The sequence below is a fragment of the Macrotis lagotis genome, chromosome X (assembly GCF_037893015.1).
Source record: "Macrotis lagotis isolate mMagLag1 chromosome X, bilby.v1.9.chrom.fasta, whole genome shotgun sequence".
Classification (NCBI taxonomy): domain Eukaryota; kingdom Metazoa; phylum Chordata; class Mammalia; order Peramelemorphia; family Peramelidae; genus Macrotis; species Macrotis lagotis.
In genome coordinates this window covers 291,748,544-291,820,632 of record NC_133666.1, presented here as the reverse complement: position 1 = coordinate 291,820,632, position 72,089 = coordinate 291,748,544, and the positions used below count along the sequence as shown (strand labels likewise).

The window sequence follows — 72,089 nt, the reverse complement described above, 5'->3', positions numbered from 1 at the left end:
CCTAAGGGGTGGTAGGGGAGCTCAGGGCTTCTTGGCCCCAGGACCAGGGATCTGTCTGCTGTGCCTCTCAGTGACCCTACAGCAGAGTCATAGTGAAAGGAGAGAGAAAATAGAGTACATGTTAGTGGAGAAATAAGAAAGGAGGGAGTTGTGATCAGCAATGGCAACGGTGGAAAAATATGGAAATAACTTTTGTGATGGACTTATCATAAAGAATGAGATCCACCCATGACAGAGTTGTTGGTGTTGGAACAAAGACTGAAGCACATTTTTTGTTATAATTATTTGGGGGAGGGTGCAGGGCAAGTGGGGCTGGGTGGCCTGCCTGGGGCCACATAGCAAGGTGATCTTTGGGTGTCTGGGGCCAGATTTGGACCCAGGTGCTCCTGGCTCAAGGGCCAATGCTCTGTCTGCCACCCAGCCACCCCTACTATTATTAATATTTTATTTTATTTTGGATCTCTTTTTTTATTTCTTTTTTTGGTTTTTGCAAGGCAGTGGGGATCGGGTGGCTTGCATGTCACACGGCTGGGTGATTGTTGGGTTTACGAGGCTGGATATGGACTTGGGTGCTCGTGGCTCCAGGGCTGGTGCTTCATCCATTGCGCCACCTGGCCATACCTACAATTATTACTATTATTATTTTTTTATTTTAATTTTTTTCTCTCCCCTTTACTTTTTTCAACCAAACAAGTCTATCTATATTCATGGGGGAGGAGGGGTATTTTGTTTACTTGTAAACAAGAATATTTTATTAATGTAAAAAAACATTTGTACAAAATGAGAATAAAAAAATAAATTTAAAAAGTAGACTAAAAAAATAAAAAAGTATGCAGAGAAAAAAAATAAAATGTAGCTAATATTAATAGGCTGTAGATGTTAGGAACAGTAATCACTGATGATTGATATTGGGGGAAACACACCAGAATGACAGCTTAAGCTAATAATATGAAAAGATATTCTAACCCTCAGGGGTAGTCTCAGAGCTCAGAAGAGGTCATATAGTCCTGTGTTGGCATGAGAGTTGGGGTTGGTATAAAAATCTTAAGAGCCCAATTTTTGTTACAGCAATATTTAACCAGTTGTCAAGTCTTGACAATTCTGTCTCCATAATAGGTCTGATTTATGTTTATTTCTTTTACCTTAGAGGTGGTTGATATTGGTAGTAGACACATAATCGGTCCTGGAATCAAGAAGACTTGAGTTCAAATTCTGCCTCTAAGATTTGCTATCTGTATGACCCTGAGCAAGTCGCTTCATCTCCGTTTGCCTCAGTTTCTTCAACTTCAAAATGAAGCTGATAATAGCACCTTAACCTGGAACAGACCTACACAATCTGACTTGAGATCACATTTTCCACCATCATCTAATACTACTCTTCTTCAGGGTAATTAAGTAACACAATGCTTTAAGAGTCAATTTAGAATCAGGAAGACCTGAGTTCAAATCCCATCTCTGAAACTTACTAGTGATGAGACCCTGGGCAAGTCACCTAACCCTGTTTACCTCAGTTTCCTCATCTATAAAATGAACTAGAGAAGGAAATGCAAACCAGTCCAGTATCTCTGCCAAGAAAACCCCAAATGGGGTCATGAAGAGTCAGATAGGACTGAACAACAACTCTTCCTCATCTACTCCATATTGTAGACAAACTGAAATATTCTCTATTAATGGCAAAGTTGTTATGAAGATTAAATGAGGTATTTGAAAAAAGTGCTTAGCTTGTGGCCTGAAGCAGATGTTTATTCCATTATCTCCATCATCTAAGTCCAACCATGTCACTCTTCTGCTCAGGAAGCATCAATGACTCCTTGGGTTGCTTTTAAGGTACAATGAAAATACTTCTGTTGGGACTTTAAAGGTCTTCATGGTCTGGCTGCAGCTTATCTTTCCAGACTGACTTCACACCATCTCCTCTCCCCAGCCTTGAACTCTACGCAGCAGACTTCTCAGGATGATGTTGCATCTCTCCCTTCCATATCTTTGCACAGGCTGCCCCTATGCCCAATGTGCTGTCATTTGTTTACCTCTACCCTTTAGAACCTCTAGCTTCCTTTAAAAACCAATTTATGTAATATGGAAAGCCTTTCTTCATCTTCTCAGCTATTAGTACTCTCCAGTCCCTCCCCCTCCTATTTTGAAATGACTCGATTTATTTTGTGTATGCTTTATATGAACTTAGCTATTCAATATTGTTTCTCCAGATAGGATGGGGACTTTTTTGTTTTTATCTTTGTTTTTCTAAGCCTTAGCATAAAGACAGTATAAAATGGACAAATGTTTGCCGGCTTGTTTTGAATTTAATGGAGGACATGATTAGGCATGTGCATTAGAAAGATTAATCTGGCGGCATTCTTCCTCTCCTGGCAAGCTCCTGACTCTTTGAACTTCCTTTTTCACAATTTCCCAGTACTCTTCTCATCTTGGAAGATCCCTCTGGAAGGCCCCTTCCAGAGGAAGTGACCAGATTAGCCATACTTACTCCACTCCTCCTCCTACAACAACAGAACCCCTCCCCCCAACAACAACAAGGTCTCTGCCCAACCCTCTCCAGTTTTCAAATTATTCAAAGTATTCCTGTCATGTGTTATCTTCCCTCTTTAGAAATGATATTCTTTGAAGGCCTGGACTATCTTTTTTTTCCCTTACATATGGCACACATATACCACATAACCAACAGCTATTGGCTAACCAGAGTCAGAATAGAAAGGTGTGTGAGACTGAAGGCCATTGAAGAAGTTATTGTGATAATCCAGGGGAGAGGTAAAAATGGGTTTCTTACAGTTTTTAGATAAAAAGGAAAGTGAGTCAAAGTGAAAATGATGAGCCACAAAAATAGATATTCATAACTTCCTACTGTAGGAGTTAGGGTTTTGCTCTCCAGCTTTGAATATCTGCTTTCAAGATCTGGCAGCTTTTGACAGGACATGTCATTGGTGGAGTTGGAGTCAGCAGAGATTGATAGTTGAGTTGCAGGTGCAGATGAGATTTTTTTTTTTGCCCTTCACAGGTTTTCCAAATCAGATTAACATAAGAAACCATTTGATATTGGTTATCTCGAGACACTAATGATTTCAAATGATTTATCCACTTTATTTTGGAAAAGGTGCATTATTCTTATGTCTTAAAAGAATTAGATTTTTTTCTGTAGCCACTTTCTATGACGATAGTGAACATTACCTAGTCTAAAAATGATCTTGATTGAATTTGTTGATGTCAGTTCAGAAGGGGAGGAAAAATTCAGTTTATGCTCAGGATACTAAAAAAGGCCAATTAACCTGACCTTATGCAATTGAAACTAGGTTTCCTACTCCAAGAAGCAGCTACGATAAAAATTTTTTAAAAATTGACTTTTGTTGTTCAGGGGTACTCAACCATTCATGACCTCATTTGGGGTTTTCTTGGCAAAAATACTGAGGTAGTTTGCCAGTTCCTTCCCCAGGATATGATGAAAATATGAGTCAAACTAGGTCAAGTGACTTGCCCAAAGTCACAGAGTAACTATCTAAAGCCAGATTTGAATTTAGGAAGTTGCATCTTCCTGACTTCAGGCTGAGCACTCTTTCACTATGCCACTTAAAAAAATAGACTACAACAACATAAATGAACACTAAATGAAGCTCAATGCTGTGAACTTTAGACCTGAAGAATAGATAAGGAAACAAACCTTCCTTTCTTGGGAGAAGTGGAAGGCTATGCGTGAAGAATGCTATAAAAACTGCCAGGCTAGGTCCCTGGGTTGGTTGTTTTTGCTTAGCTGTTTTTATAGCATTTAAGGCACACAGAGAGTGAGTATAAGCAGAAATGACTTGATAAAAAAAAAACAAATAAAAAATCTATAAAATGTTTTGAAAAATAAGTCAAAAAAATTCAAATACTGAAGTAAAAAGTTTATGGCATATAGTGTAGGGATTGGGGCAGGATCATTCAGAAATAAGGAAAAGAACATTTGACCTCACAGTGCCCAAGCAGCTCTCTGAGAGGTTATGCTTGATGACTCTACGAGTTGCACAAGGTTGAGAGATGGGTCCAATAGGCCCATTTTATGCATACCCCTCCAGGACCATATATAAGATTCAGAGACTCCATCTAAGAAAATCACTTTTGAGATTCTTCTCTCTTGATCCTCTTTTAAACCATAAACATCATATCTGTAGCCATGAATCGACATTATATCAGCCCTGTCCCATTGTGTCGGAGGTCAGTATGGAGATAGAACTGTATCTCTAAAGAGAGCTGGCTCTTAGTCAAAGGACTAGAATTCATATAGTCTCTGCTGTCTCCTGTATGACCTTGAGCAAATTGGGCCTCAGTTTCCTCATCTATAAAATGAAGAGGTGGGACCAGATAGTCTCTGAAGTCTGTCTGGAACTGGTTCTATGATGTCTCTCCTCCAATGTAATTCTACAAACAAAGAAGTTACATGAGCTGCTTTCAATACTATTGATTAGGGAGCGGCTAGGTGATGCAGTAGATAAAGCACCGGCTGTGGAGTCAGGAGTACCTGGGTTCAAATTTGGTCTCAGACACTTAATAATTACCTAGCTGTGTAGCCTTGGGCAAGCCACTTAACCCCGTTTGCCTTGCAAAAACATAAAAAAAATACTATTGATTAATTCCCTTTTGTTCTGATTTTTCTTTCACAGAATGAGTAATAAGAAAATATGTACAATATGATTGTCCTTGTATAACATATCAATTAACTTGCTATCTTAGGGAGGGGAGGGAGAAAAATTTACAAAAAATGAGTGTTGAAAACTATCTTTACATATAATTGGGAAATAATAAATAAATGATAAAAATACTATAGGATTTTTGAGCTGTAAGAAATCCTAATCAATCAATAAACAATTATTAAACGTTTTCAGTGGGTCAGGCATTAAGTTCAACCCCCTTCTTCAATGCCCCCCCCCATTTGTTTTCTAGCTGAAGAAACTTCCAAAGAAATGAAGGGAATTGTCTAAATTCATCAAGATAACTCATAGCAGAGATAAGACTTGAACTCAGTTCTTCTAGTATTCTTTTTATGGTTTGATCATAAAAAATGATCAAAGCTAGGTGGTGCAGTGGAGAGAGCACAGCCCTGGTGACAAGAGGATCTGAGTTCAAATATGTTCTCAGACACACAATAATTACCTAGCTGTGTGACCTTGGGCAAGTCACTTAACCCCATTGCCTTATAAAAACTAAAACAAAAATGAATAAAAAGGGGAGTAAAAATACAACTTTGCCACAAACCACCACAAAAACTGCATAAATAGGCAATAGGCATAATGATACAGAATATAGAAAGAAAGCTGGGTCACAAAACTGAAGTCTTGGCTAATAATGATTTGGTTTTATTCTGGCTTTAATATTCCTTAGATTATAATGCCCTCAACCAGAGTTTAATCTGCAGAAATCTCAGAATATAGATCATGTCCAGGTTAACGAGATCCCTAATGCCTGTACAAACACTCATGACAACAGATGCTTTATTGGGTCTAGATAGTCTTTATTTTACCCTTTGCATATATAGGGCATAAATACAAAGGATTCACAGGAACTCATAACCAAAGTCAGAAGACATCCCAAGAGACTTACATTAATTCATAAAAGTCAATACAATTCCCCTTCTTTCCTTTGACTCCTATTTTCTTTAAGTCCCCCTTCTCCTCCTCAATAATACATGTGGTTTGGACTTTTCTTGAAGGAAGAGGGGAATTTCTTCTTTTTCTTTTTTCAATTCTCTAATATTTTCATTTAAAGTTTTGAATTTCAAAACTTTCTTCCTTTCTCCCAAGACTATAAGCAATCAGATAGGTTATATATGTGCCAATTATGTAAAACATTTCCATGTTAGCCATTTTTAACAAGAAGACTTGAATAAAAGAGGAAAAATGAAAGAAATTTTAAAAAATTGTATGCTTCAATCTGTATTTAATCTATAAATATAAGTACTTTTTCTGTAGGCAAATAGCATGCTTCATTTGGGATTGTCTTGGATCACTGTATTGCTGAGAATAGCTAAGTCATTCACATTTTTCATTAAACAGTATTGTTATTATTATTTTTTTTTGCAAGGCAAACGGGGTTAAGTGGCTTGCCCAAGGGCACACAGCTAGGTAATTATTAAGTGTCTGAGACCGGATTTGAACCTAGGTACTCCTGACTCCAGGGCCCGTGCTTTATCCACTGTGCCACCTAGCCGCCCCAAAAAGTATTGTTATTACTGTGTACAATGTTCTAATGGTTTTGTTTACTTCACTATGGATCAGTTCATTTAAGTTTTTTCAGATTTTTCTGAAATCATTCTGCTTGTCATTTCTTATAGCATAATACAAATCATTGCAATCATATACCACAGCTTGTTTAGCCATTCCCCAGTTGATTGGTATTCCTCTGATTTCCAATTCTTAACCACTACAAAAAGAGCTGCTATAAATATTTTTGTACAAAAAAGGTTCTTTTCCTTTTTTTTTTTTTTGGAGAAATGGTGCGGCTAGATCAAAGCATATGGACAGTCCTCAGGGCATAGTTCCAAATTACTCAATAGAATGGTTGGATCATCTCAGAGCTCATAGCATTAGTGTACCAGTTTTCCCATATACCATATTCAACATTTTCCTTTTTTTGTCATATTATTCAATCTAATAGATGTGAAGTACTATCTCAAGTTGTTTTAATTTGTATTTTTCTAATTTCAGACTTAGAGTTAGACTTAGAGCATATTTTCATATTACTCTAGGAAGCTTTGTCTGAAAACTGCCTGTTCATATTTGACCATTTATCAATTGGGAAATGACTTGCATTCTTATAAATTTGATTCAGTTCTCTCTATCTTTGAGAAATGAGACTTTTAGCAGATACTTGTAATTTCCCCCCCAGTTTTCTAATTTTGGTGACAGTGATTTCATTTACACAAACCTTTTAAATTGTATATAATCAAAATTATTCATTTTATCTTTTGTAATGCTTTCTCTATCTTGTTTGGTTCTAAATATTTCCTGTTTTCATTGATTTGACAGATAAACTATTCCATGCTTTCCTAATTTGATTATGGTATCACCCTTTATGTGTAAATCATATACATGTACATGTATATGTAAATCCTGGTATATGGAGTACATTGTTGGTCTATACCTAGTTCCTTCCATTCTGTTTTCCATTTTCCCCAGCAGTTTTTGTCAAATAATGAATTTTTATTCCAAAAGCTTAGATCTTTGGGTTTATCATATACTAGATTACTCTGATCATTTACCACATATAATGTATTGTTTACCTAATCTATTCCACTTTATTTCTTATGTTAATTACTGCTTTAGATTATAGTTTGAGATCTGGTATGGCTAGTCCTGGTGGCCATCTTTTTTTTAAAATTAATTAATTAATTTTGAATTTTACAATTTTTCCCTTAATCTCATTTCCCCCCCACTCAACCACCACCCACAGAAAGCAGTGTGTTAGTCTTTACATTGTTTCCATGGTATACATTGATCTAAGTTGAATGTGATGAGAAATCATATCCTTAAGGAAGAAAAATAAAAGAGATAGAAAAATTACATAATAAGATAGTGTACCCCAGATTTGTGCCTGATTGTTGCACTGATGGAATGAGCAAGTTCATTAAGGTTGATCATCATCCTCATGTTGCTGTTAGGGTGGGCAATGTTCTTCTGGTTCTGCTCATCTCGCTCAGCATCAATTCATGCAAATCCCTCCAGGCTTCTCAGAATTCCCATCCCTCCTGGTTTCTAATAGAACAATAGTGTTCCATCACATACATATACCACAGTTTATTAAGCGATTTCTCCAATTGATGGATTCAATTTCCAATTCTTTGCCACCACAAACAGGGCTGCTATGAATATTTTTGTACAAGTGATATTTTTACCCTTTTCCATAATCTCTTCAGGGTATAGACCTTTCCCTTTGGGTGTAATTCCAAATTGCTCTCCAGAAAAGTTGGATGAGTTCAGAGCTCCACCAACAATATACTAGTGTCCCAGATTTCCCACATCCCTTCCAACATTGATAATTGTCCTTTCTGGTCATATTCCTGGTCCTTTCTGGCCAGTCTGAGAGGTGTGAGGTGGTACCTCAGAGATGCTTTAATTTGCATTTCTTTAATAATTAGTGATTTAGAGCAATTTTTCATATGACTATGGATTGCTTTGATCTCCTCAGCTATAAATTGTCTTTGCATATCCTTTGACCATTTGTCAATTGGGGAATGGCTTGTTCTTTTAAAAATTTGATTCAGTTCTCAGTATATTTTAGAGATGAGTCCTTTGTCAGAAATATTAGATGTAAAAATTTTCCCAATTTACTACATTTCTTTCGATTTTGGTTACAGTAGTTTTGTGCAAAAGCCTTTTAAATTTAATGCAATCAAAATTATCTAATTTGTTTTTAATGGTTCTCCATCTCTTCCTTGGTCATAAACTGTTTCTCTTTCCATAGATCTCCCAGTTTGCTTATAATACTGTTTTTTATGTCTAAATGCTATATCTGTTTTGATCTTGGTATAAAGTGTGAGGTCTTGGTCTAATCCAAGTTTCTGCCATACTAACTTCCAATTTTCCCAACAGTTTTTATCCAAAAGAGAGTTTTTATCCCAATAGCTGGACTCTGGGTTTATCAAACAGCAGATTACTATACTCATTTCCTGTTATTGCACCTAGTCTATTCCACTGGTCCACCACTCTATTTCTTAACCAATACCAGACAGTTTTGATGACTGATGCTTTATAATGAAGTACAATATCAATATTGTGTATAATCTGACTGGATCCAGATGGTTGACCCTGGGGTCACAGATATACCATAAATTTAGCTAAGATTTAGAAAGCACCCTTGTTAGCCTAATTATCTTGCTTTATCTGTAGATTCCTGCTTCCTCCCAGGACTGCCTCTCCTTCCCCAGATGTGGCTGGAACCACAAGATAGTAAATTTTACTCCCTCAGACCTGTGGGAAGCCCGTGAATTTGTGACTCCCCCTGTCTCATGAAACAAGTTCAAACATAACACAAAGACCCTGACCCTTTTCCTACTCTGTCTAGCCCCCTATCTATACTGAGCCATATGTTTACATATGTTTGTATTAGTATAACAAGACAATATATCAAACTGCTGTCTTTGCTTCTGTATCCTGCTTGCTCTCAGTACCCCCCTCCCCTCAAAACACCATAAAAACCCTGTCCCCTGAACACTCAGGTACTGTCTGATTTGGGTATTCTTTATCCCTGGATAGTCCCTGGGAATATTAAGGATCTCCAAATTTCTCAAATTCTGATCTCCCTCTCGCTCTTTGGGTACAACAATAATATAATTTTAGATCTGGTTAGGGCCAAGCCCTGGTGGTCATCTTCAAATAAATATTGTAGTAGTTGTAGGGGCCACCTCCTGAATCGTAATCAATTGAAGGAACTTGGACCACCCAGACTCACAAGGTTGCCTCCAAGGCCAAAAACATCCATTTTGGTATTACCATTTGATTGCCTCTACTTAGGAAGGAAGTACAAAGCAGAAAAAGTTATCCAGGCCTGGAGAGGTTTTGGCACTAAGTTCAATGAGTTTGACATTTCTGCCCTGGAGAGAGATGATGGTCCTCTCTTCCCCCTCAGGGGATGCACAGGGGAGATTCAAAGAGTCCCGACATACTTAATAGACCAGAAGAGAGAAAAATCTGCTGGGCAAAGTTCCTCACTTGAAAGTATACTGAGTAGTTCCTGGTTTAGCATCAGTTTTCTCTAATACAGTTTTGGTTTAATGGAAAGAGTATTGACTCTGGAGTGATAGGATCTGGGTTCAAATCCTAGTTGTGCCTATAAAGAAATTTAGGATTATGTTAATAAAAATATCAAATGTTCATTTCTACTGACCAGGAGATTCCATTGCTAGACATATGACCCAAAGATGATCTTTTATACAAGAAAATATTTATAGCAGTAGTTTTTGTAGTTGTAAAAATGAGAAAACATGGGGCAACTAGGTGGCGCAGTGGATAGAGCACAGGCCCTGGAGTCAGGAGTACCTGAGTTCAAAAGTGACCTCAGACACTTAATAATTACCTAGCTGTGTGGCCTTGGGCAAGCCACTTAACTCCATTTGCCTTGCAAAAACAAAAAATGAGAAAACAAAGTAGAACTTTACCAATTGGGGAAAGACTAAACAAATTGTGGCACTGAATATGATGAATGAATAAATCAAAAGCATTTACTGAGTGGTTATTATGTGCAAGCACGGAGCTAACTGTTAAGGATACAAACATAAAAATAAGATAGTCCCTGTTCTTAAAAAACTTACATTCTAATAGAGGGAGAAGTTTCTGCTACAATGGAAAATTACTGTACCAAAGAGATGATGATTATGAAGAATCAGAAGACTCAGAACCAATATGAACTAATGCAAATTGAAGTAAAACCAGGAAAACAATATATACAATAACTATGATGATGTAATTGAAAACAACTCAAAATATCAAAACTTAATGTTATGAAATTATGACCAAATCTGATCCAGAAAAAAAGGTGGGAAATATACTTCTTCTAAACAATGTAAAAACAAACTATAACTATAAAAATTTTAAAAACAAAAGTCAGGGGCCAAACAACATTTCTTTTCTTGCCTTGTTTCTAGACCTATTTCCTCTTTGGTGATAGGCAGTATTCATGACAATCCAGTGTCTACTAATTGTGGGACTTGAGGAAATAGAGAAGCAATATTATTCCTCTTCCCCAACTCATTCCTATAAAGAGATGCTGAAAGCTGATTTATGGTAGTCCATTGTCTATTAGCTGTAACAATCTTGTGGCAGGAATTCTGTATGGGGAATTAATTTGTTAATTCCTGGGAACCCTGCTCTGTACCATCATGCACTAACTATGTGACATAGACTGTCTGTGTGACCTTATGAAAGTTGCTTAATCTCAGAGCTCTAGGAAATTCTCTGAGACTTTAAGTTTTTTTTTTTTTTTAGGTTTTTTTTTTTGCAAGGCAAATGGGGTTAAGGGGCTTGCCCAAGGCCACACAGCTAGGCAGTTATTAAGTGTCTGAGACCAGATTTGAACCCAGGTACTCCTGACTCCAGGGCCCGTGCTTTATCCACTGTGCCACCGCTGCCCCTGAGACTTTGAGTTTCAAAGAAGGTGTCAATCTGCTTTGGTAGAATGAGGTCCTTCAAAATATCGTTACTTAATATAAATAAAATGGAATACAATTGTACTATTAAAAATGATGAGCAGGTACATTTCAGAAAAACCTGGACTTAAATGAACTGATGCAAAATGAAGTGAGCAGAACCAGGAGATCATTGTACATAGTAATAGCAGCTTTGTGTGATGATCAACTATGATAGGCTTAGCTCTTCTCACCAGCACAGTGATCAAAGACAATTCTAAAAGACTTGGGATGAAAAATGCCATCCACAGATGAAAGCACTATGGCATCTGAATGCAGATCAAAGCATTCTATTTTCCCTTAAAATTTTTTTTTCTCATGGTTTTCCCCTTTTGTTCTGATTCTTCTTTCACAATATGACAAATATGGAAATAAATTTAACATGATTGTGCATGTATAACCAAAAAAACTGTAGTTACCTATATCACTGAAATTATAGGCCTACTCCTAAACTAGTTTACAAATTTTATTTCCATATTTGTTTGTTTTTTCTTTTAACAAGAATCTCATGATTCAGATTTAGTTTCTGAAATCAAGCACACAAAATTCAGTCCCTTTAAATTTAAACACATCAAATTGTCTCCTTTTTCCATCCTTTAGCCATTAATAGCCCCCCCCCCCCAACTATCTCACTAGCTTAAGAGGACTGGATAATAGCAGGTAGCTAATATACTTTATAGTTTTCTCCAAGAAACACATTCTGAATGAAAACTAAACTAAGTTAGGAAAAGGGAGAATGGTCAAGCATATCACATTTCCTTTTGGCCAATTTCCTGCTTTCCTTAAAACTGAACATGATTTCTTTCAGGTCAGTCTGGTGCTCATTTTCACATATCTTCTGGTGATTAAAGATTCTCACAGTTAAGTCTTACAGCTACAATTCTGTTAGTAGAGGTTGGTTTATACTCCATGAAGTTTGGCAGCTGGTACTAAACAAACAGGTTTCTTCAAAAGCTTAAATAGGTAATCCCCCACTGACTCTAGAATATCAGAATTCTCTGCCTCTTTTCTAGGCCATCCTTCAATCCTGTGGAAAAAGAGAGACCACTTCAATTCTGAAGTCCTCGATGACTTTCATGTCCAATCACAGAGCTGCTCTACCTTTGTTAGACCTGGGCTCACTGGGTTCCCATGTATTTTGAATATGCAGAAAAGATTTGCAGAATCTGACAGTTATGGTGACTCTAATCATCTGGATTAGGATGCTATTGAGACTCATTAATGGGCAGATTTGAATATAAATTGGCTCACCTGAATGAGATGTTTGTGTAGAAAGGAAAGGAATTGATTTTTACTGAATTCTCGACGTAGTCCAACAGCAAAAAAAAATCCAAAGGAATCAATTTGAGGAGCAGGATTATTGCCAGGCAAGTTTTGTTTTAGACCTTGATCTATGCTTTCCACCTTAATCTTGGCCATTCCCAATTTTTGCCTGCTCTGCTCCATAGTAGGGTTGGTAAGTGTTGCTGGAGAAATCCATGGAAACCTTTTGATTTGATCCACCACAGATTGAAGCAGTTTGACTTCAAATAGGCCTTTGTCGGCTTCTTAGAAATCTCTTTGTGATTACCTGAAATTCTCACCCCTGGGGCCTATTCCAAAATTTAGTTACTTTCCTCAAGCACCTAATTTCATTCTCTTCCCTAGCTTCAGTCATCAATCAATCAATCAATCAAGCAAGCAACTCTAGAAACTGCCCAGGGGTCCCTTCAAACTTGGAATATGTTATCATCACAATGACTGAATCAGACTATTTAAGATTAGAATCATCCCCTTGGACTTGGTCCTATGAAAGGCAATAGACAGACCATCAGGTCTTCCTCAGTTTTTAAACTTTTCACACTTTTCTATATCTATCTTGACTTGGTTCTACCAGTTACAGAGCAAGAGGTGTTGTCCCTTCTCCTTTCAAAACTAATTTAGGCAGCTTAGGTGAAGCAGGGGATAAAATACTGGCTCTGGAGACAGGAAAACCTGAGTTTAGAGCCTTTCTTAGATATGTATTAGTTATATAATCATGGGCAAGTCACTTAGCTTCAGTTTCCCCATTTGTAAAATGGGATAATAATAACTACCTCTTAGGCTTGTTGTGAGGACCAAATGAAATAATATTTGTAAACATTAAAACACCAAATAAATACTAAGTACTATTACCACTACCTGTGCTCTGGATTCTATCTCCTCCAAAATCCATTGAAACTTAACTATTTCAATCAGGTCCTCACTTAAGTATGTCCAATTTCTTTCTACACTGGCTTCTTTCTTGGTTCCTGCAGCTCTCTCAAAACACTTTACTGAAGTTTGTTGTTTCTTCAACTAGAAGTTGAAATTACAACTAGAAGTTGTAATTCTTTCCCTTTTATTGTCAAAGAACTTGAATGAGTCCCTCATCAAATAACCAATCAATCAATCAATCAATCGCTTGATCAAGTTTTCTATAAGCTCCTACTAAGGTGCCAGACACTGTACTTGGCTGTGATGATGAAACCACTAAGAATAAAATAATCCCTACTCACAAAGGAATTTACATTCTAATGGGGAGACAACTATATATGTATAGATATATATTGCATAAATATAAAATTAATAAATACACATACTACATCAGTTTCCTCATGATCCATTAACTCCTTCTCTATTTACTGCCGTATTGAAACTTTTCTAGAAGGCCAGCAGTAACATTTTATTTGCATATCCAATAACTTCTTTTCAGTTCTCATTCTTCTTGATCTTTCATCAGCATTTGACACAGCTGATTACATTCTAATTGCAGCTCTCTTCTTTCTGTCCTTCATGAACCACAGTAGCGTGGTGGTTGTTTGAAGAATTCTGTCTTCTTGTCCTAGTTCCTTTCCTTATTCCTAAATTGTGAATATGATTATGAAATTGGCAAAAAGAGTTCAACATTGGCAGTCAAAAATGAAGTTTTCCTGCAGGTTTTCTTTATTCATTTCAAATGAAGTATATTTTAAATCTATTAGGTGGTGTTCCCCTTATTTTCCCCCTCCTCCTTTTACCACTAAACCTTGCCTGTTTCAGAAATCTTGGATTTACTCTTACAGTCTCTTGTAGGTAGGGACACCCTTGGCAAAGCTTGGATTTTCAAAAAAATACTTTACTACCAATTCAGGAAAAAGAAATAAATCCAAACAAACCTACTTAGGGATGCAAGCACCCATTTGATTAAAAGACCTTTCTAACTTCCACTATCTTGAAAAGCCATGAATTAATTTATAGGAAATGTCTAGATCCATACAATATATAGTAAAAGTCATGCTCATATGCAAAGTCATCAGATTGTATTCCTAATATTTTAGTTGACCATATTGACTTCAGGGGTCATTACATAAGTTAAAAATAAGCTAATTATTATAACAGGGTGCAGTTGACTAAATCTCCAGAGACAAATGGGAATAGAGACACATGTGCTTTGGTCCATTGCTAAAAAGCAACCCCCAATATAATGTCACCTGCAGCCTAGTGGGTAGCCCTTTTTTTTTTAAAATAAGGAACTTTTGCTCTAGACTTGTTTGATTTGAATTTAGTCCTAGGGAGCCCAATTCCAAAGAGAGGATGGCAGGCATTTCTTCATTTTCTCTGATTTATTATATCCCCCGAATTGAGTTGTTCCATCAGAAGTGGCTCATTCCTCTCACTATGTTTATTACAGTTGTTATCCAAATTTTACCCATCTTTTGAGGCATAGCTTTAGGCCCACATTTTCCATGATGCCTTTCCAGAACACACTAGACCATAATGAGCACTCTTTTCTCTGAATGCATAATTTGTGTTTTGTGATATCTCTTGTGCCCTTTCATTAAAAATATTGGACATGGAAGGGGTGGGTGTGTGGGGGGGTGGAAATTCTGCCATAGATTGGTAGTTGAGAAGCTAATGAAGAGCCACTGTGGCATTGGTATTAGGTCCTTGTCTGATACCCAGGGTTATATGCTGGTGGGGGAGGTGCTTCCCTGGTGCTTGCAGCAGTTGGCATTCTTCAGAACAGTGGGGGGCTGTGCCAGGAGCAGCAGAGACCCCTTTGGTCTACAGTGTGCTCAATCAGGAAAGATGGTGGAAAAAGGGTCAGGGGAAAGAATCCTTATTCTGGGATTTAGGAGTTTCCATTTTTCCTAACAAAATTACTGCCAATTAATCCTGACATTTACAAGGCCATTTATGACTTTTGGAGTTCTTTCAAACCTCCTCTCCTTGGAATTTACAGATTCCTTTGGTTAACAAAGGTTTTATACTATTACTTAACTCTTGGGCACGTCTTGTTTGTTCAATTAGATTAAACCCCTGGAGGGCTGGGACAGACTTTATTGCTCTTTTGGAACAATAAAGATGACTGGAGAAGTAGGAGAGGAAGCATGGTCTCACTAAGCAGTAAGTGGAAAGAGGGCCAACTTTAAAACCAGCCTCATTTCTTTTTGGTTTTTAAATTTATTTATTTATTTTTCCAATTACATGAAGAGATACATCAACAATCACGTTTCGGAAGGTTTTAAGTTTCATATTTTTCTCCCTCTCCGCTTCCCGACAGAAAGCTATCTTGATAGATTATACTTCTCTAAATTAAACACACATCGATAGGAATCATGTTGGAAAGAAGAATCAAATTAAAAAAAAAAGGGAAGGAAAAAATAGAAAAATCCATGGGAGGGCAAAAAAGACCATAAAACAAATTTTAAAAATTGAAAATCATAAGCTTTGGTCTGCACTGACTTCATAGTTGCTTAGATTCCCATGCAGTGCAATCTAATATCGATTCCGGTTCTTTGCTCTTTCTTCCAAGCTTCTTTTTCTAGGGTAGGTGCTTCCTAATGGTACTTTCCATCATAAATCCTTGAGAATGGTCTTGGATTATCGCGCCCATTCTCACGCAATGCTGTCCTGCACGTTCGAGGCTCTTCTGGTTCCGCTGGGCATAAGCTCACTAACTCTTAGTGATGCCCCCTCACACCCAGGCTGCGCCCGCGGGCACCCCTCAACTTGCAGGAGCAGCCCCGCGTGTTGGCATCTCCCTCCGCGGCACGCGAGGCTTGCAGATGCCCAGTCCCGGCTGAAGGCGGACTGGCCCCTGGGGGGTTCCCGCGCCCTCCCTCCCACGCCTCTCTTCCCAGGCAGGCGCCTTTCAGCCAGCGGAGTCCGGAGGCCACCCGCCACCTCGGCGCCCCCGGAGGACGCGGCTCCTTTAAACACCTGGAAAGGGCCCCCGAGCGGGCGGGCGTGGCCCCGCCCCGGAGGAGGGGCGGGAGCACGCCGCTCGTCATTTCCGGCTCCCTGTCACTCCCGAGCTGGCGGCGGAGCGCGAGGCTGCAGGAGCGGAGCGTGAGTCATCGGCCCGGCGCCTCCCGCCCTCCCCTCCCCTCCCCTCCCCTGCCCCCGGCCCGGCGGCCGGTCCGAGGCCGGCGCGGCCTCCTCGGGCCCCGGGCGGGGCGATGGCGCTGCCCCCGAGGGGCGGCCTCCGGGGGCGGGATTCCCTCGAGGGCCCCGCGGCGGCTCCGGGGCCACGCGGCGGCGCGCCCGGCGCGGGCTTCCTCCCTCTGCCCCCGGGCCGCCCGGGCGGGGGTGCGGGGGAGCTGGGGCACGCGGGGTCGGGGGGCGCCGGCTCGGGAGGGGGCAGGGGCAGGGACGCGCCGAGGAGAGAAGGAGAAAATGGCGCTGGGAGCTGGTCCCTCCCTCCCCCTCCCGCCAGCCGGCCCACCCCGCCGCCCCCTCCCCTCCCCTCCCCCGCCGCGGCCCCGGCCGCTACCCCCGCCGCCACCCCCGCCGCGGCCGGCCTCCTCCCCGGGCTCCCGGCCTGCAGCTCCCCCGCGCCCGCTCCCGGGCCCTTCCTGCTGATTTTCCTGATTGAGCTCCATCTTCCTCCTCCTCCTCCTCCTCCCCTCCCCCGCTCCCATCCATCCATCCTGAAAGACAAGACACCTTTCTTCCCTTGCTGCACGCACGCGTTGTGTAACCAGTCCGGGCAAACCTTCCTTCCTCTCCTTAAATCAGGGACATTTTTCTTGTTGGATGGATTTAAGAAAAAATGCTTAGTTTCTTTCTTGGAGAAATGCTGCCTTGACAGAATGAACATACATATATACATACATTATATATATTAAGGCTTTGGTTATTTTAAGGTGGCTTTCTTTACCATTTGGTGGTTCTTAATCTAAACTCTGTTGTGCCGTTTTGAGATAAGACCGGAGGTGATGGTTATTAAATATCCTCCAGGGAAGTGTTTATTAAAGGTGTTGGGTGAGGTCAGACCTTGAAAGTTAAATGAATTGAAATGGCTTCTATTTAATAAATAGTATTTCATCCTCCCAGAGTATTGACTTCTAGGGCAGAAAATTGAGGTCAGTTTTATTGACAGCTGATTTAAGATGATGGCAAATAGTGTTTTAAGTTTATTAAAGTAGGTAATAACCAACAATGAACCATCATCCTGTCTTTTTTTTACTCCTCTCCTTCGAGATTTTAACAGTCAAAATTGAAAGAATTATCCTGAGGCTTATGGTGTACTTTTGAAGTAAGCTGCTAGTGGAAGATGTCCCACTTTTTTATTTTTACCTTGACCTAATATGGTATAAATTGAAGCTTAGAGTGCATTTTCAATTGTAAACATCTGATTACTGATGATTGATTTGAGGAAGGAATTGAAGATGTTTGCATTACATTTGATTTTCTAAAAAAGAAATGAGAGGTATCTGAAATTCAGTTTGGTTTGTACCAATAAGGTTATCCTGAATTAAGATTGAAAGTGTCAAGGTCAATGTAAAGCGTTTTCAAAGGGTAGGAATATTTTGAAATGGGTGTGACATAGTTGGAAATTGTTCTGGTTTATTATATAGTCTTAGGAACTAACTGATTTCTTAAAACTCTGTGAATTGTGAAAAGCTATAATTAGTACAGGGTTACCACTAGGTATGAAAAGAAAAGTGACAGATTTACGTTAATTACTAGATAATGTTTTGTCTTAATGCTCTATGAAAATTAGGAATATGTTAATAAAACTTGTGAAATAGTATGACAACTGTATCTGCATCTATAAAGCCAGTAGACTCTTAGCCCACTCTCTTGCTCAGAATCTTTTAATGGTTCATCACTGTCTTCAGCTTGGCATACTAGGACCTACTGCTCTAGGTAGATTCAACCTAATTTTCCTACTGCTACCTTAAGATGAAATCAAGTCAAATGACCTGCTTTTTCCAGAACCACCCCGGATATCTTGCACATTTCAGAGTGCCAGGCCTGGCCGGCAGGAATACCTGAGTTCAGCTCCAGCCTGAGTCATTAGCTTTGTAACTCTAGGTAAGTCACTTTCGCCTTTGCCTGCCTCAATTTCCTCAATTGTAAAATGGGTTAATCAAAAGCTCTTCCTTCCTCCCAGAGTGGATCAAATGAGACAATAACTGTAAAGTACCTCACCCATGGTAGTACCTTACTAAATGATTTTTTTTTTGAACTTGTTCCCTTGACTGTTCCCATGAACACTGTATTTTACACTTTAAGAACCTCTAGCTATCTATTTCATGAAGCTTTTCAAGACATCTTGTCCAATTGTATATAATCTTTCTTTTGCTCTGTTTCTATAGCAATTTGAGCTACAATGTTAGAACTGGAAAGGACCTTAGGCAACATCCATCAGTCAACAAATATTTATGGAGTGCTCACTATATACTCAGCCCCACAGAAATGACTTGCCTTTATGTTACAGAGAGGTTATTTTCAAAACTTTTTCTTAAAAAAGGTTAGCATTTATAGAGCACTGCAAGATTTATAAAGCACTTTAAAAAGATCTTTTTTTTTTCCCTCATAACAACTTTGAGAGATAAGTATGATTATTACCCCCATTTTACAGATGAGGAAACGGGAAAATACAGGTGGGGTAGGTGACTTACCCAGCTAGTGGCATTTTGAACTCAACTTCTCCTGACTCCTAGGTCAGTGCTGCTCTGTGCACCTTGCCAGCCAGCAAACTGCAGATTAGAGTGGGCTTTACATCTGACCACCCTGTGTTCTGTGGTGCCCGTCATATGCTCTTTTTTATTGTAATTATTTGTGTGCTTGTCATCTCTCCCTACTACATGCTCTTTTCCCTCTTTCTTCTCCTTGATGATTTCTTCGAAGGCACAGCTGTCATGCCAGTTCTTCACAAGAACATTTTGCACATAGTAGGCACTCAATTTGTTGATTGAAATTATGTAATATACTATACAGTGATTAATCCTGAAATTCAAATGCTTTTTCTGATCCTTCTATCTTTCCTTAACAAGTATCTTACTGATGTGCTCTTTACTATCCTAGTGGGAAGTAGGACAGCAGAGCCCAACTGAGTAACTCAGTTATTTTGTTCCAGCTTCATACTATTTACTACCAACCTCCCTTCTTTTATGCTGTTTTCAAAAACCTTGCTCCTTTTCCCCATTTCCACTATTACCATCCTGGTACAAAGCACTTATTTACACCCATCTGGACTATTGCAGAAACCTCCTACAGGTTTTTCTGCCTTCATTCTCTTTTCTTTAATCTTATCTTCTAAACTTTATTATTCCTAGTCTGTGTGGTTCCTTGAATTGCCTATTGAGTTTAGACTTCTTTGGCATTCAAGGTATTGTTCAATTTGATGTCCTCTCTATTTTGCAACATTATCTGGTACTGTTGCCCCTTTTAAATGTTCCAGATGCTATTTCTTTCATTGTTTTCCCTGATAATCAAGAATCTTTTCTTTTGTATCCATCATAGCGTTTTGTTTTGTAATGTGTATATAATAGGATGATAGATTTTGTATCTATCCTAGCATTGTTTTGTAATGTTATGTGTATATAATAGGATGATAGATTTAGAACTGAGAGGAGACCTTTTATAAGTCGAGGATCCCAAGCAGTAAATTACTCAAGGTGGTAAGTGGCAAAACCAATATTTGAATCCACTCCTTTGGTGGTTCCAAATCTAGCTCTCTCCATTGTACCACACTATAGTACATGTAACCTCTTCCTCTTTTCCCTCATCTCCTAATAGGGTAGAGGTCTTGTCTTTAAATTTTTTTTAACCTCTCAATAATTGCTTAAAATTTGTTAAATTAAGTTGAATAAGAAGTTCAGAAAAATCCAGGAGCATGGAGGAAAATTGAGGTGTTTGTATTTCATTTCCCTCTTTGCTCCCCCTGACTTGAGGATACTTTTTTCACTTGATAATTGGCTGCTGTATTCTTGTTTCTTTTAGTTCACAGACCGGAAGTTTGCTGTCTAGCAACGCACTTATTATAGTCCTCCTATTACTAGAGATCGACTAATAACCTCACACTCAGTTTGTACTTGAAACGTACATGATCTGTGACTCTTCCACGGCATGAAAGTGATTTGAATACATTTAAAATTAACTTGTGTGACTATTGACAGTATGTTTTCTTTCTAGAATGCCCAAATCAAAGGAACTTGTTTCTTCAAGCTCATCTGGGAGTGATTCTGACAGCGAAATTGACAAAAAGGTGATGATTTGTAACAGTTCATTTGCATAATAGCAATGTGGTATATCTGCCTAGAAGTGGTATGCTGTGCTTCCTTTTTTGTACCTTAAGATGTAGTTCTTATTTTAGAATTAGAAGTGATCTTCAAGTCCAGTGTACTCCTCTTAGTTTACATATGAGCCAGTGACTTTCAAAAACCCACAAAAGGTAGAATGTGGGAGAGCTAAGGTCTTTCTGACTTAACTTACAATACTAAAGGATATCTCTAAAGGAAAATGGATTAAGAATGGGTCAAAACCACTGTTGACTTTGATTCTAAGCCTTAGGAAATCATTTTCTTGTACTCTAGAGAATGTTGGGATCTACCAGAATGAATGTCAAAAAGGTCTGTGATTTTATTAGTGTGGGAACAAATCACTGCCTTTATTTCTTTAACATTAGAATTCTTAGAGAATTGCCTGAGGCCATGATTACAGGGCTGGAAAATGTCAGATTGTCCTGTCTTCCTTTACTCTTTGAAGTTAAGCATTCTGTCCTTTCCAGCATATTGCCTGTATTTAGTAATGATTGCAAAATGTCCTTGAGCCCTGTACCCTTTGGTTGATTAGCTACTTTTAACCACCACTTTCAAGCTATTGTTGAACATTATTTTGCTTATAAGACTTAACTGAATTTTATATTTAATACACTTTACATTGTGTGCAGCTTGAATAGAACTATTTACTTGTAAATGTGATAGATTAGATCAAGTTTTCCAGTAACCATGCTCCTTCCTTAGTTAACTACTAGATAAGTCAAATATTTTTTTCTAAACTTATATTAGTTTATCTAATTGGGATCTTTTTAGCTGCCAATTTTTTTCTGAAAGCATTTCATTTCCAGCAGAGGTAACCTGACTGAACTTGTTTGTGGTATCCTGTAAGCACATGAAATACATATACTTATATATTTTTACTTCCATTTTTTTTGAAAAGTGGAAGAATTTTGGGAAAGTTGTATTTAGTTATTTATAGACTTGAAAAAATACTAGAAATTTATTCACCTTAAATGAAGTTTTGATATCTAAGAATATGAATAAAGAAGAAAACACTTGATTTGACTAAAATCTTAAATTTGCTCAACAATAGGCTTCTGTGTTATGAGCTAATTTTAACTATTTAGATTTAAATGGTACTAAAATCCTGACTAGGTTTCACTTTAATCCATTAAAGGTTTTTAGTTTTCTTGTTGAGTTAATTTTAGCTCTTCAGATCCTAAATGATACTATAATTGTTTCACCATAATTCATTGAACCTTTTTAGTTTCCTCCTTTTAGTTTTCTTTAGCCATATCCAATAAAATGCTAATGTAATTTTATTCATATATTGAGAGTCAATATGGTTTTAGTGGATATGGGTCAAGGAACTAGTTTTATGTACTCTAGTCTTACCTCTCTGATGTAGTGACTATGTAACATTTCCGTACTTTTATGCTGTAAGACTGTAAGTTGCAGAAGAGTTTCATTCCTGTTGATAGAAGTTGTTCCCTTACTAAGAATTCCCAATACCAGTGAAATCTTACAGGCCTAGTTTCTCCTGCATGCTCAAAAAAAGGTATTCCCCCCCCCCCCCCCCCCCCCACTGAAGGATCATGACTGCCCTCTACTGATTCAGGGAAGGACTTTTGTTAAATACTATTAGGGCTGTTTGGTTAATCTTCAGAACAAGACTATTTTAAGAAAGCTTTTAATATAGCTTTGAAAAATGCCATTATTATTTTGATAGTTTCCACAATATTACTTTATAAATTACTCATTAATATTTATCTACCGTAAATTCCCAAGATGTTAATTTTAAGGGCTCAGCACAAAATATCTCTTGATTTTGTTCTATTCAGTGTATGAAAGGAATATTAATTGCTTTCTTTAGTTTATATGCTATATTGTGTGTTTTCCTTTATATGATGTGTGACTTCCTTTATGATATTAATAACTAAATATAACTTAATGAGTCACAAATTCCAACCATGGTTTTAGCCTTTACTCAAACTGTATTGGCAATAGTGATTTCAGAGCACTTGATGATGAATATCTCCTACCTTTGAGTGGAGATGATCAACTGTCACAATTGGCCAGTGGACAAATGTGCTGATTGTTTTTTGCTTGACTCTTCTTATGAGGGGTCTTATTATCTTATAGGAAGTCATTGGAAAAATTGTAGTGCTCTTAAAGAAAAGATAATATGTATGTAATACTTTTAAACAGGGGGGAAGAAAAACCTACTCATTTTGGTTATATCAGTTGTGGAATCATATTCAACTTAAAAATATATTTCCTATTTATCTATTTTGACCATATTTAAAATTTTTATTTTAAGGCAAAGAGAAAAAAGCAAGCTCTTCCAGAAAAACCCATAAAGAAGCAAAAGACAGGAGAAAGTTCTAAAGCACCAGCTTCATCCAAGCAAAGCAGCAGCAGCCGAGATGATCATATGTTCCAGGTAAAGATAACAGTAATGTATTCTTAGAATCAGAATAGTTCCTATATGTTTTGGTGCTAAAGATCTTGAAATTAAAGGGAAGTAAAAAGTATGCTTGATTTGGAGTGACTGGTATTCACTACTCTGTAAAATTAGGGTAAGTCATCGGATAAGACACTTTACCCTTATGAAATGAAGAGTTTGGTTTTCGGGGCTTCCCTGCCCTATCTAAATCTGATCCTATGTCTTGTATAGCCATCATCATTGTTTTTAGTCAAAACGATGCAACATTTCATGAAATAGTTGTTTGAACAGCATTGAAAATTATCCTAGAATAATATCCTGGAGTATTGTGACCGAAGGTGTATGTATATTGCCTGATTTAAAAAATACTATGTCAAACAGCTAGATGGTGGTTCCTATAATAGAAATAAAATGGATAAATAATTTGTGGGCTAGTATTAATCTATTTTTTTTAAGGTTTTCTAAGGCAATGGGGTTAAGTGGCTTGCTGAAGGCCACACAGCTAGGTAATTATTAAGTGTCTGAGCCTGGATTTGAACTCGGGTCCTCCTGACTCCAGGGCTGGTCCTCTATCCACTGCCCACCTAGCTGCCTCTCCATTACATTATTCCCTCTATCATGAGTTTTTGAGATTCAGTCAAATAGACCTTCTCTTGGTTCTTTGTTTATATTACTGGCCATTCCCCAGTGCTTAGAATCCATTCTTTCCTTAGCCTCTTCTTCATAGAATCTCTGTTATTTCAGTCACAAACTCAAGCATCATCTTCTATATAAACCTTTTCCTGATACCCTCAATGTAAGTACCCTTCCTTCCAAAATTTATTTTTCTGTTTTGAATTTATTCTTTTTATAAGCACTTGTCCTCTCTTTTAGAATGTAAACACCGCAAAAGTAGAGATTATTTTTGTTCTTTGTAGTTGAATCCCCCACTAGGTGCTTAATAAATAATTTGATTTATACACCTAGAAAGAAGAAATTTTTTTTTGTTTGTTTTTGCAAGACAATGGAGTTAAGTGTCTTGCCCGTGGTTACAAAGCTAAGTAAGTATTAAGTGTCTGAGACTTAATTTGAACTCAGATCCTCTTGACTCCAGGGTCAGTGCTCTATCCACTGTGCCACCTACCTGCCCCAGAAGAAAAGAATCTTAAAGGTGATGGATGATGAATCAGAGTTGTCATTTTTAAAGCAGTTCTCTTTTGCATTACTGTAATCAGACTTTGCATTACCATAACTTTGTTTCAGTTCTGCTTATTTTTTGGTTTCTTCAACTTTATAGTATTTATTACTTATAGTATACAGCAGGATATTCTCTATTAGAATAAATAAGTTGTAGCTGAAATGTAGATTTTGGGAATCATGGATGAAAGTGGGAACCCTAAGACTGGATGAGCTCTCTGAAGAAGTAAAGATAGAGAGGTGTAAGAGGGTATGTACTAAGGCTTCTATAAAACTTTATAGCCAATAGGTAGAAGGTAGAAGAGCAAAGAAGACACAGATTGAGAGAGAAGGAAATGTGGGGGGTATTATCACAGGATAAGAAAAATGAGTTTCAAGTGGGAGATAGTTATCAGGTATATTAGAAAGTAATGGATGACCTTTCTGTAGTGCTGTAAAGTTTTCAAAACACTTTACATATATTAACACCCTTGATCATCACATCTGCCTTGTGAAATAATTGTTAGCAATAATACTGTTGCCATTTTACACATGAGACAACCTGATAAGAGACATTAAATGATTGATCCATACTTAAGCAAGGAGTATGGATCTAAAAATGAAGTTTTTAATCCAGGTGTCTCCAGACTCCCAGGTATTAAGGCTAGCTCTCCAAAAGATGAGAGGAATTAAAGATTCAGAAAAGGTGATTGGCAAGAAAAGGAGTTCTTTAGTGACTGAAAGAATTTTGGTTGTCCTGAAAGACAATTTAATGACCAGGAGAAAGATTACCACTGTTACTCTCTCAACCCCCGAAAAAAGTTTGTTCTAGAGGAGTAAAATAACAATATTAAATTATATCTAGAGAGAATTTTCTCTTAGGTACAAATAAGGTCTTTATGACTATAAAGTTTATTAAAGTAAAATGTTGTTAGTCAAAAGTTTTATTATAGGATTTAATTCACTGAAGTAGTCTTGTAAAAAAGAAATCCTTCTCTAATGACTTAGAATCCTGTCTTTAGGGAAAAGTAAATATTCAATGAGTTAGGTTCACTTTGTGAAGTTGAAGACAGTTATTGGGGATGCTTTTTGTGTGTTGGGAGGACTTGGGGTTGAGAAAGTGTTCTTCATATTTTTCCTCCTTTTCAGCCTATGAGCAAAGAGTAAAAATAGGTTACCTTGTAGGCCTGAACTTTAGGAATATGCTTTGTGAGATTATGCAATACTTATATTCAATTTAGAATAAAAGTAATTCTTCCTTTTTTGCTAATCTAATCTATATGTAGAGGACCTATGTGTCAGAGAGGGAGTATAGAATAAAGGCATCTAGAAAAAGGTAGGGATTGGGGATACATTCTTCCAGTGTAATGACACTTGAAAATACTTGATGTTAATAAAAATTTTCCATTTGGATGTTGAAAAAGTAGTATCAGAACTCTTGTACTTGATATTTGTTTAGTAAATGTAAAAAAATACTCTTAACACATTTGCTAGTAGATATCAGATATCTATTTAGCACCTACTGTAGTTCAGTCCTTATATTAGGGGTTGGGAGTACAAATATAAAAAATGAAACAGTCCCTGCAATGAACTTATAATGATGGAGAGAAGTAGTACATGTAAAATATATTCACCATAAAGTTAATAAATGCAAATAATATACAGAAGTAGTTTAGGAAAGAAGTGGTTTGGAAAGAGGTCTCTAATCTCTAGGGAGGTATTATCAGGAATAGCTTCATATAACAGATGGTGTCTGAGTAGAATGTTCAAGAAGAATAGGGACCCTGAGGCAGAGGTAAGGAGTGCATTCAGGCATGGGAAAATGGCCAGTGAAAAGATACAGAGATGGAAGATGAAGCATTGTATATGAGGAACAGGAAGATGACAATCAGTTTAGATGAGTCACAGGTTCCAGAAGGGGAATAAATGTCCAGTGATTTCAAAAGTCAATTTGGGGGTTAGATTTTTTTTTTTTAAGGATTTTGAGAGGCAAATGGGGTTAAGTGGCTTGCCCAAGGCCACACAGCTAGGTAATCATTAAGCGCCTGAGACTGGATTTGAACTCAGATACTCCTGACTCCTGGGCTGGTGCTATATCCACTGTCACCTAGCCACCCCCTGGGGGTGAGATTTTAAGACTTTAAAAACTAAATAGAAAAATTTGCATCTTTATCCTAGGAATTCATTGGAGTTAGTTGGATTGAAGAATCATATGGTCAGATTTGTACTTAAGGAAAACCACTTTGACAGAGCCATGTAATATAAATACTACATGGGGAGGGATTTGAGAGGCAGGGTGATTACAGCAATCTTAAGTGAGAGAGGATAAGGATCTGAATTCAAGTAGTATCTGTGTGGAGAGAAGGGGTCAGATGTGATAGATGTTGTGACAGAATTTGGTAATAATAAGGGAGGGTGAGGTGTTACAGAATAATGAAGTTATGAACCTGGGAGACTAGGAGGATGGTGGTGTCTTCAACAGAAAATGAAGAGAAGAGGAAGAGGAGAAGGTTTGGGGGAAAGGATAATGGATTCAGTTTTAGACATCTTGAATTTTAAGATGACCCCAAGATAGTTTTGGGTATATGGTTCAGGAGAAAAATTGGGACTGATTCTATAGATCTGGGGAATCATTTGCAGAGGGGATAAACTTGTGTAAACCTAGGAGGTGAACAAGAGACTGTCTAGGGAGAAGAGAAGAAAGAGGTCCTTGGGTAGAAGAGTACCTTCTGTAAGGGGGCATGATATTAATGATGTACCAGCCAAGGGAAGTGAGAAAGAGAGCCAACAGAAGAATCAGGAGAAGAGAGAGTAAGTGTCACAAAACTCAGAAGGGCAGAGACTCTTTAGTAGGCATGGGTGGTCAGCAGTGTCAGATTCAACTGATAAGAATTAGGACTTGATCATCTGCCTTAGATAATTAGGAGATAATTGGTACCTTTGGAGAGAACAGTTTAGTTGAGTGCCCAGATATTATTTTAGGATAACAGGGTTGTAAATTTAGAGCTGGAAAGGATGTTAAAGGTCATTTGGTAACAGTTTTATGTTGAAGGGGACCAGTAATCATCTAATGTACCTGTCAAAATTTGAAGGAATCTTTTCATATGTACAAAGATTTTAACACGTCACCCATTGCTAATTAAATTTACAGATTTTTTTTCAGACATGTCTCCCTCATCCTGTACATGTGTAGCTGATGTTTTGTACTGAAGTTTACAATTTTACATTTATTCCCATTGGTTTTTCATCTTAACTAGATTTAGCTCAGTGTTATAACTTCTCGAGATCCTTTTGGATTCTGACTTCATTTATCCAGTATTAATTATTTCTTCCAGTTTTGGGTTAACATGAAAATTTGACAAGCATGGCAGTTGATATACAGGCGTGAGCTTTTGAATGAGAAGGTGAATGGGAGAGTTGTTGTGGAGAGAGAAATGATAAAACTTAGTAGCTTGTTAGGTATTTTAGATAATTTAGGAAAATGCTGACTTGAGGATGACCAAAAGATTTTAGTTCCTTAACAGAAATGGAGGGGTTTGGAAGATGATAGGATTTGATCAGAAAGTTATTAAGTTCCAATTTTAGACATGTTTGAGATAGTTTGGGAACAGATATACCTGTATAGGTGCCTTACTGAAAGAAAAAACTTGGTTAAATAGTTGACATGGATGGTAATTTTTGGATATGCCTCTACTATGGTCTCTGGATTCTGAAGGCTTATGCCACTGAGTGTAATCTCTGGAAAGTAGCAAACAATCTGGGAAAAGCTTTGGAAACAGGTTGGATCACAGTTTGTTGTGTGAGGACCCCACTGATTAAGTTTGGAAAGGTCCGTTGCTAGAAGATTGCCACCAAATAGTTTCTTTAACCATAGTAATTAATAAAATTATCTCTAAGGTGTGAAAGAGGATTGAGTAATTTATGTCATCCAGGAAAATATATCCTGATCAAATGACTTCTAATCATCTTACAAGACTTCACTTGTGAAGGTGAATCTTCTTGACTCTAGGTCTAGCACTGTTTATTGTGCCTCCTAGTAGTCTTCTATTTGAAGTAAATGTGTTATATCCAGAAATGACAAATAAGGGAGTGGAGCCAAGATAGTGGTGTGAAGGCAGGAATTCCCGGAAACTTGTTCCCCCCCAAACTCCAAAAGCCATCAAATTGACTCTAGCCAAAATTTAGAGGGGACAAAACCCATAGAAAGATTGAGTGATACAATTTCCCAGTCCAAGACAACTTAGAACCTCCAACGGGAAAGGTCTGTTTTACCAGGACCAGGGTTTGGGGCGGGGGGAAGCCACAGCTGCAGTGCAGCGCAGCTCAGGGATCACTGGGAACAGCTTTGAAGGGGTGGTGAGAGAAAACTCTGCTACACCAGAGTGAGTGTGGAGTGAGCAGGCCTCAGAGCAGTTCTGTGGTGAGAACCTGCAGTGAGAATCAGGGAAGTCAGTCTGTACCTCCAGAGTGCAGTCCACAATCGGTAAGGGGGTCAGGGGAGACTGCAGAAATCCCTCTTCTCTCCCTGGGGCAGGATTCTGTCACTTTGCCCACACTCCGATCCAGGTTGCAGTTTGGGCTTCCATATTATGATAGCTGAGAAGGGATTCTCCTGTGGTCATCCATATATTAAAGCACAGGCAAGAAAGCAGTCAGAGCCTCTTATAAGACCTTGGAGGAATTGAGAACCCTGTGGTGTTCCCCCCCCCCCCCCCCCAAAGCCTCAGAAGTCAGTAAATCGGTTATAGGCTGAGGAAATGAGCAAACAAAGAAAAGAATCTGACCAAAGAAGATTACTTTGGTCCCATGGAAGATTCAGAAGATGACAAAATTGAAGTTTCTCTACCCAAAGCCTCCAAGAGAAATAGAAAATGGGCTCAGGCTATGGATGAGTTCAAAAATGATTTTGAAAACAAGGGAGGTAGAGGAAAAATTGAGAGGAGAAATGAGAGTGATACAGATTAATCATGAAAACCAAATCAACAGCTTGGTGAGAGAAATACAAAAAAAAATCCTGAAGAAAATAATATGTTAAAAACCAGTTTAGGTCAAATGGAAATGGGGACTTGGTGATAGAAGCGAGGGAAGATAGTGGGGGAGGGTACTCAGATACAACACACTTCTGAGCAGGAACAGGGTGAAAGGAGAGAGAGAATAGAATAAATGAGAATGGGAAGGAATAATGTGGAGTGCAATAGCCACTGTGGGAAAAAATAATGAAGCAACTTCTTTGGTGGACTTCTGATAAAGAAGGCAACTCATCCCAGAGATAGAGCCATTAGAATCTGAACACAGACTGAAGTATGTTTTTTTCTCACCTCCTTTTGGGGGGGGAGGGGTTTATATTTACTCTCATAACAAGATTATTGTAATAATATAAAATAATTGAGCCAAAAATGACAAATAATGTTTTATTGGATCCAAGGCACAGTGTTTAACATCACAGTAATTCAAATTTTATCCTCCAACTACTGATGCCAAAGAGGCCAGTATTGATAAGTGCTATGAAGACCTACCATATCATCTAGAAATGACACCAGAAATAATAGAATGGAATGATAGACATGTTTGGCTTTGGAGTACAAAATGAATATTCTGCCTGCATAATGAGAAGACAAGACTCCATGGAAAAGATGTTGATATTGTGAAAGATTGAAGGCAAAAGGAAAAGGGGATGGCAGAGGATGAGATGAGTAAATACATTGAGGGTGGATCTATGAAATGGTCTAAGCATTTTGAATACCAGTTTGAAGTTTTGCACATAAAGTGATTACTATAAAGAAACCATCAATGAGAAGGAAGTCCTCATTTAATACCAAAATATTTATCACAGCATTTTTTTGTGATAGCAAAGAATTGGAAACAAGATAAATGCTCATTGATTATGGAATGGCTAATCATGTGTGGTTTTTGAATGTATAGAATATTACTATACAGTTAGAAATGATGGAAAGCATGGAAAGTTCTATGAATTAATTTGAAACAAGTAGAATGAAGAAAACCACAATTACAGCAATGTTAAATAGTTCCACAGTGTGAATGTAGTAGAATTTTAAAGATCAAGAATAACTTGAATGACGTTGTATGAGGGGAAACTCAGAACTTATTCCTTCATAGAAATGGGTGGTTTACAGGTGTTAACATTGTAAATGTTTTTGAACTTTTAAGTTGTGCTGATTTTTTTTTAATATTATGTGTTATTTGGGGTGACTTTTTTTTTTAAAGATTTTTATTTATTTTGAGTTTTAGAATTTTTCCCCATTCTTGCTTCCCCCTCCTACCCCCCCCCCCCCCCCCCACAGAAGGCATTCTATTAGTCTTTACATTGCCATGGTATGATCCAACTTGAATGTCATGAGAGAAAAAACATATCCTTAAGGAAGAAAAAATAAAGTATAAGAGATGGCAAAATTACATAATAAGATAGTGGTTTTTTTTTTTCCTAAATTGAAGGTAATAGTCTTTGGTCTTTGTTCAAACTCCACAATTCTTTCTCTGGATACAGATGATATTCTCCATTGCAGATAGCCAAAATTGTGCCTGATTGTTGCACTGATGGAATGAGCAAGTCAATTGTTTGACCATCAGCTCCACGTTGCTGTTAAGGGTATATAATGTTCTTCTGGTTCTGCTCATCTCGCTCAGCATCAATTCATGCAAATCCTTCCAGGCTTCCATGAATTCCCATCGCTCCTGGTTTCTTTTTTTTTCTTTTTTTAAATGAAAGATTTTATTTATTTTGAGTTTTATGATTTTCCCCCTAATCTTACTTCCCTCCCTCCAACAGAAGGCAATTTGTCAGTCTTTACATTGTTTCCATGGTATACATTGATCCAAATTGAGTGAGATGAGAGAGAAATCATATTGGGATGACTTTCTAAGAGGGAATTGAAGGGAATGCAGAGGATAACTATAATGGTTAAAGAAACAAAAGACATCAATAAAATTTATTTTTAAAAACCGGGATTTGTTTCTAAATTTATTAATTCTAGTTTTCTAAGGGTTTATCTTTTTTCCTATTTTTTGAAATATATGGAACATTTTTAAGATAAATTTTATTGAATTTTATTATGTAGATAACTTTGACATTATTGAGAACAGTAGTCATAAGATTTTTCGTAACCAAATAATAGAATCAGTTTTCGGTGAAATATTCAATGAATAATGTGATTTAAATTTGTATACAACTTATCACATTAATATTTATAGGAATATTTAATGACCTTATTTTATTTGCAGATTGGAAAAATGAGATATGTCAGTGTTCGGGACTTTAAAGGAAAAGTCCTAATTGATATTAGAGAATACTGGATGGATCAGGAAGGTGAAATGAAACCTGGTAGAAAAGGTGAGTTTTTCCTTTGAAAAATAATTGAATGTGGGAATCGTTACAGTGGAACTCTATATGTACCTAAAGTCCACAAAATATAGAATATAAAGGGTTGTCTCTATTATTTGACTAAAACCTAATTTCTCTGATTTCTCATTAAGAGCTTTATTATTAATGAAAGTTAAGGGGCAGCTAGGTGGCGCAGTGGATAAACCACTGGCCTTGGAGTCAGGAGTACCTGGGTTCAAATCCGGTCTCAGACACTTAATAATTACCTAGCTGTGTGGCCTTGGGCAAGCCACTTAACCCCATTTGCCTTGCAAAAACCTAAAAAACAAAACAAAAGTTAAGTAAATCTCCTCGGAGGTAGGGTGACCTTAATTTCTTTTAGGCTTATACCAATGGCTTCTCCTGTGTCATGACAGTTACTTCAATATTGGAAAGACTTCAGTTATTGTTATCAAATAAGCCCATCACCAGAAAGTTGATTAAAAAGTGATTGAAGTTTTTGACCACAGAAACTTATGAAATTATCTACTAAATTTTGGAGGAAATATGAATAATAAGGGGAAAGAATACTTTTACTAATGAAATTCTAAGAATGATGAGATTAACTTTTATTCTGTTATTCCCAACCACCTTTGTGTATATGTTCCAAGTTGGAAGTTTTAAAAAACATAGTCTGTTATTGCACAGATTTAAAAACAATTTATTTTCATGTAAGTTTAATTTTATTATTCATAGTTCAAAGAACTTCCAGAATGTTTCCTTACTTTAAACACAACAGGTTGAGATTTTAATTATTTTTGATTTAAGTTATTTCATAGCACTCCTCTGTCTTTGATCTGTAAGATAAATTAATTGTTACTATTTATCCCTATCCCTTATCTTTTCCCTTTTCATCTTGTCTCACCTTTGTTTTATTGAAATCTTTTTTTGTTCAAGAAGCATTTGTTGAGTCCTTACTTTATTGAGTCCCATATTAGGTACTACAAAAGAAAGAGAAGACTTAAATCTTTTTTCCTCTTGAGTTAGCAAAATAGTTTTCAGTTAAATAAACAGAACAAATGTCTGAGAAAAACATGGTCTCCATCTTTGACAGTAATAAACATTCATATGCTTCTTACTGCTTTAAAATTTACAAAGCACTTTTTTTGAAATATGCCTTTGAAGTCGTGTTTGTTATAGATGAGGAAACAACTTCAGAGAGGTTATTAAGCTCCAGAAGTCGAGATTCAAATCCAGGGATCATCTGACTGTAAGACTCTTATGGCCTGTTAAATTGTTAATGGGGGTGTAAGACAGAAACAGAAATTACTACAACATTTATAATTGCAAAAGTTCATTAAGGTGCAGAACAAAGTTTTTTGTGCGGCTTAAGGACAGGAGAAGGGGCCCATCATTCCTTGCTAGTGGATGAAATTCGGAGCCGGTTTTGTGGAGGAAGTAGTTTATTACTTAGTCTTGAATGGATGTTGAATAAGAATGCAGTAGGTTAAATTGAAGAGAAGAGGACATGGCAGGCATAGGAAATTAATAATCAACTTTTATGTAGTTTCAAAGTTTAATCACATTTAATTTTTCACAGTGACTTTGGGAGGTAGGTATTGTTTTTCCCATTTTACTGTAGGAGAAACTGAGACTGAAGTTAATTGCCTTCCTTGCCCAGGGACTCATAGATAGTAAGTTTCTATGGTTGTATTTGAACTCAGGTCTTTCTGACTTGCTAATCTATTGTATTCTGTTCATTATAGTGCAGCATATGGATCACAAGTATAAAACTGGCAAAGTTTAGATTGTTTTAAGGGAAAGAGGAAATATGTTAGTTTGGTTGGTGAATAGAGTGGATGGAGGTAGGGAATAGTAAGAGATGGTTCTAGATTGAGGAAAGCCTTGATTGTCAGAGGAGTTTTTAAATGAAAAAAGGTACTGATTCTAGAGTGTTATAGCCTGTGTTCAAGACCCAGTTCTAACATGTGTGGCCTTGGATAAAATCTCTTCTGTGTTTTAACATTTTCATCTGTAAGATGAGAGTGTTGGAGCAAATAGTCCCTAAGGAATTATATGAAAATTGCCTTATGAGTAGTATGAAATATCGAACTTAGGAATGAATATCACCTTTATCTACCCATGAAAATTAGTCTGCCATTTGTATGAAGGATAATTGGGAGGAGGAAAAATTGAAGTGATAAAATCTATTAGGAGGCTATTGCCTTAACTTAAATAATTTGTGTTGAAGAATGGGGGCAATGGAAAGTAAAAAGAAGTAATAGTTAATGAGACTAATGGAGAAAGAATTGAGATGTCCTACTATGATTGGATATGAGAGATGAAGAAGAGAAAAGAATCTAGAAGGATTTTTTGGCTTCAGATTTGTGAAACAGTGAGTGGTGGTGCCAAAAAGAAAAATGATTAAAGGAACAAGTTTATGAGGTTATTTTTGTCCATAGTGATTTAGAAGTACCAGTGATAATGACATCCAGGTAGAGATTGGGTATAGGCAGGTACGAGATATGTTTGTCTGGGAGATTAAAAGAGAGATTTAGGCTGCAGATTTTTTGAGATTTGTCTGCATAGAAGGGGTAATACATAGAGAAGAGAATGCTTAAAAAAGAGAAGAGGGCCAAGGACAAGACTAGGGGAGAACTTAACCCTAAGAGGTTGGAAAGATAATGAAAGTCTTGATAAGAGGAGTGATTAGAGAGAGGTATAAAACCAATGGTGGTTGATGAATCTGAATCAAAAGTAAAAGTTAGTCTGAGTAGAAGTACTGCACACATCAAACTGAGAATCTTGACAAAGCAGCCACATGAACATATGGACTACCCTACCTTAAGACAAAATCCTGCTTATTTTTCCTATTCTTTTACCTCACTTCCCTGTCTTTTGGAGCATTGCACTTGTTTGTCCTCCCTCTTTATATAAAATTTCATTGTCTCATACAAGGTATTGTTAAATTTTATTGCTTTTTCTATAAAGATTTTATTAATTTTGAGTTTTGCAGTTTTTCCCCTAATCTTACTTCCCTCCTCCCACCCCCCACAGAAGGTATTTTGCCAGTCTTTACATTGTTTCCATGGTATACATACTGCTTTTTCTATAACATCTATTACCTTCTTTAAATTTTCTGTTCAGATCAAATCTTAAATATTGGTGTCTCATTTGCCTTTCCTCTTTCTGCTTTCAGCAGTAGTTCAACATGTTAGTCAAGTTTTTGCATTTCAGTTTTGTTATTCCTCTTGTGCATGCAGAAATCTCCAAAATTCATTTTTTTTCCTCCATGTACTCCTAGAATTAATATTGAAGGTTGAGAGTAAGATTGAAAAAGATATTTAATGAGTTTATAATCCAAATTTAAATGTGAATGATTATATAGATATAATAATTAATTGCACCTATAATGATATCTGTAAAAATATGATAGTTTGCCAGTGTACCACATTTTTATTGGCTTACCCTAACTTCTGGAGATGTGATAGCAAAAATGAAGTTTACTTAGTTTACATCTGTCTAGAGTGATTATTGATCCTTCATTTGTACTGGTAGGCTTTGTAGCCTCAAACTATTTGACTGTTTAATGAATTGTATAGTTTTCAGAAATACTACTTAATATATCCTGCATTTTGTGGTCTCCCTGCCTCAAATTAGCTTCATCAGAGATGCCCAAAGATTCCTGCTTAACACATCTGGAACTAAGTGATTCACCTAGGTTCCTATGGACCTTTGGAGAAAACCTTGCTCATTACTAGATTTGGTTGTTATTCAGCAGATCTGTGCATGCCTGCTTGATTGCTTATTTCCTGATGAGTGTGCTGTAGCTGGCGTATTATCATTTGCTCTTATTCCTTATTGAGATTGCATAAGGATTTGCTGAAAACTTGAAAAATTAGCTAGTCAATCAAAGTGGAGCTGATGTGAAAGAGCAATAATGATCTTGTTTGGCCTAACCAGAGACGACTCTGTGGAGAAATAAAATACAACATAGCAGTAATAGTTTTTTTTAAACTCTTAATATGGTAGTCAGGATTGGTAAATTAAAATTTAAATTGTGATGTTTCTGTTGTAAAGTTTCATTTGTCAAGATGTGTACTGAAAATAAATTTTAACTCTATTTTTAAAAAATGTGTTTTAGGTATTTCTTTAAATCCAGAGCAGTGGAGCCAGCTGAAGGAACAGATTTCTGATATTGATGATGCAGTAAGAAAACTGTAAAATCAGAGCCATATGAAAACCTGTACTGTTTTAGTTGTTTTAATCAGTCTTTTTACATTGGCTTTTGTTTTCTAAACTATTTGTTTTCCAAGCTATTGTATATTTGGATTGCAAAACAATTTGTAAGATGAATCCTTTTTTTTAAATGTGCATTAAAAGTGTATTCTGAGTGAAGCTAATTGTCTATACTTTATTAAAAAGGAATGCCTTGCATCTACCACCTGGTGTGAAATAAAATCAAGTAATAAAATCTAACTGTTGTGGCCTTTTTTGATCAGAAGTGTTGGTTACTGGTAAGGCCAATATTAACAATTTGTAGATTTTTTTAGTTTCAGCTCAACTAATGTTAAGGAGGCATAGGGATAGCATCAAATTTAACAATAAACATTTGAAAACTAGATTATGAAAACTAGAGCTTATCTTTTCTATTCAAAATATCCAAATAGCCAAAACTGATTTGATCTTTAACATTTTCCACTGTCAAAATTTTATTTCTTGCCCCCCCCCCCCTTTTTTTTTTCATTTTTTCCCTTAGGGTGGCTTGTCTTTTTGGAACTTAATTTCACTTCTTTCCCTTAATGATATAATGCCAGTATTTTAGGGACTTCAATGATATTGAAATACTATAGTATCACATTAAGTTATCAATTGTCAATTTAAACACTGTATATAGAAGCCTTAGATTGATTCTACTGTAAAAATACTGCTTTACATTTAAAAGAGAGCACTGCTTGTATTTACTCTAATTACCCCAGAGTTCTGTGTAGTTATCAGTGTAGTTAGCAAGCCACCTTGTTTAGTCTGCAGAAAATCATGATGTGAACGTCTTAATTTGCCTTTACTTTTGAAAGATGTTTACAGATTTTAGAATGATGTCTGTAAAATCAGATATTATTATTAAATTACCTCAGACTAGGATTTAATAAAAATCCAAAAAGTTTACTGGTCCTAATTTTATTTTGGATACTGAGAGTGTGAATAGTATAGACTCTGCCATCTGAGAGTACGATTAGAATATAAACTTTGTCATCAGACAAATAAATATGCTTAACCATGTTTTATTATAGTAAGCTTTTATAAGAATAAGCTGATAACTTGTTTTCTATGGTTTCTCCCACATTAATCTGTTGGGAATAATACTGTTTTGGCCATGCACTTAAGTGCCAACATGCACCTAAGTGGATTTGACTACACCTAGCTTTTAGCCCTTTAACTATTGTGTCCAAAGAAGGAGGCACAGGGATGGTGAAATAGAAAATGGAATAGAAATGAAATAGGAAACTTTGGTAATGGACATAATAGCATCTAAGATCTGAAGAGGGCTTTGATAGGGGTGTGTGTGAAACCATGTAATACTTGTGAAAATCTTGTGTGTGTTATGAGTAGTTAGAAAAGTTTGGGAAACTAATGGTTATACAGCTTTGGATTGAAGGCAAATAGAGATAAGAATACTTATATTTTGAATGATCGAAATAATCACGTTTTTAGAATAGAATATACATTCAGGTAGAACAATGAAAAATAAGATTCCTTTACTGTGGTGGCACTTTAAGATCAATTCATATGACTATATGATTATGATTTACTCATGTATTGATTATTTCTTGAAGATCTTTTAAGAATAAATTCTTGTTGACAAAGTGAATTTGGATTTGGTAGCAAACCCCGAATGGCTACTGTCATTACCCAGCTTAAATATTTGATAGTGTTTCAATTAGTTTTCTGCAAATGCCTAGGAAACTCCACTCTTCCTATTAAGTGTATTCTTTGGATTTGCAGTCTAGAAAGCATTTTATAATAGAGTAATCAAGAGCTTAATTTTAAGACTATTTGACTAATGAATATAATTACTGATTCTTAATTGAAAGTTACTCTTTTTAAGTGAGATTTTGTACTTTTTAGATGAATTCTTATAGTAACTTGCATTACATTTTGATTAAGTACATACGTCGGGGTAATAAAAAAATTCTTGATATTTAATAGTACTTATAGACCAAAAGATTCAAATTGTATTCATCTAGAAAGAAATTATACTGAATTTTTGGAGGGAAGAGTTTAATCCTTGTAACTGAAATATGATTTAAAAGCATTGTTCCTTTCTGACTAACGAGAGTGAGATTTTAAAGCAAAGGACTTGAATTTGGTTGGTAGGGAATAACGAGATGGTAAATTTCAAAGCTTTAAATGGATTTGTAAGCTAACAATATACTTTACTATTGTAAAAATGGTGCTGAAATCCATCAGCAATCTAGGTGTTGAGCAGCTTGTTAAATACTTATATATATATATACACACACAAGTAGTTGCATTGATATTAGTAATAACGATATCTATTAAAACAGTACATCAAATAACACCCACTGAGTATTGAATATTAATTTTATTATCATTTGTGTGGATTAGGGTATTGGGACAAGTTAAAGAGAAGCATTTCTGTATTCATCATTCTTTAAAATAATCTCTTGACAAGTAAAGTTTGGCCCTGGAAGTAAGTATGATAATTAAAGAACTGATGTTTTGACATTTAGACCTCAGTAAGTTATATTATTTGTGTGCGAACCTGTTATTAATGTAATAAAAAGTTCCCTGATGCATTGTCCTTTTATGCTTTATAAGTACAAAACATCTTTTCAAGAAAACCACCTACTTTTTTGTTAGCTCTTGTAGATGTTCAACCTTTTTTAAAATAGAAGCAGTATTGTGCTATGGAGTTAGTTTTTTTTTCTCATCTGTACAATGAAGAGGTTTGGACTAGATATGACTATGAAATCCTTCTTAAATCTTATTTTATAATCTGGGTTCAATTTTGATTTCTAACAACTGTCCATGGAAAAAGTCTCTAAATCAGTTTTCTTGACTGTAAAATGGAGATAATAATAGTTTAATTCTGGTTGTGAGGAAAATGTTGGAGTATTTATATAAAAACTAAAGATATTTAGAAAAATTACAAGATTTTTTGACTGAGGAAAGACAAATATCTTTAAACTTATTCTAAATTGTAAGCGATTTTCTGAAATGTTACTTGCAGTCTGAAGTGTTTGAATAGTTACAAAACAACTGAAAGCAAACATGTCAGTTTTACTGAGTTTTTGGACAGTATTATGCATTATGCGTTGGTGGTATAAAATTTGGTATATGGTCCATAAAAGTGTTCAAAAGAATTAAGAGTTGAATATATCAAGTGGAAGACTGATAACTCAGAAATCACATTTGGAATTAGGTGATACAAAATGAAATCTTTGAATAAAATAAGTCAATTGACTGGTTGAATATACTACATGGTATATTTAGTGGTCCACACTGGCCTAATAGTCTATCTTCGATATACAGTATGATTTATATCTGGTAAACAAATGCCGATAGGATGGAAAATCATCTATGGAAAATGTAAATGCAATTTACATACAATGAATGTATGCTTGTACCATGTACTCCTTTTCAGGTATTTTTTCCGATAAAATGAGGTCCAGTAGAACTCTCAAAACGGAAAAATTGTTTTGAATAAAACATGAAGAGAATGCTGTCTCTAGGGGGTAAAAATAAATACATTAAAAATGTATAATTCTGGAAAACTAAAATCAATTTGTCAACCATTGTAGAATGTCTGTATGCTTTGGTATTGTCTGCCATGGAGATGTCCCTGAATATACTACTCCATTTGTGAATATCTTAAGTGTTGAAATAAAAATGAGAAATGTGCTGTTTATGTGATCCCATTTTGAGGGTTTTAAAATGAATGGATAAGATGTCTGTCTTTTTTATATTGTAAGTCCAATGAAATCTGTAGGCTGGTTTCTCATCTATCATCTCCCAAACCATGTAAATACTTAAGCTTTATGGAGCACTTCTTAGTTATTACCACTTCTTAGCTAAGTCTTGGGATCCCCTTGGGATATGCTTTTTATTACATAATTGACCTTTTTATTAATATTTTAAACTTATGTAATGTACATGTTTTCTATTTTTTCCTCAATTTTGTTGTTTAGGTACTGAAATTTCCCATTCAACTTCTTGATTCTAGGAACAAGGGAAGCCAGAATGCAGTTCATGCAATCTTCACCAGTGAATGCCTAAAGTTAGATACTTAACTGTTCAGTGCCATATTTATCCATCAGTAATTGCTTCTTTTTGGCTATGGGGAAATGTGTAGAGCTTTTTGGTGGGTAGTTACCCACTCTGGCCTGAATGCAAAAATGCAAGAATCAAGTTATTTCATGCTGTGAAGTTTTTTCTACACATCACCCCCCTGCCCCCCATCCCACCCAAGAAACCAAGGACACAAGAAATAATCTTTTGAAACAAAGTGTTAATGCTTATGAGTTTGTACTTTTCAAAACATCCCATTATCTGCTTTGAGTCTAGAGCAATGCTGTGAAGAAGAAAAATGGAGACAGTTCTGTATTCAAATCATGACCTAGATTAGTATTTACATGACCATAAGTCACAACTCGGTCTCAGTTTCCTTGTGTAAAATGGGAAATGCTATTTCCAATATGTATTGAACAGGTAGGAAAAGTATGAGCTTTGCTAACCTTAAGATCCCTCTGCAAATTATAAATAAACATCTCAATTTATATTTATTTTTCAATAATATCCATGGTTTTTAAAAACAAAGCTCTAGATTATAGTCATTTGTGTTTTCTTACAGATTTATTTTCCTCATTTAAAAAAAATGGTAAGAGAGCCATCTGGCATGTATATTTAGGTTTTTGCAAGGCAGATAGGGTTAAGTGGCTTGCCCAAGGCCACACAGCTAGGTAATTATTGTCTGAGACCGGATTTGAACCCAGTCCTCCTGACTCCAGGGCCGGTGCTTTATGCACTGTGCCACCTAGCCGCCCCTGGCATATATTTCCAAGGCATGAACTTGGCTATCAAGTGTTTTTTACTTTAGAATTTGGTTACACACATTTCCCTTGCCCCCCTTATTTCTATGAAAAGCCAAAAGGATCTGAGAGGTGGTCTAATCTAATCCTCAATGCTTAGAACTGCCATCAGAAAAAAAAAGTAATTTAGGATCCTTATAATTGAATGTTCCTAATGTTAATTTTTAAAACACCTGTTTATAGTGACAGCAGCAGTCTATTGTTATTTGAACATTAATCTTTAGTTTTGTCTTTGCCTTCTCTGTTAAAATAAGCCCAGTTCCTTTAATCAAAATGGGAATAGATTTGGAAATGAAATTACACATGGTTCTATTTCCCAGATCTATTTATGTTACTTCACTGATTGTGATTCATGGCATTTCAACATACATGCTCTCCTTATCATGCATTCTATTAGTTTAACAATTCCTTCTCCATCCACATTGAGGCTACTGCAGGTAGACAGTAACCAAGCTGTCCTGGTTAGTATCAGCTGGAAATTGAAATCAGAAATCCTGGGGAGGTTAGGTGGCACAGTGGATAGAGCACTAGCCTTGGAGTCAGGAGTTCAAATCCAACCTCAGACATTTAATAATTACCCAGCTGTGTGGCCTTGGGCAAGCCACTTAATCCCATTGCCTTGCAAAAAAAAAAAAACAACCCTAAAAAAAAATCCTAGTCTCTTTCCTACTTACAATGCTGCTTTTTTTCCCAAGTAGCACCTTTCAGGTCTATTTTTCCATTGACTTTTTAGCTACCTTACATCCCAAATCCTGGGCTAGTCCTTCATTTTTCCCAATTCAGCAAAGGCTCTCTTTCTCCTGTATGGTTAACAGTTCTCCAAGATTGGGAGAAAGCTCGGAAGCCTTTAGTTTTAACGTCTGCTGGGACAAGGATCCTTTCCACAACATGCTGAATTAGTGGTCATTGGACCTTTGTATAAAGATTTCCAATGAAGTAGAAGCCAATAGTCCCTGAGGCAGCTTAATTGCTTTTTTTGCTATTTTGATTGCCCACTTCTGAGTATTCTCAAGTATTTCACTGACCTATCAAAAATGATGCGCTCAGATCTACATGTAGGATTCTGGATGTATTCTGACTGGAGAAGAGTAAGACGGCACTTTCACAGTTCTAGATAGTGCTATGCTACTTAAAATCAGTTCTTTTGATTTATTAAGCTTAAAGTCTACTAAAGCTAGGCTTTTTCAGACAAGCTTCATCTAGCCCATTTAATCTCTCCATTTTGTATTTGTGAAGTTGGTTTTTAAAAAAATTTTCCCCCAATTACATCTTAAAATATTTTTTTAGCATTTTAAAAAGTTTTGAACTCCAAATTTTCTTTCTTTCCTTCCCCTCCCCCCTCCCTGAAATGGTAAGCAATGGGTTATATATGTACAGTTATGTAAAACATTTACATATTAGTGATTTTGTTCAAGAAGATTCGAATTTAAAGTGAAAAATTGCATGCTTCATTCTGGGCACTATCAGTTCTTTCTTTGCAAGCAGATAATATGCTTCATTAATCCTTCAGAATTGTCTTAGATCATTGTATTGCTGAGAATAACAATCATGGTTCATCATACAATATTTCTTTTACTGTATAAGACAGAGTGGAGTTCTATAAGTGGAAATGTATAAATAAGTTCATACAAAAGAACCAACCAAAGAAAATTGTGATATGGGAGGGAATGATTGAACTGGTGTTGGAGGTAACAGAAGGCCTGCCTCATGGGATAAGATTCAAAGGAACCTGGAGTTTCTAAGGCAAAGACGTGGATGCATTCCAGGCTGGGGGGATTGTTCAAAGTTGTGGAGACATTTAGGGCTGAGTGCTGAAGAACGCAAGAAGGATGATGTCCTGGCACTTTGAAAGTGAAAGGGTGGATGCAAAGATGGAGAAATAGGTTGGACCCAAGTTGCGCAAGGCTTGAAATTCCAGAGAAACGTATTAGATCCTAAAATTAATAGGGAGCCACTGGTGGGAATGTCCAGATTTGATCATTGTTTGGGTTTATCCTTTTGATGTAGTAGCTGAAGTTAGAATGGAAAAAAAAACGAGGCAGGAAAATCAAATTAGGAGATTGTTGTATGTCTAAATTGATGAAGGGCTAAACTAGGCTGTTTACCTGTGGACTGTGTTGGAATAAGAATAAGAAAAAGGAAGGTATTAATTTAAATTCAACCTCTGGCTCTTAATGTGTGATCCTATGTGAGTCATTTAACTGCATTCAGCCTGTTTCCACATCTGAAAAATGGAAATAATAGTACCTCCAATTAGGGTGGTTGAGAAAATAAAATGAGAACATTTGTAAAGTCCTATGTAAATCTTAGTCTATAAATGATGGCTGCTATCATTATAGCTCAGGCAAGGGTGATACAGGACTGAACCAATGGTGACTCTGGGTAGAAAGAAGATACGGTGTGAGAGAAATGTAGAGATAGAAACAAAACAAGTTGGAGAAAAAGAGGCAGATGTAAGGAATGCTTAGAGGTTGAATTTCTTCTTTAGACTTCTCTTGGTGACCCCTTCAACTCCCCCATGAGTTTAATGATCTTTCCTATTCATGTGGCTTTCAGTCAATCACTAATTTATTTTTTATTTTTGTTGTGCTTCACTTTATTGTGTTTTGCAGACACTGCATTTTTTGATAAAATAAATTGAGGGTTTGTGGCAACCCTGTGTCTAGCAAGTCTGTTGGCACCATTTTTCCAATGCTCACATTGTGTCTCTGGACCACATTTATCTGTTATGGTGAATTGTGATTAATGATCTTTGATGTTACTATTGTAATTGCAATAAGTATTTCTTAAACTCTAGGCATTGTCCTAAGTACTGACAATACAAAAAAAGAAACAAAATAAAAAACCCAAACCAAAACAGTCCCTACCTTCAAGGAGCTCACAATTTAATGGGAGAGACAACATGAAAACAAATATATAAAAAGCACAACTCACACAGAATTAAAGAGGAAATAATTAAAAGAGAGAAAGCACTAGGAAGCTTTCCTGTAAAAGGAGGGGGTTTGAGTTGGCACGTAAAGAAAGCCAAGGGATGTCAGTAATTGGTAAAGGAGAGAATGAAGGACATCCAGAGAAAATGCTCCCAGCTGAGAGATGGAGTGAAGGCAAATGTCACTGAATGGAGGAATCCATTGGGGAGCAAAGTGTAAGAAGGCTTTTGTGTTTGATCCTGGATTACTAAGTAATCTCCAAAAGTGGGGTTGGGGTTGGGGGGAAGAGAGGTAATTCTGGACCTCTGCTTTAGAAGAAATGGAAGATAGGGGCAGCTAGGTGGTATAGTGGATAAAGCACCGGCCTTGGAGTCAGGAGAACCTGGATTCAAATCTGGTCTCAGACACTTAATAATTACCTAGCTGTGTGGCCTTGGGCAAGCCACTTAACCCCGTTGCCTTGCAAAAACCTAAAAAAACAAAAAACAAAGAAGAAATGGAAGATGGATTGAAATGGGGAAAGACTTGGGGCAGTCTCTTAAAATTCAGCATTTTAAACTGGATATCCTAGAGTCATCTTAAATTCAATAGGCTAAAATAGAACTCCCCTCCCCCACCCCAAGCCTGTCTTCCTGAGCTTGACCACAGGACCATAGAATAAAAAATCATAGATCCAGATGCTAGAAGGTGGCCACCTAGTCCAATCTACTCAGTTCATAGATGCAGGAACTGAGACCCTAGAGGATTAAAGTATTTGTTCAAGATTATGTAGGTAGTGACCACTTCAGGGGTGGGATTGGAATTCAGACCCCCCTGGTTCCAGAGCTAGTAGTTTTAGGATGAAAGCTCTAACAAGTATGGGTTTTTTAGAATTAAGTTGCTTTTTGGTTTACGATGATAATTAGAGATGAGGCCAGAAAAGGCAATAGCATGGGTGCCATGGTTTTAAGATTTAACAATCTAATTAGAAAAGAATCACAAAAGTCATATTCTTGTTTTTTTTTTTTTTTTTTGGTATCAAAAATCACTCAATCCCTTTTACACTTAATCCCTGCCAGTAGAAATCCTCCTTTATAACATATAGGTATAGTTAAGCAAAACAAATTACACAATGCTATTACTTAAAAGGATATCTCATTCTGCACTTCTAGTTTATCATGGCATCTAGGAAGTTTTATAATATAAGCAATGAATGAATAAAAAACCAATCACTGGATTTTATCCTGAGAAGACTGAAACAAATTTTGGATCTGGTGGAAATTATTTCTCTCTTCTGGGATTTTAACAAATCCTTTGTACATGCATTCTTCATTTATCAAATCATTCCAAGAACACATCTCAAAGTCACTGACTTTGTCATCTTGCTCTGCTTTGGATGGAAATCCCCTGGTCTGGGAACCATAGCAATGGAAAGGCTAAAAAAAAGCATCTCCAGATGTTATGTGGCACATTCAGTCCTGTCTGTACTAATCCATCATGGAGTGGTGGCCAGCTGAAATACTGCTTCAAAATGTAACCAAGGGATGAAATTTTATAAACTCTTCCAGAGAGATTTTCCAGTGCTTAACTACCTCTGTGGTTGGTGAATTTTTTGCTATGCAAATATAAGATATTCTTCTGTACAGAAAGCTATATATGTACATATCTTATCATTGTATACACAATCACAGACATGTTGTGAGGGGACAGCAGGTGAGGTAGAGCTCTGCTTCACCTGCTGCCCCTTCATCACACATCCCTGCATCAATGTAACTCAAAGGAAAGTTGTAAGTAAATTTAGGGAACTTAACCCAGTTGTTCACATGGAATATTTGTATGCTATTTGTGGCGGAGCATTCCGAGTTTGTACTGTTCTGATTAGCTACAGTTGGGCACACTGCATCTTGTCTCTAAAACAGTGATGTCATTTTGGTTCTCTCTGATAATGAAGGACAAGAACCAATCATCATGTACACCTGTATATAATGTGTGTATATATATCTATATATCTATATTCATATAGATATATTACACATTGAGTCTATTCTTTTAGTCTCAGTGAAAATTGAAAACATTGAGTTACTCACTTCAATTTAATAATTTGGAATCATAGTTGTATCTTTTCTCTATAGTTCCCTATTGCTTCTTGAATAAAATTCCAACTCCATTGTCTGACAGTCAAGGCAACATAATCTGGTGCTCCTGGATCAAATATAAAATCCTCTTTGGCATGCAAAGCCCCTTTTAATGCTGTCTTTCTTCTTATCCCCCCCCTTTCCAGTCTTCTTATACTTTATTCCCTTCATGTACTTTTCCATCCTAAACTGCTTTGATATTTCTTTAACAAGATACCCCATCTCTAGACTCCAGGAATTTTCATAGCAAGTCCTCCAATGCCTGAAATATTCTGCCTCCTCATTTCTGCCTCTTAGTTTCCTTCAAGTTCCAGCTAAAATCCTACTGTGAAGGGCCTATTGTTTACCAAAGAAATCAGTGATAGAGGTCCTGCCTAGGAGTGGGGATAAGACATAAGGATAAGCTTCAGTTGTTCATATGGAATATTTGTGTGTATCTGTGGCAGTACCTTCCCTTTATTGATTATTTCAATTTATCCTGCATAAAATTTGTACAAAGTTGTTAGCATCCAATAGACTGAGTTCCTTGAGAATAAGAATGGTCCTTTGACTTTCTTTATATCCCTAACACTAAACACAGTGACTGCTTAATAAACATTTATTTTATAACTACCATCCTCCTCCATTCTATCCTTTTTTTCATTAAATTTGCATACCACCATTTATTTATTCATTTTGCCATTCATGAATGAAATCTCCAGTTTTTCACTGTTGTGGTTTAGTTTTTTCTTTTTTCTTTTTCTTTGATTTGTTTACACATTGCTAAAATATTCTTGTTGAAGAGTAAACATAATACCCCCTCCCCCACAAAGATATAAAACCTCATGAGAAATAAAGTAAAAGAAAGGAAAAAAATGTGTTTCAGTCTGTGTTCTGATACCATCAGCTCTGTCTTGGATGGATCACATTCTTTCTCATAAGTGAACTTACTTCCATATTTTTCCACAGTTGCTTGTTGCTGATTGTAATTCCCTCCATCCATTCCTCCTCACTACCATCTATTATATTTTCTCTCTCCTTTCACTCTGTCCCTCTTCAAGTATGTGCTATAGACAGCTGAGTGGTGCAGCAGACAGAGCACCGGCCCTGGGGCCAGGAGATCCCAAGCCTACATCCCACCCCAGAGACCCAGCAACCACCTGATCCCATGGTCCTGGACAGGCCATCCAATCCCAGCACCCTGCAAAAAGTAAAAAAAGAAAATGTGTTATATCTTAACTATCCTCTCCTCTATCACCCACATCCGCCCTCCCCTCCCCCTGTCCCCCTTCTCTACTTTTTCTTCTAGATGTCTATACCCTATTATTGAGTATATATGCTGTTTCCTCTCTGAGCCATTTCTGATGAGAATGAAGGCTCCATTATTCCCCCTCTCCTTCTCCCCCCTTCTATACCATTGCAAAAGCTACATGAAATATCTTTTACATGAAATATCTTAGCCTATCCCACCTCTCCTTTTTCTTACTCCCAGTACATTTCCCTTTCACCCATTGACTCCAATTTTACAAAATATTATATCTTCAAATTCAACTCTCTCCTGAGCCTCATCTAAAAAAGTTTCTTTTACCCGCTCTATCAAATGAGAAGGTTCATATGAGTATTATCAGTATCAACTTTCCATGTAGGAATACATGCGGTTCATCATCATTAAGTCCCTCATAATTTACCCCTCATCCACCCTCTCTATGCTTCACCTGAGCTCTGTACTTGAAGATTAAACTTTCTATTCTGCTCTGGTCATTTCAAAAAGAACATTTTAAATTCCCCTGTTTCATTGAAAGTCCATCTTTTTCCTTGGAAGAGGATGTTCAGCTTTTCTTGGTAGTTTGCATTCCAAGCTCTTTTGTCTAGAGGAATATTATATTCCAAGCCCTACAAGCTTTTAATGTAGTTGCTGCTAAGTCCTGTGTGATCCTGACTTCAGTTTCATGATATTTGAATTGTGTCCTTCTGGCTAATTATAATATTTCTCTTTGACTTGGAAGTTCTGGAACTTGGCTATAATATTCCTGAGTGTTGGTTTTTTTTTTTTTGGATCTCTTTCCAGGGGAGATCAGTGGATTCTCTCAATTTCTATTTTACCCTCTGCTTCTAGGATATCAGGGCAGTTTTCCTGCAGGAATTCTTTAAAAATGAAGTCTAGGCTTTTTTCCTGATCATGATTTTCAGGTAGCCCAATAATTTTTAATTAATCTTCTCTGAATCTGTTTTCCAGATCAGTTGTTTTTTTCAATGAGATATTTCACATTTTCTTCTAATTTTTCCTTCTTTTGATTTTGAAGTATTGTGTCTTGATTTCTTGCAAATTCATCAGCTCTCTTTAGCTCCATTCTATATCTGAAGGATTTGTTTTCCTCAGAGAACTTTCTTATTTCCTTTTCCATCTGACCAATTCTGCTTTTTAAAGCATTCTTCTCAATAACTTTTTGAAATGTTTATTCATTTGACCTAAGCTGGTTTTTAACATGTTATTTTCTTCAGCATTTTTTTGGATCTCCTTGATTAAGCTGCTGACTTTATTTTCATGTTTTTCCTGCATCTCATCTCTCTTATTTCTTTTCCCAATTTTTCTTCTATCTCCCTTACTTGATTTTCAAAATCTTTTTTGATCTTTGTAATAGTTTGAGTCTGATTTCTGTTTTTCTTGGAGTCTTTAGATGCAGGAACTTGTACTTCTTCATATTCAGACTGTGTATTTTAATGCTTTTTGGGATCATAGACAATGTATTTCTCAATGGTGTTCCTCTTTTTTCTCTGTTTACTCATTTCTCCAGTCTGTGCCTGTTTTTGGGGTCCTGAGCTTTTGAGTATTATTGGGACATACCCACAAGGGCCTCAGTATGGGAGGAACTGACTGGTCTCCTGGTCTGTGAATGACCACAAGCACACCCCTCTGCCCTTGGGCTGTGAGGGGGGGTTGCTGCTCTATGGGGGGTGGGGCTAGATTGCAGCCAGGGTCTGAATGTGGTCAAAGCCCCAGAGTCCTGTTCCAGGGACAGAGGACAGACCCTTGCAGTTTCCCTCCACTTCCTTACCTTCTGTTGGATGAGCACTCAGGGTGCAGCTGCCTGGAAGCTCCTGCTGGGTGGCTCCATGGGCCTGCTTCCATTTCCTGGGATCCGGACTGTGATGAGTGCCACAGCTGCGCTGAGGGCCTGGCATTTGCACTCACTCTGGCAGAGGTTTCCCTGCTGATGTTCCAAGTTGTGCTTGGTGCTCCCTGGGGTGTAAGTCAGGAAACTGCTTCTGCTGCTAGGAACCAGAGCTCCCAGGTGCCCTGGGGTTGTTCCTGGGAGACTGAAGTTCCTTCATTCCATGTTGCTGCCCCTTTAACCTGGTGGAACAGAGCCTTCCCACTATTTTCCAGTTTACCTTGGGCTGGAGAATTGCCTCACTGGTTTCTGGGTGCTGTCTCTCAAAAATTTAGTCATAATTTTAAGGTTTTTGAAATATTTTGGAGAGAGCACCTAAGAGAGGCTCTTTTCCTGCTGCTATCTTGACTCTACCTGTCCCATTCTATCCTTTCTTCATATCACTTTCTTCCATGCATTTTCCACCACTTTCTTCTACCTCAACATGTACTTTGGACTTTTATTCCTATTTTTCTTTATGCATAGAAGAAGTGAATTTGATTAGTATTTTAACATTTACAAAATTTATTACACAGATACACACATATTATCAGCAAAGTATCCCAGGTGTCATTTCCCCCATTTTACATATGAGCAGAATAAAATTGAGAGATGAAATGACTTTCATGGTCTAAGAATCAGTATTTGAGATTAAATTTGAACACAGCTTTCTGTTCTTTAGCTCTCCATCCCCCTTTCCTCCCCTGTACCTATTGAATTCTTATCTACCTTTTAAGACTTATTTTAAAAGTTTTTCCTTTTCATCTTTGGATCTCAGTTTTTCCTTTTCCTCCAAAGAATCTCCTTTGCATTTTAGAACTCTCAATTGCACTAATCTAGCAATGTTGTGTATTGTGTTGTCAGTGCTTCTGTCTTCTCCCCACCCCTAGGCAGGACCTCTATCACTGATTTCTTTGATAAGCTATAGATAGGCCCTTTTTATTGAATAAAATCATAGGATTCAGAGAATTTTTTTTTCTTCTAATTGTAGATGAGGAATCTTCCTTTCTACTCTTCTCTTTCCAAGTCTTCACTAATTATTTTACCCTTTGACAAAAAATGGCGGTCTCATCTAATCCTTAGAGTAAACCATCCCATATACATGAATGGGAAAAAAAGTTCATTCCTGCCTGTTCTAAGGGATATAGTGGTAGGGCACCCCCCCCCCCCACCAATGATTCCTATGGATCAATTCTCTTATCTCCTGGATGGTGACATACCATTGCCACTGGCCATTTTGGGGGGCTACTGATTTCATTGATATTGGGAACTTACAAAAAGAAAATTTCCTCTCCTAGTGTAGATTAGCACATGCTCTGAAAACTTTGAACGTTTCTTGAGGACATTGAGAACTTAAATAATATTGCTAGACCCATAGAGTTATTGTGTATTAGAAGCAGTACTCAAAACCAAGGCATGCCCAACTTGGAGTCCAATTCACTATTTGCTATAAGCAATGTTCTTGAAAGTAGGGTTCTGACACCCTGAGTGGGAAGGCATGCCATAACTCCTAGAGAAGCATCATCAACCAGTTGGAGATGGGGAAGGGTTTGTTGCATCTCCCCCCTATATCCTCGTAGAAAATGATGGTGCTTAGCTTCTTCTATGGCTGTATAAACTCCTGCCTCCTCTTCTGTCCCAGTGAGGGCTTTTCAGGTGACTGTACCTGAACCTAGGCTGTGATTCTCCCTCTTGTGCCCTGGCTTCCAGTGTACCCACTTTGTGGTTGTGTCAGGCACTCTCAAGCTGGTTCTTTACCCTTGTGGTTATCTCCCTTAACCTCCCACCTTTTTTTTTTTTTCCTTTTTTTTTAGTTAGTGAATTACATAGGAAGAATGGTTATGAATAGGTTGTAAGCTGTCTCACAGTTCTCATTACCTCATTTCCCCCTCAAATCCATCATTCTTTAGAATTTCCCTTTTACTACTGAGAACCGTATTAGTCTCTCAGTCACCCAGTTTTGCAAACTCTATTGTCATCTTTAGCTCCTCACTCAAACTTACCCTTATATCTAATTTCACCAAATCTTATCATTTCTACCTTCATGACATCATCTCCATGATCTGTCACCTTTTCTGTGCTCATGGCTATCATCACCTTTGATCTTTAATTTTTTTATTATTTAACCATTTTATTTGTTTTCCAATTACATATAATGGTAGTTTCTACCAATCTTTTTTTGCAAGATTTTGAGGTTTGCAATTTTTTTTCCCTCCCAACAGAAGGCAATCTGATATAGTCTTTGCATTTGTATCCATGTTATGCATGGATCAAAATTGAATGTGTTGTGAGAGAAGAATCAGATCCAAAAGGAAGAAAAAAAATTAGAAATAACAAAATTACATAATGCATAAAATAACTTTTAAAAATTGAAGAAAATACTCTTTGTTCTTCATTTAAACTCTGTAGTTCCTTCTCTGGATATGGATGACATTCTCTATCATGGATCCCCTAAAATTGTCTCTGATTATTGTACTACTGAAATGAGCAAGTCCATCAAGGTTGATGATCATCACTCTGTGTTGTTGTTAGGATGTGTGAAGTTCTTCTGGTTCTGTTCATCTCACTCAGCATCAGTTTGTGCAAGTCTTTCTAGGCTCCCTCATGATTTCTTATAGAACAATAGTGTTCCATCACATTCATATACCATAATTTGTTCAGTCATTCCCCAATTGATGGACATCCCCTCAATTTCCAATTCTTTGCCCCTACAAACAGAGCTGCTGTGAATATTTTTATACATGTGGGATTTTTATTCTTTTTTCATCATCTCCTCAGGATACAAACCCCAGTAGTGGTATTGCTGGGTCAAAGGGTTTGCACATTTTTATTGCCCTTTAGACATAATTCCAAATTGCTCTCCAGACAGGTTGGATCAGTTCACAGTTCCACCAACAATGCATTAGTGTCCCAGATTTCCCACATTCCCTCTAATATTGATCGTTATCCTTTCTGGTTATATTGATCTTGATTATTACAATAGCCTACTGCCTGGTTTCCTTGTCTCACATTTATCTTATCCAACTTTCACACAACTGCCAGAATCATGTCCCTAAAGATAAAATCTGTGGGTGCATTCAATTTAATCTAAGGTGATGTCAACATATATACAGAATTTACTGAAATATTCTAATTTCCCAGTTCTTCACTCTACTAAAGTTTTCCTGACCTACTTCTCCATTCTTTCTTAGTTACACAGAGATGGTCATATCTACTTTGCCATTCCTCATTCTACTTCCATATTCCTGAACTTTCATATTCTTTAGCAGGTCATAATTCTATTTTCCCCTTTGTTTTACAATCCTTAAGACTGTTCTTTATTCTTCTCACAGACACCTCCAATCCTTCTATCACTAAATACTTTCCAAAGTTCTCATCCCTGCTGTTGCAATACTCTTATCCCTTCCCAAACTCAACTGAAGAGACAGCATTCCATAGTGAATAGAACATGGGAATTGGAGTCAGGAGGATCTGAGTGCACATATGTCCTCAAATGCTTAGAATTTTGTGGTTAAAGCATTTCAACCTTCCAGTAGGATTTCCTCTATCAGTCTCACCTTATTACCTGGTATTTTTGCCTTAAGTTTTTTCCCATTTTAATCCATCATTTATACAGATGCCAAAATGATTTTCCTAAGAAGGTCTGACCATATCACCATTCTACTTAATGAATTTCAGTGACTCCTTATTTCTTTCATATATAAATTATGTTTGTCACTTAGGAAACTTTTCATGATATGGACCCTTCCGGCCTTTCTAGTCTTTTTTATACCTCTATACACTCTATCTTCCAATTAAACTGTTCTACTCTCCCATATGACACTCTGTATCTGGTTTCTATGCCTTTTCATTTGTCTCCCATTCATCTCCTCCTCTTCGAATTCTGACTTTGGTCAGGGCTTGCTTGGGAGCCCACTTTCTATAGGAGACTTTTCATCTCTGAGATTACCTATTACATGGGATTACCTCCCAGTTGCTGGTTTCCATTGGGGAAATAGGTAAATAGGAAAAAAATTCTTTGCAGTAAGTATTTCTGATAAAGGTATCTTTCCAAAAACATATGAGGAAATATATAGGAAACTGATCAAAAGTTATGATATTAAGATCCATTCCCCACAATAGATAAATGATAAAAGGACATGTTTTCAAAGAAAATAATCTGTTGCCAACAATGATATGAAAAAAAATGTTCCCAGTCACAAATTCATTCAGAAATGAAATTGAAAATAAATATGAGATTATTCTTTCCTACAAGATTGGCAAAAATGTCAAAATAGGAAAATAACAAGTATTAGAGGAGAAACTGGAAAACAGTAAATTTGTGTTCTATTAGAGGAAGTGTGAATTGGCTCAACTATTCTGAAAAACAATTTGAAACTAAATTGTTTGTACTCTGACTTGACTCTACTATTCCATTACTAGAGCTATACCTCAAAGAATTTTTTTAAAGGAAAAGGACCTTTTTATTCAAAAATATTTATAGCAACTCTTTTAAAAAATTAATTAATTCTTTTTTCCCCAATTACATTATAGCAGCTCTTTACAACAGTTAAATACCAAGGGTTACCTTCCTAATGATCCATGGATAAAAAGAATTATAAGAATGTAATGGAATATTATTGTGCCACAACAAATGATGAAATGGAAAATTTCAGAAGCATCTTGGAAGATCATGTAGAGGGAAATAAGCAGAATTAGGAGACCCATTGGGACAATGATAACAACATTAAAAAGAAAAGCACCTTTGAAAGACTTTTGAAGTCTGATTAATGATAAATTTTGAGTTTTGAGGACTGATGATGAATCACTCACTCCACCCACCTTCTGCCAGAGGGGTGATGGATTTAAAATGCAGAATGAGACAAACATAACCATTGTGTAAATTTGTTTTGCTACAATGAATATTATGAAGTTTTTTTTTGAACAGTTGAATGAAGAGATAGTAAATGGTTGTAAAAATAAATAAATGTATAAATATATTTTTAAAATAATTTATATAATAGCAAATATAATGTATTTCAGGATAAAAAGTGATTACTTTCCATTTATTTTGTATGTGTGTATATATATTATATATCTTTTATACACCTTGTCAGTTACATTTGTCTCCCCCCATACCCCCCCCCCATATGCATGCTCTTTGAAGGCAGAACCTGACTTTTTATTTTCTTAGCCCCAGGGTTTAGCATAAGGCAAGACACATAATAAGATGACAAAAAATGGGAATGCTTCTTATTGATGGAGTTTTTAATTTAAGTACAGAAAAATAAATGTATATTACTTTTAGAATCACTGATCATTTTGCTACCGGGAAACTGCTACATTCCTTCCCCTCCCTCCCCATACCACCCAAGTGACCAGGATGAAGTAGAATGTGATATGAACCATCTGACACAGGATTCCCCCAAACATTCTTTTTTTTTTTTAGGTTTTTGCAAGGCAAATGGGGTTAAGTGACTTGCCCAAGGCCACACAGCTAGGTAATTATTAAGTGTCTGAGGCTAGGTTTGAATTCAGGTACTCCTGACTCCAGGGCCAGTGTTCTATCCACTGCCCCCAAGCTTTTAAAGCTCCTATCAAGAGGGCAGTAAATAGAAAATTACTATGTGAGCATAAAGAGGGAGAAAAATCTTTTCTGACTGTGAGAATCAGGAAGATTTTGTGAAGAAGGTGTCATTTTTACTTGAGTCTGGAGTAATGGGTAAGAGTTCAGCAGAGTGGGGTTGTAAAAGCTGTTCAGGTAGATAGAATATTTTCCCCTTCTAGCTCAAATCTTTGTCTTAAGAATTTTGTTAAATTCAGTTTTTTTCCTATTTTAAGGTCCAAGTTTTCTCTCTGGTGCAAACCCTACCCTCTGCCCCCATAGAGATAAAAGCAAGAAAAACAGTGTTGGAATCACATAGTTAAGCAAAACAAATTTTTACATTAGCCATGTCCAACTCCCCACCCAATAAAACAAAACAAAAGGCATGCCCCCAAACACAACAAACCCCCCCCCCCCATAAAACTAAATTTTGCATTCTGAGTCCATCTCTATCATGTTTTTATCATTAGTCATCTGGAATTGTGCTTGACTATTTTATTGATCACACTTCCTAAGTCTTTCAATTATTTGTCTTCATAAAATTGTTATTATATGAATTATTCTAGTTCTGCTCATTTCATTTTGCATCAATTTATATAAGTCATCTCAGGTTTTACTGAATCCATCCCCTTCATCATTTCTTTTTTTTTAATTTTTTTATTCTCATTTTGTACAAATAAAGTTTTTTCATACATTAATAAAATATTCTGGTTTAAGAGTAAACAAAATACCCCCTCCCCCCATAAATACAGACTTGCTTGAGCGATAAAGGCGAGAGAAAAAAACTAAAATTAAAAAAATAATTGTAATAATTGTAGGTATGGCCAGGTGGTGCAGTGGACAGAGCACCAGCCCTGGAGCCAGGAGCACCTGAGCCCATATCCAGCCCCATACACCCAACAATCACCCAGCTGTGTGACATACAAGCCACCCCAACCCCACTACCCTGCAAAAACCAAAAAAAAAGAAAAAAGACCTAAAATAAAATAAAACAGTAATAATAGTAGGGGTGGCTGGGTGGAGGACAGAGCACTGGCCCTTGAGCCAGGAGCACCCAGGTCCAAATCTGGCCTCAGACACCCAACAATCACCCTGCTATGCAGCCCCAGGCAGGCCACCCAGCCCCATTTTCCCTTTGGCCCTTCACCCCCCCAAATAATAATAATAATAATAATAATAATAATAATAATAATAATAATAATAATAATAATAATAATAATAAATGTGCTTCAGTCTGTGTTCCAACACTACCAACTCTGTTGTAGGTGGATCACATTCTTTGTGATAAGTCCATCACAAAAGTTACTTCCATATTTTTCCACCGTTGCCATTGCTGATCACAACTCCCTCCTTTCCTATTTCTCCACTACCATGTACTATATTTTCTCTCTCCTTTCACTCTGACTCTGCTGTAGGGTAGCTGAGTGGTGCAGCAGACAGATCCCTGGTCCTGGGGCCAAGAGGTCCCGAGCCCCCTTACCACCCCTTAGGTCCAACTTCCACCTGGCCCTATGGTCCTGGACAGGCCTTCCAATCCTAGCCCCTTGCAAGAAGTAAAAAAAGAAAATGTGTTATATCTGACCACTCTCCCCCATGATCCATCCTCTCCTCTTTCATTCACATCCCCCCCTTCCCCCTGTCCCCCCCTTTTCTTCTTACTCCAGATGTCTATACCCTATTGAGTATATATGCTGTTTCCTCTTCTAGCCACCTCTAACGAGAGCAAAGATTCCCTCATTCCCCCTTGCCTCCCCCCCTTCCATATCATTGCAATAGCTCATTGCAATAAAGAAAAATCTTATTATATGAAATATCTTGGCCTATTCCCCCCTCTCCTTTTTTTTTCTCCCATTATATTTCGCTTTTTTCTATTGACTCCATTTTTACACCATATTTTATTTTCAAATTGAGCTTTCTCCTGTGCTTCATCTATAAAAGCTCCTTTTACCTGCTCTGTTAACTGAGGAGGTTCATATGAGTATTATCAGTGTCATGTTTCTTTACAGGAATACATACAGTTCATCATCATTAAGTCCCTCATATTTTCCCCTTCTCCGATCTCTATGCTTCACCTGAGTCCTGTATTTGAAGATCAAACCTTCTGTTCAGCTCTGGCCATTCCAACAGGAACATTTTAAATTCCCCCAGTTCATTGAAAGTCCATCTTTTTTCCCTGGAAGAGGACATTCAGTTTTACTGGATAGTTGATTCTCAGTTGCATTTTGAGCTCTTTTGCCTTCCGGTATATTATACTCCAAGCCCTACGAGCTTTTAATGCAATTGCTGCTAAGTCCTGTGAGATCCTGACTGCAGCTCCACGATATTTAAATCGTGTTCTTCTAGCTGCTTGTAATATTTTCTCTTTGACTTGGGAGTTCTGGAACTTGGCTATAATATTCCTGGGGGGTTGGTTTTTTGGGATCTCTTTCTTCGGGGTATCTTTTGATTCTCTCCATTTCTATTTTGCCCTCTGCTTCTAGGATATCAGGGCAATTTTCCTGTAGTAATTCTTTGAAAATGATGTCAAGGCTCTTTTCCTGATCATGACATTCAGGTATTCCAATAATTTTTAAATTATCCTTTCTAAATCTGTTTTCCATATCAGTTGTTTTTTCAATGAAATGTTTCACATTTTCTTCTAATTTTTCATTCTTTTGGTTTTGAAGTATCGAATCCTGATTTCTCATAAAATCAGCAATGTCCCTCAGTTCTATTCTTTATCTGAAGGATTTGTTTTCCTCAGAGAGCTTTCTTATCTCTTTTTCCATCTGGCCAATTCTGTTTGTAAAGCATTCTTCTCCTCAATAAACTTTTGAACTGTTTTATCCATTTGACTTAAGCTGGCTTTTAGCATGCTATTTTCTTCAGCATTTTTTTGGATTTCCTTGACTAAGCTGCTGACTTCATTTTCATGTTTTTCCTGCATCTCTCTCATTTCTTGTTCCAGCTTTTCTTCTAATTCCCTCATTTGATTTTCAAAGTCTTTTTTAGCTCTGTCATAGCCTGAGCCCAATTTCTGTTTTTCTTGGAGTCTTTAGATGCAGGAGCTTGTTCTTCCTCATCTTCAGACTGAGTATTTTGATCCTTCTTGGACTCATTTGCAAAATATTTCTCAATGGTGTTCCTCTTGTTTGCTTGCTCATTTTCCCAGCCTTAGCCTATTTTTTGGGTGCTTCCTGAGCTTTTGGGACACTCCCACAAGGGTCTCAGTGTGTGAGGCTCTGTCCTCCCTCCTGGTCTGTGAATGACCATATGTGCCCCCCTCTGCCATGGGGCTGAGGTGGGGGGGGGGCCCTTGCTGTTCTATGGGTGGGGCCTAGACTGTGATTAGGATCTGAATGCGGTCAGAGCCCCAGATTCCTGTTCCAGGGGCAGAGGACAGAGCTCGGCAGTCTCTCTCTCTTCACTCCCCTCCCTAGGTTCAATGGGCTCATGCCCTACGGGCTCCTGCTTCTGTTTCCTGGATCTGGATTGCCTTGGCCACACTGCTCACTGTGTGCCTGGAGGGCTGGGCTTCACGTGCTCCCTCTGGCAGAGGTCTCCCCGCTGTCCCCCCAATTTGTGCCTGGTGTTCACGGGGGCGTAGGTCAGGTAAATTCCCCGCTGCTGTGAGCCCTGGCTCCCAGAGCCCTGGGACTGCCTCTGGGAGGCTGAAGTTCTTTTGCTCTGGCAGGCTGCCCCTAATTTCTGCTCTTTTCCAGGTTACCTTGAGTAGGAGAACTGCCTCACTGGGTCCATCTGGGGGTTCTGTCTCTCGAAAATTTCGTTAGAGTCCTTAGTTTAGAAGTTTTATGAGAGAGCGCCTAGGAGAGGATCCTCTCTTGTAGCCATCTTGGCTCCGCCCCCTTTTAAAGTTTTTTTTTTTGCAAGGCAATGGAGGTTAAGTGGCTTGCTCAAGGCCACATAGCTAGATAATAAATAGGCGTCTGAGTCTGGGTTTGAATTCAGGTACTCCTGACTCCAGGGCTGGTGCTCTATTCACTGTGCCACCTAGCCAGCCCCCTTCATCATTTTTTATAGCACAGTAATATTCTATTATATACATGCACCACAACTTATTCAGCCACTCTCCTAGTCGATGAGCACCCCCATTTCCAATTCTTTGGCATCACAGAAAGAGTTGCTATAAATATTTTTGTACATATGGGTCCTTTCCTTCTTTCTTTGGTATCTTTAGTGTACAGCTCTATTAGTAGTTTCAGTGCATCAAAAGGTATTGAGTCTAAAATCTTTTTGGGCATAGTTCTTTAATTTATTATTCATTCATTCTTTCATTCATTCACTTATATTTTTGCAAGGCAGTGGGGTTAAGTGACTTGCCCATGGTCACACAGCTAGGTAATTATTAAATGTCTGAGGCTGGATTTGACCTGAGGTCCTCCTGACTCCAGGGTTGGTGCTCTATCCACTGCCACACTTAGCTGCTCCTTGGGCATAGTTCTAACCTGTCTTCCATCATGATTAGAGTAGTTTACAGCTCCACCAACATTGCATTAATGTACCTGTTTTTCCATAGTCCCTTCAGTATTTATTATTTTTTTTTGTTGTGTTTGCCAATCTGATAGGTGTGAGATGGTATTTAGGAATTGTTTTTTATATGTATTCCTTTAATTATAGTAATTCAGAGTATTTGTTCATATGAATATTTATAGCTTGACTTTTTTTTTTTTTAGTTTTTGCAAGGCAATGGGGTTAAGTGGTTTGTTCAAGGCCATACAGCTAGGTAATTATTAAGTATCTGAGGCAGGTTTTGAACTCAGGTACTCCTGATTCCAGAGTTTGTGCTCTATCCACTGTGCCACCTAGCTGTCCCTATAGCTTGACTTTAAAAAAATTTATTTAGTATTTTTCTCCAGTTACATGTAAAAATAATTTTTAATATAGTTTTTAAAACTTTGAGTTCCAAATTTTCTCCCTTCCTTCCTCTTTACCTGTCTCATTGAGGAAGCAAGCAATTTGATATAGTTTATTCATGTCTAGTTATGCAAAACATTTCCATAGTAGTCATGTAGTGAAAGAAAATATAGACCCTCCCATAAAAGAAACTTCAAGAAAAATAAAGTAAAAAAGAATGCTTCTGTAATCAGACCCAATCCTGGGAATGGATAACATTTTTCATTCATAAATCCAATATTTTCTTGGGTCATTATATTACTGAAAATACCTAAGTCATTCACAGTTGATCATCTTACAATATTGCTGTTACTTTGTACAGCATCCATTTCACTTTGCATCAACTCAAGTAAGTCCAGATTTTTCTGAGAATTTCCTGCTCATCATCACTTATAGTAGAATCCATCATAAACACATACCACAAACACAATTCCCCATTGATGGGCATTACCTCAATTTCCAATTCTTTGCCACTAATATTTTTTGTACATATAGGTCCTTTACTATTTTGGAATATATGCTTAGTAGTAATATTACTAGTTCATAGGGTATACATGCTTTTATAGCCCTATGGGCATGGTTACTGCTCTACGGAATGGTTTAATGAGTTCACAACTGTAGCAACATGCATCTTAATTTTTCCATATCCCCTCCAACTTGTGTCATTTTTCTTTTCTGTCCTATTAGTCAATCTAATAAGTATGAGGCAGTACCTCAAAATTATTTTAATTTGCATTTTTCCAGTCAATAGTGAGTTAGAGCATTTTGTCATATGACTATAGATAGCTTTTATTACTTCATCTGAAAACTTCATATTTTTTGATGGTTCTTATTTTTAAAAGTGTGACTCTATATTTTTATGTTTAAGAAATGAGACCTTTACAGTTACCATTCCTAATTGTCTTTCCCTTCATCCTATCCCCTCCCCTCTGTTTATTCTATTTTGTCTCTCCTTTCACCCACCCCTCTTCAAAAGTGTTTTGCTTCTGACTACTTCCATCCTAAATCTGCCCTTCCTTCTATCCCCCCCCCCCCCAACCCTATGACCCTTAATTCTTCCCTTCCTACTTTCCTGCAGGGTAAGACAGATTTCTATATCCAACTGAGTGTGTATGACAATTCTTCTTTGAGTCAATTTTGATGAGAGTAAGGTTCTCTCTTCTCCTCCCCCCTTTCCCCTTCTACTGTAAAATCTTTCCTTATCTCTTTTATGTGAGATAATTCACCCCATTTTGCATCTTCCTTTCCCTTTCTCCCAGTACATCTCTCTCTCACCCCTTAATTTATTTTTTAGGTATCATTTCTTCATATTCAACTCACACCTGTGCTTTCTATCTATATATACTCCTTCTAACTGACCTAATAATGAGAAAGTTCTTATGACTTACCAGTATTATCTTCTCATATATAAATGTAGACAGTTTAATCTTATTAAGTACCTTATAATTTCCCTTTCCTGTTTACCTTTTTATGCTTCTCTTGAGACTTGTATTTGAGAGCATTAAGTTTTGGTCTTTTCATTATGTTTGCTTGAGAATCATTCTATTTCATTGAATATCTATTCCCCCCCCCTCCAAAGGATTGTTTTGCTGAGTAGGTTTTTTGGTTGTAATCCTAGCTCCTTTGCCATCTGGAATATCATATTCCAAGCCAATAATCTTTTATTGTTGAAACTGGTAAATCTTGTGTTATCCTATTTACAGTTTTACCACATTTGAATTGTTTCTATCTGTTGGCAAAATTATCTCCTTGACATTTTATCCTCACCCTAATTCTGGGAGGAAGGTGCCATTTTTACCTTCATTTCCTAAAAGAGGTTTTCAGGAGTTTCAGAATTTTTGTGGTGTTCATCTTCTCCTCTGGAGAGTCTAATACTATCAACAAATCCAAAGCCATCTGTTCTCAAAGTCATACAAAATCATCAATTATTTAATTCTTTCAGAACAAGTTGAGGAATAGTCACAGTATTTTCTTGACTCCTGATTGAATGGAAAGAGTGATGCAGTCCAAAGAATCCTGGATATGAAATTGAAGAATTGAATTCAGGACCATTTTTGCCACTAACCATATGTGTTACCTTGGATAAGTTACTTCAACTCTGTGGGCCTTCAATTACCCATCCATAAAATGAAAGGTTTGGGCTAGATACTTGCTAAATACTTTTGGGGTGGGGTTGGGGGAAGAGAACTGCTTCCTAATGGCTACCAGAAGACATTAACGAGGTCACCCATAAAAGGATGCAAAGGTCTTTCCAGTTTGGGGCAGCAGAGAACTATGGCAACAGATGGTCAAGATCAAGAATTCACAACCTGTGCTGTGATCCTTTTTTTTAGAGATATTTTGATAATTTCAGTATAATTGTTTTCCTTTGCATACTATGTATTTTACTTTACATATTTGAAATCATTTCTTGAGAATGACACTTTAGATTTCATCAGACTGAAAAAGAAGTCCCAGACAAGGGTCTAAATCTCCAGATGGAAGGGACTCAGAGGTCATTTGGGGTTTATAAAGTAATTTGACATAGAAAGGAAGCCAGTATGAAAGGAATCTTCAAATTAGAATGGCAAATGTAGTTCTGGGAAATATTTAGTAGGTGATGTTGAGGGATTTGAAAATGTTCTATATAATTTAACTGTGGTTCTTTTAATTAAAAAAATTTTTTTTTTAAGTTTTTACAAGGCAGTGGGATTAAGTGGCTTGCCCAAGGCCACATGGCTATGTAATTATTAAGTGTCTGAGGCCAGATTTGAACTTGGGTACTCCACCTAGCCACCCCCTTAACTATGATTCTTATTTTTTCTTTTTACAAAACTTGCTTATGTCCTATATATCTATTTTTATTTTGTTCTTTTGTAAGTAATGTATATTACATTATGGCTAACATACTCACAGGTGTGAAATTAGAATTGGTATCCCTGGGACATCTAGTTAAGAGATTTTACCAAATTTTCTGAGGAGCCTTGAACCCTACCAGATATGTGCATTTATACCATGGGTACCACTGATAAAAAGAATTATAGAAGTAAAATGTATAACTACTCTTCTTAATGAGTTTATAGTTAATTGGAGATAGAACAGAGACACATTCCTCTTCTTTCCCAGAGTGGGGAAAGGTCAGATATATGAAGTGCCAAATCAATAATGGAATATTAAATGTTATAGTATCTAATGACATCATAATGTTTGTAAGAACATTTTGCCTTTAGCAATTTACAGATGAGATCAAAGCAATCCATAGTCATATGAAAAATTGCTCTAAATCATTAATTATTAGAGAAATGCAAATGAAAGCTTCTCTGAGGTACCACCTCACACCTCTCAGACTGGCCAGTATGACCAGAAAGGATAATGATCATTGTTGGAAGGATTGTGGGAAATCTGGGACACTATTACACTGTTGGTGGAGCTGTGAACTCATCCAACCTTTCTGGAGAGAAATTTGGAACCATGCCCAAAGGGCAACAAAAATGTGCATATCCTTTGATCCAGCAATACCACTATTGGGTCTATACCCTGAAGAGATGATGAAAAAGGGTAAAAACATCACTTGTACAAAAATATTCATAGCAGCCCTGTTTGTGGTAGCAAAGAATTGGAAATCAAGTAAATGTCCTTCAACTGGGGAATGGCTTAGCAAACTCTAGTATATGTATGTCATGGAACACTATAGCTCTATTAGAAACCAGGAGGGACCATAATTCAGGGAAGCCTGGAGGGATTTGCATGAACTGATGCTGAGTGAGATGAGCAGAACCAGAAAAACACTGTACACCCCAACAGCAACATGGGGGCGATGATCGACCTTGATGGAATTGCTTATTCCATCAGTGCAACACTCAGGGACAATTTCGAGCTGTCTGCAATGGAGAATACCGTCTGTATCCAGATTAAGAACTGTGGAGATGGAACAAAATTCAAGGACTATTCCCTTTAGGAAAAAAAACATAGCTTATTGTCTGATCTTGTTATCTCTTATACCTTTTGTTTTTTCCTTAAGGATATAATTTCTCTCTCATCACACTCAATTTGGATCAATGTACAACATGGAAACAAAGTAAAGACTGAAAAATCGCTTTCTGTGGGGGGTGGGGGGAGGGAAGTAAGACTGGGGGAAAATTTGTGAAACTCAAAATCTTTAATAAAAAAAGAACATTTTGCCTTTAAGACATGATATAAATTAAAGCTGCTCCTCTTATTATTGTTGGTATAATAATAGCTCATAAACAGTTCATATATTTAGTAAAGGGATATTCTTTTCTTTTCTCACTCATGAGATAATGTGGGATTTGAATGTGAAACATTTTTGCTATTCTCAGGAAACTGATGTTTTAGTTATATGTTTCTAAGAAGGAATCAGCTATGAATCACCCTGCAATGTGGAAAATGAATGATTGATGATTATCTCATTGAATCAAATGACAAGACTTTTTTGATAGTCATTTGCTGCCCTGTTTCTGATTTGTGTATTAATGAGGAGCACATAGATACAATTTTCTAAATGAATGGTAAATTGTACTTTGGGATTTATAACCAGCTAGTCTTTTATGTAAAGTGATATACCACTAGATGTCCCCATGTCCCCACAATTTTCTCATCCTTGTCTCCATTTAGAAGGCTGTACTTGAATATAACATAAGAGGATAATATACTGGAAGTAACTGGTCCCGTATTCATGGTGCTATATTGTATCCTATTCGTCTGTACCCTCCTCATCTTTATGGGTGAAGAAACTGAGGCACAAGCAAGTTATGTAATTTTTCCAAAGTTAATAGTCAGGAGTAGAGCCTGAACCAAATCTCCTCATGGATTGTTCAGAATTCTTTCTATGCACTGAGTAGCCCTTCTAAAAAGAAATGCAGGTTTGCAGGTTTCTTGGAATTTCTCATATTTGTCATTTTCTACACATGCTTTCCCACTTCCATGGCTTTATTTACATGGTCACCTGTGCCTGGAACAGCGTGACCTCATTGTCCTATTGAATTCTTACCTTACATTAAAGCCTAGCTCAAGGGACAAGTTTTCTCCTTTGCAATCATGTAGAACTTTTGATCCTTCTCTCTGTTCTTGCTATGAAATATGCCTCGTGGACACTTCTGTTTCTAATCTCCCATTAGACAATAGGAGTCATGAGGGTAGGGAGAGTAAGTATTTTCATATAGGACTCTGAATACTATAAGCAATTAATAAGGTTTTTGAATTTGAATTTACACTTCCCCCAGCTCTATCAGAACCATACACCTCAAGAGAAACACAATGGAGAAAGTATTGAGAAGAGCAACTAAGATGGTTGAGGCACAGGGAGATTAGAGAGCAGTAAGGAGGGATGACCTTGTTAATGTGTGCACAAAGCCCCCTTTTTCTTTCTGAGTTTTACTGGCTTATTTAGAAAATAATTATTTAGATTAGTTACCTTATTTCCCCAGTTTACAGCAGGTAAAATCAGCTAAGTGAAATCCAGAATGAGGTTTTAGAAGAGAGTTGTCGGAAATGCATACTCTGAAAACAGCAGAAATAACAGCTTACATCTTGATAACAGCAAAACTAGAAAGCATAGGCAGAAATGCACAATTACAAGAGATTAACAGTTGTTCATAGGGAAATTATAGACAGGGAAGTAAATCATTCAGAAAACATGTTCATCTAAAATTATTAAAATAAAACAATTTCCCATTAAGGGAAAAGGTTTATTTATTAAAAAAATTCTCTTCATTCTTCATTGATGAAAGACAAAAGGCCTTTTGGGGAAGAGATCATGAGTGATGCTATCTCATGCTTCTACAAAGTAGGTAGTTATGAATGAATGAATTCATTTAATTTTTTCAACATTAGTTTCTTTTCCTTTATTTGATTGCTTTCTGTGGGGAGGGGAAGGGAAAGGAGGAAGGGAGAAAAATGTAAAACTCAAAACCAGCAAAAATAATTGTTGAAAACTACTGTTGCATGTATTAGAAAAATAAGCAAAATGTTAAAAAATAAAAAAACAAAAAAATTAGCCTCTTAGAATTTTTATTATTTTGAATTTAAATACATAAAGACAAAGCAGGAGAATTTTTCCATGTACATAGTAAGACATAAAAAAGAGGATTCAATTTAAAACTATGAATTTCCATTTCACAGTTTACTTTTTTTTGAAAAACTATGTCAAATTGACTATACATGCATAACCTATATTAAATTGCTTGCTTTCTCAATAGGGAAGGGTGAAAAGGGAGGGAGAGAATTTGGAATTCAAAATTTTAATTTATTTTCTATTTTTAATTGTTATTTTATCTTTCCAATTGCCTGTTATGAAAGTTTTTCAACATTCATCCACATGCATGTGAGTTACACAATTTTCTTCTATTCTCCCTTCCCCCGCCCCCCCCAAGAAGCAGGTTAGTGAACATTGAACATATACATTTGTGTTTAACATATTTTCATATTAATCATTTTTCTGATTGGGAAATTTGGATTAAGGGAAAAGAAAGTAAACCATGGGATAGGAAGGAAAAACAAGAGAAATTTTTAAAAAGTGAACATAGTATTCATTCAGATTCTGTAGTTTTTGTTCAGTTTAGTTTTTTTTCTTTGTCTGGATATGGATGGCATTGTTCATAATAGATCTCCCTGTGTTGTCCTAGTTTTCTGAACTATTTAGAGGAGCTACATGCATCAAAGTTGATTAACTTACAATGTTGGTTTTATTTGTTTGTTTTTGGTAAAGCAATGGGGTTAAGTGACTTGCCCAAGGTCACACAACTAGGTAATTATTAAACCTCTGAGGCCAGATTCGAACTCAGGTCCTCCTGACTCCAGGGTTGTTAATGTGTATAATGTTCTCTTGGTTCTGCTCCTTTGGCTCAATATCAGTTTCTGTAATTCTTTCCATGCTTCTCTAGAGTCCAACCATTTATGATTTCTTATAGAACAGTAGTACTCTATAACATTCATATATCATAACTTTTTCAGCTATTCCCCAATTGATGGACATCCCCTCAATTTCCATGGAATTCAAAATTTTAAAAGTGAGTGTTAAAAATTATTTTTACCTATAATTGGGGAAAATAAATAAATAAATAAAGATGGAAAACTAATAAATATTACACATATTCTGTCTTTCTGTGCTTTCTTCTAAGTTTTTTCATTTTTGGTTCTTTGCTGTGCACTTTCACTTTTTTTTTCTCCTTTCCTCCTTACTATACTCTAGAAAAGGTTACCATAAGACAGAAATATATGCATATATAGAAAGCTATGAAATCATTTTGTATATATATATATATGTATATATATATATGTATATATATATATATATATATATATATATTTCTTTTTAGTTGTTCCTTTTCTGCAAGCAGAAAACATCTTTCTTCATAGGTCTTTTGTACTTGATTTGAGTATTTACAATAATCAAAATGACTTAGCTGTTCAAAGGTTTTTCTTAGAACAATATTTCTGTTGCTATGTTGAGTATTCTCTTGGTTCTGTTCATTTCTCTTTTCATTATTTCACTCAAGTCTTTTTCCAAAACAGCCTGCTCATTATTTCTTATAGCACAGTAATATTTCATCATGATCATATCACATGGCTTATTCACTCATTCCCCAAATGATGGGTATCCCCTCAATTTCCAGTTCTTTACTGCCACAAAGAGAGCTGCTACAAATATTTTAAAACATATAAGTTCTTTTCTTCTTCCTTAATCTTCTTTTGGCAAACAGCTCTAATAATGGTGGTGTTGGATAACTTTCTGGGCATCATTCCAGATTGTTCTCCAAAATGGTTGGATCAGTTCACAATTTCATCATCAGTGAATTAGTGTCTTGATTTTTTCACATTCCCTCTAACATTTGTTGCTTTCCCCTTCTATCATTCTAGGCAATCTGATAGGTGTAAAATAATATCTCAAAGTTGTTATAACTTGCATTTCTCTAATTAGTAATGATTTTTAGAGTATTTTTAAATATTGTCTCTTTTTCCAGTTGATTGACATTCTTTCCATAATTTTCTGGGATTGCTCTTTTTTAATCACCCCATTTTTCCCTCAGCCTCTCTTATTTAATCTTTAAGGTTCTTTTCAAACTCTTCCAAGAAGTCCTTTTGGGCTTCTGTTCATTTGACATTTTATTTTGAAGTAGGAATAGCTTTTAAGAAAAATCTTCTAAATCTTTTCTAATAATAGGTATCTATGGCTGGGTTCTTTTTTTCTTTGCTTGCTCATTTTTTTGGAAGCTTATTTTTATAGTCAGGTTTCTAGTCCTGAGTTATGAAGGATAATACTTCAAACTTCAGTTTTTTCTTACTGTTTTCTGAGATCAGTCTGGGGGACGAACCTTGGGCATTCCCATCTGCCTCTTAGCTATGACCAGGGCTCCCACCCACCTGTCATTGCAAACACTTTTACTCCCTGTGGTCTCTCCTGCACTGCAAACTTCATCTCTCTTCTCTTCCTTGGAGCCAAAATCAGGAACTCTGTTCTCCTACAAGTGCCCACATTAAGTAAATTTCTTTCCCCTCTGATATCTCCTTCACCAACCAGATATAAGCTGTTGTTCCTCCTCACCTACAGCTGTACCCAGGAATGGTGTCTTGTCAGTACATCTGGGTCTGGCCTTCAGGGACAACAGAGTGCCCTTCAATCTTCCCCTGCTCATTTGTTAGACATTGTCTTTGAGATGATAGTTCCTAAATTCCAGACCCAGCTATTGTCAGGGCTTGTTTATTGATACTGGAGCTGTTGCTAGACCTGGGAGGTCAAGCCTTTCATAAGGTTCTTTCAAGTTGTCTTCAGGACAATTGCTTTACCTTGACTTTTGATCATTTCTGTGACTCATAGTTCACTTTAAGCTGTTATTTTACCTTATTTGTGGGAAAACTTTGGCAAGCCCAGTATTTCCTGACTTATTTCACCATCTTCCCAGAATTCTCTTTAAATTAAATTAATTTTTTAAAGCTCAGTTTGCTGGATTTTTTCCTTAAAAATGAAAGAGGGTAGGTGATTCAACTTTCCTGTTCCTATAAATTCCTATATTTGGCAGTAACTGCCTCTCCAAAGGAATGATTTTTTTTTTTTTTTTTTTTTGGTGTGTGTGAGATGTTTCAGTATCTGTTCTAGGAAAGGGAATAGGGACTCTTTCCTTCTTCTTCATCTCTCCCCCATGGCATTTTTGATTTCTGCCTAAGGCTTCAAAAGGGCTAGAAATGAGGAAATGTTATTAAGTTTTAAGTCTGCATCAATTTAATTTATGGTAGTAGGTAGATTGCAGTTTCAAGATAATTTTCCTGCTTTCCCATTTTGGACAGGAAAAGTCTCTCTAACAGTATCAGTGATGTTACAAGAGTGATTTTCATTTCCTAAGGGTTTTAAGCTAATGGTTGGCAGGGAAACCAGGGTTAAATTTTTTTTAAACCAAGTCTCCTAGATCTATCCTTTGAGGATTTAAGAGCTGATAGATGAATCTGGAACTGTACTTTCTGAGTATCTCCTTGCCTTTCTCTTTCTCTCCATCTCTACCTCTCAATCCCCATGGATTCTGCCTGGGATTTCTAAGGGATTATTTTGCTTGCTTATTTTTGTATTTCCAGGATGTAGCACAGTGTCAAGCTCATAGTAAACACTTAATGAATGCCCCCGATGGTTGAAGGGGTGAAGGAGAGGAAAAAAGAAGTGGGCATCAAGTCTGACTCATTCCCATTGCCAACTTTCTTGGGTTCTAATGACTTTGACTAATTTCTGAGAAAATTTTCCAGAGCTCAGGGGTCTGCTGCTCTGCCTAGGTAGCCAGGAGCTTACAAAGGACTAAATAACACAATAAAGAAGAAAGGTGCCCAAGTTTGTTAATGGTCTGAATTTCCATTTTTAGCTCAACTATTCTGAGAGAGAGTGTTCAGACATGAAAGCAGTGAACAGGGAAACATTCATTCAGGAGTTTTTGTTCAGTTTTATATTTAGAGAATGTCATTGAGTCCCACCTCCTCCTTTTAAATATAAAGAGACTGAGGTTCAGTGAAATTAAGTAATTTACCCAGGATCACACATTAGTTGGCATTCAGACTCAGGTCTTTCTGACTCCAGGTACTCTATCTACAAATAAGTCTGTATTTGGGAGTATTTTAATATCTCTAACTAGTATTAGATTCACTTTTGAGTTCATGGTAGTAATGCTTGATGGATCACAAAGTTTCTTTTCTGTTATTGCTTTTATTTTCTTTATTTTTTCCTTAGTCTACTTACAAAGGAATATCTAGAACAAGATAACCTGCTTCCCAGTAGTAATCTCCATGGTATTCTCATTTTAATTTTCTCCCTGCCTCTTGGTTGGACAAATAACCTGTTGCTTTTTATATTTCATGTGGACCAGGTACATAACTGTTTTCTTTCACCCTTTCAAACTCCTCGATGAACAAATGCTTTGAAAATTAGAGTTGCTATCCAAAGAGATCAAAGTAAGAGGGAAAAACTTCCATATGTACAAAATTATTTATAGCAGGTTTTTGTTTTGGTAGTAGCCCTAAACTGGAAACCATGAGGATGTTCACTGATACAAATTATGTTAAATTAAATGGAATATTATTATACCAATAGAAATGATGAAATGAACTGCTTCAGAGGAAACTAGGGAGACCTCTATGATCTGATTTAGAGTGAAGTGAAAACTAGAATAATTTGTATGATGACAAATATACTATAGAAAAAAATCAAATTTGAAAGACTTTGCAGTCTGATTAACGAAGATGAAGCCCTCCATCCACCTCCTGCTGGAGGGATGTTAGACTTAAAATGTAGAGTGAGGAATGTATTTTTGGATATGGCCAATGTGGGGACTTTTTTTTATTAGGGTTTTTTTTTTTGCAAGGCAATGGGATTTAAGTGGCTTGCCCAAGGCCACACAGCTAGGTAATTATTAAGTGTCTGAGGCTGGATTTGAACACAGGTACTCCTGACTCCAGGGCTGGTACTCTATCCACTGTGCCACCTAGCCGCCCCTTGGGGACTTGTTTTAATAAGGATTAAAAAAAATTGTCCAAGGCTATCTTTTATTTCAAAATGGTTATGGTTGGTAGAATCCAGTAAATATAAACAAGTATGATTTATTTTTGTGGGTAAGGGGGTATGGATTTCTTATTCTCTTCTCTTTTATTGAACAAAAATAAATTTCTTTCCCAAATATTTTGATTACATTATAGTGGCTCTGTTGGTGTTCTGAAGGTTATATCAACATTCCCATATTAGACTTTGTCAGTTTTTGGTAACCTGGCTGTAAAAATATGCTTCAAATCTTAGACTTTTTCTCCACACTTAAAGTCATTGTGAGGGAAAAAAAGAAATTCTTTCTGTTTTTTTTTTTTAGTTTTTTGCAAGGCAAATGAGGTTAAGTGGCTTGCCCAAAGCCACACAGCTAGGTAATTATTAAGCATCTGAGGTCAGATTTGAACTCAGGTACTCCTGACTCCAGGGCTGGTGCTCTATCCATGGTGCCACCTAGCCACCCCTTAAGAAATTCTTTCTGAATTTGACTAAATGGTAAAGTAATTCATAATGTAATAAACAAGGGAAGATGGCCAACTGTTCCAATAGTTACTGCTTTTAAATGCCTTGAAATCATCAGGCTCTAAACATCAAGACTTAATGTATTTCTATTTTTTTTTTAGGTTTTTGCAAGGCAGTGGGGTTAAGTGGCTTGCCTAAGGCTACATGGCTAGGTAATTATTAAGTGTCTGAGACCGGATTTGAACCCAGGTACTCCTGACTCCAGGGCCGGTGCTTTATCTACTGCATCACCTAGCTGCCCCATTTCTATTCTTTATTCAGTTTTAGGCCACTTAAAAAGTATGTCTTTAAAGCCAAGTCTATATTCCATACTTGTAATTAAATTGATTTCAATATATCAATCTGTGGGGAAAACTCTTTATAAAACATTACCAATGTTTGAGAGAGGAGAAGTTGAATAGATTTAGTCAGGGCTATTGAGTGGAAAGGAGGCAGTTACATGGCACAGTGGATTGACTTGAAGTGAGGAAGACCTGAGTTCAAATGACCAAAGACACTTGCTAGCTGTGTGACCCTGGGCAAGTCACTTAATCCTATTTACCTTGATCTATTGAAGGAAAAAAAAGTTTAACTACTCCAGTATCTTTGCCAAGAAAACCCCATGGATGGTTTTGGCTCTCCATACTCCACGAGGTCATGAAAAGTTGGACAGGACTGAACAACAATATGGCTGTTCATTCCATTGGCTTGTTTTATGACATTAAAGAAGATTAATTCTCATTTCCCTTTACAAAGGGCTTCTTGATGATTAAGAACCTTCATAGTCATCATTGCATTTTATCCTCAAACCAATTTTGCAAGGTAGGTCTGATTATCTTCATTTTATAAATAAGTTAACTGAAGTCCAGAGAGGCAAAATAATTAGTCCACATACATTGAAGAGCCAAAAGCTTCTCGAGAACAGAGGCTGTCTTTCTTTTGCTTCTTTCTGTATCTTCAACCTTTAGTATAGGCCTGACATATAGCAGATGCTTAATATATGTTTAATGACTGATTGGCTTGAACCCAGTTCTGTCTTTAAGGTTGTCTCTTTCCATATGATATCCTGTTAAAGAAGTTAATAGAAACACTTCAGATTGCATGGGTGGGAGATTCTGGAATCTGTTGGTTTCTCACTCCAGAACCCAGAATTCCTGTAGTTAGAAATCTTCTCTGCCCAGACATCAGAGGGACAACTGAGACTAGAGTCAGACAGGAGCATTCTGAAGAAATTTGAGCCAAAA

General features: G+C 36.8%; 1 protein-coding gene across 2 annotated transcripts; it reads left to right on the top strand.

Annotated features, from left to right (window-relative positions):
- Positions 1 to 16,412: 16,412 nt before the first annotated feature.
- On the top strand, positions 16,413 to 35,972 carry SUB1 (SUB1 regulator of transcription). 2 transcript variants are annotated; one of them, XM_074208301.1, is made up of 6 exons: positions 16,422 to 16,492; positions 18,365 to 18,463; positions 20,570 to 20,642; positions 22,976 to 23,098; positions 31,496 to 31,604; positions 35,719 to 35,972. In XM_074208301.1, the coding sequence occupies exons 3-6, from the start codon at positions 20,571 to 20,573 to the stop codon at positions 35,796 to 35,798; spliced, it is 384 nt and encodes a 127-aa protein (XP_074064402.1). In that variant the 5' UTR covers positions 16,422 to 16,492; positions 18,365 to 18,463; position 20,570; the 3' UTR covers positions 35,799 to 35,972. The 2 variants fall into 2 exon arrangements, with proteins under 2 accessions (XP_074064403.1, XP_074064402.1); XM_074208302.1 differs by lacking the exon at positions 18,365 to 18,463 and having other exon boundaries at positions 16,413 to 16,492.
- Positions 35,973 to 72,089: the final 36,117 nt, after the last annotated feature.

What these genes read in the sequence shown, in the direction of transcription:
- SUB1 (XM_074208302.1), top strand. Translation starts at nt 20,571, where the DNA reads ATGCCCAAATCAAAGGAACTTGTTTCTTCAAGCTCATCTGGGAGTGAT. An exon ending in GAGATGATCATATGTTCCAG is followed by an intron (nt 23,099 to 31,495) that starts GTAAAGATAACA and finishes TTTTATTTGCAG; the next exon opens with ATTGGAAAAATGAGATATGT. An exon ending in AATGAAACCTGGTAGAAAAG is followed by an intron (nt 31,605 to 35,718) that starts GTGAGTTTTTCC and finishes AATGTGTTTTAG; the next exon opens with GTATTTCTTTAAATCCAGAG.